Source organism: Indicator indicator, chromosome 1 (assembly GCF_027791375.1).
Source record: "Indicator indicator isolate 239-I01 chromosome 1, UM_Iind_1.1, whole genome shotgun sequence".
Classification (NCBI taxonomy): domain Eukaryota; kingdom Metazoa; phylum Chordata; class Aves; order Piciformes; family Indicatoridae; genus Indicator; species Indicator indicator.
In genome coordinates, this window is record NC_072010.1 from 92,397,441 (window position 1) to 92,469,170 (window position 71,730).

Below are 71,730 nucleotides of genomic sequence, written 5' to 3' on the forward strand. Positions count from 1 at the left end.
CTTCATCTGCAAGTTTTTGTAAGGAATTTTTAGGAGACAGTGAATTGATGATGAGGAAAGAGTTTGGTTGGTTGACTGGTTTTGAGATCAGCACTCAAAAAACCTTTGACTTTAAAAATTTGACTTTTTAAATCTCTTCTGGGGTACCAGGTTGTATTTAAAATTGATCTTTATGTTAATGCTATACTGTGCTTAAATGCTGCATAAGAGTTAATCAATTTGTATAAATAAAGGCTTCTAGCCAGCTTCTACATTGACATTGATTTATGGTATCAGTATGTTGCTGACAGATTCAGTCAAAAGCAAGATTTATCTTTAAGTGACTGAAAGACTTTAAAAATGCCATCAGAATGAAATTGATTTTCAGAGACAATGTCCTGTGACAATAGTCAGATTGGATCTGACTTACAGATTCAAAAATACTGTATGGCAAACTCAGGATGGGATATCCCTTATTGCTAACTCTTTTACTTGTAATACAAAGCTCTATAATATAAACTGTCCTTTGTGTGAGTGTCACAGCTAATTCAGTTTGACCACTGTGAAGTCCGCTTGGCCCTAAGAGAAAAAAAGAAGTTTGTGCAGGGAATCACCTTAAAATAAAGGAACAAAAGAGAAAAACTCTTACCCTGTTAAGCTCCAAAAATCCACAGCCTAGCTGCTTTGCAGTTGTAGTGGCTGTAATCCTTAAGAGGAACATACCTCCTTGGTTGCAGGAGAGGGTAGGGGTTAAAAATAAGTAAAGCTTCATTGGGTAGCTACTTAGGCCACTATGGTGCATGATCACAGATTTTGGAGTAGCCTTAGCTGATGGAAGTGAGTCATCAGCTGCTTGGACACATGTAGAGCCTGGTGATTTCAGGGGAACATCTTAGTATGGGGAGTATAGAGAAGTTCTTTAATAGTGTTTGTCAAAAAAATGTTACAGATTTTATGACAGCTATGAAGAAAATAGGATAACCATCCTGAACTGAGAGCGATACCTTCTGCTGTCACTCTTCTCTTTGTTTGACGCTTGAATGCTGGGAAGGTATGTACATACTATGTGAAACATCTAATGGAAGCCAAAATTGAGATTGGCAGAGTTTTACTATTTATGATATTAGTTCACAGAATAAAAAATGCCTAGCAATGACAACCAGAACTGAAGTTACGAGATTTTTTTTCCTCAGCTGATGAATCCTTGTGCTTAAGAAATGGTTATTCCTAAACCTGCCTAGAAGTCTCATATCAGAAAAAGACTATTCAGAGTTTTATTTGAAGTTAACTGGAAGTATAACTGCACAAATATTTCAAAAGCACCTATACTTCATGCTTATCTTGAACCTTTCATACATGAAAATCCTAGTGCATTACGAGCAGAGGGGGGTTTTGTTATTGCCTACAGGTGTAGCGGAGGGAAAAATGCAAAGAACCACCCTGCAAAATGACAGTAAACCTTTATCTTGTGGAGCTGCTTCCCTTTTTCTCTCCCCTGGCTGCTTCAGAAGAGTCACTGTTGTTAGTTGTCTACTGGGGTTTGATTTTTGGCTATGCCTGTGGCAGGGGGCATGATACAAGGAATTCCTTGCATGGTACAATCTGATATGTGATCCCATGTATGTCATAGAAGCATGTAATTGTCTTGATCATTTGATGTTAAGGTGAAGAAAAACTAAGTGAAAATACAGTATTTCTGTACTGGTGTTCATCAGAAAGCATAGAGTAGTCCAAAAGGGAGTAGTCTAAAAGTCATGATAAGTTACTGAAAAGATACTTCATGGAATAATTATTTTAAACACATAACGTCTTCATGCTATTAAGTCGTGATTTTTCTTTGTTTATCATCCTGTATTATTCATGGGTTTTTAAGGCCTGAATGTGAGATACTTTAAATGAAGCATCAGTACTTTGGAAGCACTTATTTGCTTGTCTAAGATCAAGGCTGAAGTAGTTTGTGATATAGGACCTGGAAGAACTGACGGTTTTAATGCTGCAGACTAAGTAAGGAAAAGCCTATCTGTTCTCCCTGTGAATCTGGGAGTTTTGCTGGAACATAGGCTGCTCTGCACTAACAAGCTGTCCTCATGGTGTCTCTGCCCAGTGATGTCTGAGGAGTAGAAGCAGGCAGGGTGGCTTATAGTGTGATCAATGACATCAGCCATGGCCATAAGACTCCTCTCTTGGGCTGACTTAGGGCCTTTCTTGCTGTAGCCTTTTTTCTGTTTCTCCTATGCTACAAGTCTCAGCTAATCGTGAAGCTGGGTACTGGAACTGAGCTTCAAGACAACTTTCTTACTCCAGCTTTGTTAACTGTGACTGAGTAGAAAGGAAATTTGCTGTACATAACGGCAGCAGTTTCTTGTGTACTTTTTAAAAGTTTTCCATCGTTGTGTTATGAAATAGAAGCACCATTTCTTAATTCTTCTGTGGTATTGGCCATGAATATCTTCAGGGAGCAGTAGAGGGCTTAGGAAAGAGAAATGGAAAATACCCTGTTCTTTTAGCTGTAAGATGAATGAAAACTTCTGCAGTCAGAAGACTTACTAAGAGTCCATCTGCTTTTTTTTCATTGCAGTATACATGAAGCTTGAGATCTGAACCTGCTATGACTGACCCGGACGTCCTCACTGAGGTCCCAGCAGCTCTTAAACGCCTTGCTAAATATGTGGTGCGTGGCTTTTATGGCATTGAACATGCTTTGGCTCTGGACATTCTCATCAGGAACCCCTGTGTGAAGGAAGAAGACATGTTAGAGCTCCTTAAGTTTGATCGGAAGCAGTTGCGGGCTGTCCTCAACACCCTTAAGGGAGACAAGTTCATCAAATGCAGGATGAGGGTGGAGACGGCTCCCGATGGCAAAACCACCCGACATAACTACTACTTCATCAACTACCGCCTTCTGGTCAATGTGGTGAAGTACAAGCTGGACCACATGAGGAGGAGAATCGAGACAGATGAAAGGGACTCCACCAATCGCGCCTCATTTAAATGCCCCATTTGCTTCAGCACATTCACAGACTTGGAGGCCAACCAGCTGTTTGACCCCAGGACAGGTAAGAGTACAGGTTAACAGAATGCTCCTGCTCTGTCCTTCGTCATGTCAGTGCTGGACTTAAAGGAAACAGAATTTTAGGCTGATTGGTTTGAATGTGGCCAGAGTTAGGGTGACACTTTCTTTCTGCATGTAGTAAATATTTGAGTAAAAAAGGACTGTAAATCGTTGCTGTCACCTGAACAGTTGTTTTTTTAGCTGCTCCACTGGTAGTTCCTTGCTTTTTTTTTTTGCTTTTTTTTTTTTTTTTTTTTTGTATTGGGTGCAATAGTTCTGTACAGACAAATAGTAATGTTGGTAAAACACTTGTACAAATGCTTGAGTGACAAGCAGTAGAGAAATTGAAGTCTTATCACAACGAAATTCAAGGGTGAATAAGGTAGTCTGTTCTTGTTGGAAGCTGGTAGCTTTGCAGTATGACCTGATCTTGCTTTTGAATTGTATGACTTACTGGTAGGTTGCAGAGAGGAGATATAGATATAGATATATATATAGGCAGGTAGCAGGTGTGTGTGTGTGTATACATATATGTGTGTATATATATATATATGTAAATACATATGTAGTTGACTTTGTTATGCAAAAAAATCGTAATTTAGAGATGGTCATGCAAGGAGTGAGCTGTTACTGTTTAATTTTCTTCTAGCCAGTTCATTATGTGGCACACCCTACCTTCCCCAGTGTAAAGTAGTTCTCGGGAAATTAACAAAAATTAATTACAGATTTTCTGTGGTTGGGAGTAAACAAGATTCTTTTTCAAGTGTGTGTCTCAGTCTCAATAGAGGTGTGTCTCTCTCATGCATATGAAATAAGAATCTTTTCTGGGTGTCATTGTCTACAGGGGCAGTCCAAATACTTTGTCTTCTGTGCTTCTGGCCCAGGGAAGAAAAGGAAGAACATCTGCACCTGATCCTGATTTGCTAATCTAACCTAGGATTATTTCGGGGGGAAGGCAGGTAGCAAGGGTTGGGTGCTAGGCTTCCATCTTCTGAATTTCTTTACTTTTCATTTTTCCCTTTGAATTGTTTGTCCTGATCTTGATTTTTCTAGAGAAATGATAGAATGCACTAGGCTGGAAGGGACCTCTAGAGGTCATCTAGCCCAACCCCTTGAGTAAACAGGGACATCCCCAACTAGTTCAGGTTGCTCAGGGCTTCATCAAGCCTGTCCTTGAATGTCTCTAAGAATGGGGCCTCAACCACCTCCCTGGGCAACCTGTTCCAGTGTCCTACCACCCTCATAGTAAAGAACCTTTTCCTAATGTCCAATCTAAATCTACCCTGCTCTAGCTTAATGACATTGCCCCTTGTCCTAGTGCTACAAGCCCTTGTAAACAATACCTCCCCAGCTTTCCTGTAGGCCCTCTTCAGGTACTGGAAGGCTAGCATAAGGTCTCCTTTGTAGCAGCAGAGATCTCCCCTGAGCAAAAGTCAAATGCTCTTAGGAACATTGGAGTGTGGTGCTTTGTGTTCAGTATCTTGACTCTTTTAATCTAGGATTACATCAATGTCTGATCTGCTTTGGAGAAGGGGGGGAAAAAAAAGGACCAAGAAAATGTTGAGGCAATTATTTTCCCTCTTTGCTGCCTCCAAAGATGAAGAACAGTGCAACTCCTTTTACTTGAACAACCATGTGTCCCGACCCAACCCTGGGCAGTGGGAGGTCATGTTAAGATTCAAAAAATGTTCCTTGGAGTAAATTAAGGTGAACTGACACCATAAGGCTGATGAGTTAGGTTTATTAGAGCAAATGAAAACTCTCAGTCACTTGCACCTTAAGGATGCTTGGTTGGACTGGAGCAGAGGGAAAATGGGAAGAAAAGGGAGAGTCAAAAAGAGACCACCACCCTTGGTTCCCACAAGGTGTCACAGACATGGTCCAAGCTTGTTCTTGGTGGTGGGTGTGCATTCCAGCAGGCTCTTAGATGGTAGATGCAACACATGGACGCTGGAATTTGCTGTCTTTTTGTACCCTTTTGTCAGGGGCTGAGCACTGTCTCTCCAAAATCACAGAGCGGTGTGCCTGCTGCCATTGGCCTCTCCGTGGCGTTGTTGCAGTGGTTTTAAACAGGGAATTCCTGCTTATCTCTTTTAATTGTTAATCCAGCTGCCAAGCTGGCAGCTCCCCTCCAGAGCTATTAAGGCCATCACCCTGTCTATTCAAGACCAGATGTGTCACACCTTGTTTAAGACAATAGAGTCATTAAGGGCTATCAGGCCTGCCCTGCCACATGTATAGTTTTGAGACAATAGAGGACTGGGCTATCACACCAAGAAAATGACATTTAGATCTAGAGAAGCAGAATCCACTAAGTCATATGACAATCGTTGCTATAATTGAGCACAGCTCTTCTTGTTCCTTCATGGAGAACCAAAACTAGCGATGCCAGCATGGATTTTCTGTGCTCACCACTGAGTACAGAAGCTGCACGTGCTTCCTACAGCAATGATTGTCTACAGTTGTGGGTGTTGGGCTGAAGGGGAATAGTGGTTTTGCAGTTTGCTTCAGTCAAGAGAGAGCAGAGAATTTACACTGAGAACATAATTGAGAATGTGAGACACTCGTCCTTAGGGGACCTGTAACAGTCGCAGGTCAATCCTCTCAGCCTGTGTGGGCAGTGTGTTCCAAGACCAAGGAACTGGCTGTCGAGGAGATGCAGAAGACAATGCTGAGATTCTGCTTTTACATCAAGGCCTGTGCTCCAGGAACTGATGAGGTCAACCAAGGGTTCCTCTGCATTATAGGCACTGGCTGCCTTGGCAATGCAAAATCATTCACTGGCACATGGAGTGTTTTGCAGTTTTGCTGATGGAAGGAAAGGTTGAGTGCTGTATTTCCTACAATTCTCAGCAGTTGTTTTTTGTCAGTATAAATGCAAAACCCGAAATGGCCAGTTTAGCCTCGCTTGCTTTCAATAAGATCATACCTGTCTAAGATTTTATACATATTCTGTTTCTCCTTTTTAAACTCTTAAGTCAGTAATAGCTTTGTCTGGATAGTGCCTGATCATGCTGATGCTGTTGCTTCTCAAGAGCTTTTACATGAAACACCAGTTTGGATGGGATTCTCCAGTTACTGTTTAAAAAGGGCTCACACTGTCTGCAAACCTTGAGATAGCTGCTTGTTTCCATTACAGGTAAATAAGTGGACAATTTTGTTCGGTACTTTATATTGCTTTATATTGCAGTGGTTGTGTTGTCAGCAGATCTTTCCTGCTCCTTTGAAATTTGGTGGTATTAAAAAAGAACAATTTTGGGTCTCTCACAGAGGAAGCTCATGAGGTCAAGGCATGTACAGGAAGAAAGCTTGTTAGACAGTGAATACCCATCCTTTTCCAAGCATGTCTTTAGCCCTTTTCAGCACTATACATAAACCTCTCCTGCTCAGTGGAAATCATAGCAGTACAACCACTTAAGGGTAGCTGATAGCCACATGAATTTCAGTCATGCTTTACTTGTGCTGCTTCAGGACTGCAGCTGTGTTGGTAACATATTCTGAACTGAAAGACCTGTAGGGCCAAAATTTGTTAGTACATGGATCAGGCAGAGCATGGAAGACATTCTCTGAATCTGTTGTTAAAAGACATCCTGTTTCACTGTCTGCTTCTTGTCCTTGTCACTCAGAGCTGGGAATGGTTTGGCTGTTTATTTCTGCTTTGCTTTCTTCTTGCATAGTTAAAATTCCAGTGCTTCAGAAAGGAGTTTGTGTGCTGGAGTGGCCAAGAAGGCCAGCAGCATCTTGGTCTGTATCACAAATAGTGTGACCAGCAGGACCACACAGGTGATGGTGTCCCTGTACTTGGGCACACTATGGTTTCAATTTTGGGGCCTTCACTACAAGCAAGAGATTGAAGTCATGGAGTGGCTCCAGAGAAGGGCAGTGAAGATGGTAAAGTGTATGGAGAAGAGGTCTAGTGAAGGGAGCTGGGGTTGTTTAGTCTGGAGAAAAGGAGGCTGAGGGGAAGCCTTCTTGCTCTGTAACTCCTTGAGAGGAGGTTGGAGTGAGGTGGGTATTGGCCTACTCTCCCTAGTAAGAAGTGATAGGATGAGAGGAAATGGACTCAGGTTTAGGTTGGGCATTAAAAGAAAGGGTTCTCAGACCCTGGAATAGGTTCCTCAGGGAGGTGGTTGAATCCCCATCCTGGAGGTGTTTCAAAGATACAGAGATGTGGTGCTGAGAAACATGGTTTAGCCAGAGCTGGTAGAGTTAGTGTGGTAGTTTAGGGTTATGCCTTTAAAGTTTTTCACAGATCTTGAGCAGAGAGTAGTAGAAATATAAATCACTATTGGATGTAAAAAGGAAAATAATGATTATTCTAAACAATTCAATTGGAGGAATATCTCCTATAAGATTTGGTTCCCAAAACAATCTTTAGTTCTGTTCTTTTCTTCTCTTCTTGCTTCTTCGCTGGGAAGATTCTAACAGGCATTGCTGACCTTGACTTGCATTTGTTTTGTCTGGTATTAACATTCTCTGCTTTTCTCTCTTCCCCTCTTTGTACAGGGTGGGTGGAGGCAGGGAGGCAGCTTTCCCTGGTCTTTTGGCCAGGGGGTCCTTGTGCTATTTTATTAATTATAAATAACTGTAAATATTGTAAATACTTTATATTTGTACATATTCATTGCATTCCATTGTAGATTGTAGTTTTGCTTGTAAATAGAGCTCCATTTGCTTCCAAATTGAGCTAGTCTGATAAAGTTAATGTTGGGGGGGAATTTTCAAGCCACCACAGTTAGATAAGGGTTGGACTTGATGATCATGAAGTTCATTTCCAACCCAAACAATTGGATTCTCTAAGTGCAAACTGAGCAATTGTTGCTCAGTAGCGTTACAAGAGAAGTTACTGCTTTTGCCTGTCCTTATCAGTGATGGTAAGAAGATTCCCAAAATATCTCTGTGCCTGTAGCTATGCTCTCAAAAATTTGTCAATTAAGAGTGCTTTGAAAAGTCTATGCATAATTTGAATCTGTAGTGCTCTATGGTTTTGTTTTGTTTACTATGTCTATGTCCTTGTCTTCAGCACACGTCTGTTTCTTACAGGTTACTGGCTGTCAAATGGAGGCTTTTTCAGCTCTGTGCTTTCCTCCATTTGTGAATTATTTTGAGAGATTATTGTTTCATCAGAAGAAGTAATTATTGATGGTTTTGGAAGGTGGAAATGTTTTAGCGGAGAGAAAATAACTGATAGTAAAAAGGATCTGTTTTCAGGGTACATAGGTACACAGTTCTTGGTGGCCGTTCATATATTTTAAACAATGTAGCAAGTTGCCACTAAGGTAATTTTAAATGTAGATTTAATATGATATAAATGTTGCCTTGAGAGTGTGATCTCTGCTGGTAAAAGCAGCATACAATGTTTTCATTCCTTTTTCTGCCGTTTGAATCCCAGAAAGGCTCCATAACCTTACTATGATGTCAAAGGTTGAACACAAATTGTCTGTTACTTGTAGAAAGTTCAAGGATGGGAATAGTGCAATGTTAAAGAAACCGTCAGATGATAAAAGCCAGGTTTTAAATGCAAACACTAAATAACACTGCTGAATTCTGTCTGTTCCCAGACCTGGGCTGACGGTAGACACTGACATAAGGGACACTGGGTTTTCAAGTGTTTCACCTAGAGGTAAGATGTAGCTTCATTAGGCTCTTACACAGACCTGTGGAAAGAATTTTTGTGCTTTTAAATGTAGAAAATACATAAACTTGTTTCTGTGGGCCAAATCTTACATTTGCAAAGCAGTCTAAACAACTGCATACCATCTTGTGGACTGGATTTTTTTAAATTTTAAATTAGTTTCTGGAGAATTAAATATGTGGAAGTCTGTTCTGTGGAGTGTGAGGGGAGGGAGAGGAAAAGCTGCGTTGTCTCACCCAGTAGAGGGAGCTGTCTTCTTTGTACAGATGGGTTTGAGTTGATTCATTAATTGAATGTCACAAAACTGGAAATTACGTTCGTGGATATGTGTTCCACGGTGTTGATTAATTGGTTCTGTTTGTGGACTGTCTCTCAGATGTATCTCATGATTTTTAATTGCATTTGTAAATCTAGTGTAGTGTTGGGTTCAACTGTCAAATTCAAGGTCAGTTTGAAAGAAAGTGTGTGACTAGAAACTGCAAAAGGGGGAGGGTGTGGTTGAAGTTGAAGGACTGACAGAAATGAGATCCCACAGTGCATCATATTATTCAGCTCTGGATTTCCTTAGACACTCTAAATTCCAAACTGTATCCAGGATATTCACCAGTGTTGTAGGTGATTTTAATGTTAGAAAGAAAATGAAGTAGTTTTTCCTCTGTCCTTTTTTACCTTTGAAATGTAATTTTTGTGCAGTCTTGTATTTCTTTTCTGTTACTGTGAAGAAAAATCTTGCTGTTAACAGTAAATAGTAATTACAGTTGGTCTGTCTTAGATACATCAGTACATTAAGTGTCCTCACTGTAACATTCACTTAGATAAGACATGAATAATAGTGGAAAGAAAAGGATGGAAGATAAATGAGTAATGTGAATCAGGAAGATGATGCTGTTGGGATGTTCTTAATTGCAGTTGTAATCACTGGAGTCTTTTGTTGTTATTGGAAATCATAGCAGCTAATTACTTGTCTACTCTTTGCCCTCCCACAGTTTATTCTTAGTTTGGTAAATATTTTGGATAGCACTCTCCTACTGTTCCTGAAGATGCATGGTAGTAGCAACAAACTGTCTGAATCCCTTTCATATTCTGTGTGCTGATAGGAAATTTAATTTGGGAAGGGCAAATTGAAGCTGGTGAAACATCAGTTTTATAGAAGGGAAGACAACTTGAATTTCATTTTAATCCCACTTGTTTTACTACCAGTATTTCACATGGCATTTGAGTACTTCATAACAGAATTGCACATAACATGTTCAGAGGTTGATTTTCTGTACCTGTCATAAGGCACCTTATATCACATTCAAGCTGCCTGTATGCAATTGAGCGTTTGTATGGTTTGGGTCCTGTTACTGAGATTAGAAATTTGACTAGTCTTTGATTTTTTTTTTTTTTTTGCTTCGTTCTTATGTGTTGACTTCTAGAGCTGCTGCCTTTTATTCTGAGTGCTCAGCTTCTCAATTCATCCCCAGTGAGCTATTCAGAACACATTTGTCTTCTATTCTTGTTCTGAATTTCCACTTCCTCAGGCAAGTTCTACACTAGCTTCGAATCTTCCTCATTTGATTCAAATTACTTTTGAGCCTGTCCTATCTATTTGGTTAATTTTTTTTTCCCTGTGTTTTCCCTTTTCCCTGTGTTTTTGCCTTCCCTGTTCTCGTGGAGCTCTTGTGTCCATTTCTGGAGTATCTCTTTTTGTATTCTGTCCCTTTGAGTTGTTAGAAAAAAATAAATCACTTGGTGCTATTTATTCTCTGTATTTACACTATGTAGTTAATACTATCTTATCTTTATGTTGTCAATTCTTGTCTTCAGGTTCAATGATTTTCAGAACAGACATCTCTGGTAGCTCAGTCTACCATAGTGCATGTGCAATATGATGTTGCTACTACAACAATTTACAGCTTTTTACCATCTAAAATCAGGTCTTAGAAAGTCTTTGTAAATTGACATGTCAGAAATTTCCCTTGACAAAGAACTCAGAACAGTTCCATACTGAACAACTTCAGGTTCTGCGAAGATTTTATTTTTAATTTTTGTTAGCTTTCCAAGTGTATGTAAATACATTAGTATGATTTTTTTTTTTCTTGACTTCATAGGCGCATTTTGTTTGTCTGTGCTGCCACTGAGAGCTTTTGGCAAACACCAACAGAAGGAAACTGCCCGTGCTCTGCTTAGTTTTTCTGTTTCTATTCAAATCTCTGGCAAAAGCTCCAAGAGTATTCCTGTCAGCTTTACTCTGTTTCAGCTTGATAAGGCCTGGAGCCCCATGAAGGGAAAACTGAGAAAAACAGATCAGAATTAATGCAGGTTTTTCTAAAAGTAGGAATACTCTTTCAAATGACTGAAGAGGGATGTGTATGTTACCTCTGTAACTTGAACTCCCTCCCTGCGTGTTGAAAATCCTGTCTGAAAGATAACCACGAATCTCTCAGCTTGGTGGAGAAAAAGGTAAAGGTAGAGGTAGAGCCTGTGCAGATTGTAAGTCACTGGAGTAACTCAGAAAAGCTGTTTTCTGTAGAGTGCTGGCTTCCCTGTGTTCCACATCAACCACAGGCTGGTCTGCTGTCTCTTAGATTTAAAAAAACAAACCAACCAACCAAAACCAACAACATATCTGATAAATGCAGATCCTGACTTACAATTTTTTTGTCTGCAAAGGACATTTTATTATTAGAGGTGCAGGAAGTAATTGCCCTTCAAGTAAAGGTTATCGCGTCAACTTTTCTCTGGGCTTTGCAAATTGAAATAGATAAGAGCAAGAAGATCTCTGTTAAATCTGTGAATACTGCTAAGCCATATGTAGTGATGAACGCTGGACTGCAGCACTCCTGTCTTTTACTCTAGTGACTTGCTGTTCTTTTGAAACTGCATCCTAGGTATTAGCATCTGCAAAATGTGTAATTCTTCTAGGCATGGGTATCTGTAAGTCGATTCAGGAGCTCAAGGTCTGTTACCTGTGTTGCAGTCTCTGCTGTTGGATGCAATTTGAGGTTATAATCATAGAATCCTAGAATCAGTCAGGGTTGGAAGGGACCACAAGGATCATCTAGTTCCAACTCCCCTGATATGGGCAGGGACACCTCACACTACATCAGGCTGGCCAGAGCCTTATCCAGCCTGGCCTTAAACACCTCCAGGGATGGGGCCCCAACCACCTCCCTGGGCAACCCATTCCAGGCTCTCACCACTCTCATGGTGAAGAACTTCTTCTTCACATCCAGCCTGAATCTACCCAACTCCAGCTTTATTCCATTCCCCCATGTCCTATCACTACCTGATAGCCTAAAAAGTCTCTCCCCAGCTTTCTTGTAGGTCCCCTTCAGATACTGAAAAGCCACAACAAGGTCACCTCAGAGCCTTCTTTTCTCCAGACTGAACAGCCCCAACTCTCTCAGTCTGTCCTCTTAGGAGAGGTGCTCCAGCCCTCTGATCATTCTGGTGGCCCTCCTCTGGACACGTTCCAGCATGTCCATATCCCTCTTGTATTAGGGGCTCCAGAACTGGACACAGTATTCCAGGTGGGTTCTCACCAGCAGAGTAGAGGGGGAGAATCACCTCCCTTGACCTGCTGGCCACACTTCTCTTGATGCAGCCCAGGATCTGGTTGGCTTTCTGTGCTGCAAGTGCACATTGACCTTTTCCAGGTCACTTGTGACCATTTCACCTGTTTCCTTTCTGAAGGGGCCCACACCTTCCCTAGTCTTCTTTTTACCATTAATATACCTGTAGAAATTCTTAGTGTTCCCTTTAACCTCCCTGGCTAGATTCAATTCAAACTGTGCTTTGGCTTTCCTAACCAGGTCTCTTGCTGCTCAGGCAGCTTCCTTACATACCCCCCATTCCAGCTGTCCTTTCCTCCACTCCTTGTACAGCTTCCTTTTAAGTGACAGTGTGTCCAGCAGCTCCTTGCTCATCCAGGCAGGCCTCCTAGCATTCTTCACTGCTTTTCTCTTTGTTGGTATACATTGCTCCTGGACACAGAGGAGGTGATCCTTGAATACTGACCAGCTGTCCTGGGCCCCTCTTCCCTCTAGGGCTTTGTCCCACAACACTTTGGCCAGCAGATCCGTGAAGCGATCAAAGTCTGCATGTCTAAAGTCCAGGGTCATAAGCTTAGAATATGTCCTCCTGGTTGCCCTGAGGATCTTAAATTCAACTGCTTCATGGTCACTGCAGCCAAGGCTGTCTCTGAGCCTCAGATTGGTTACCAGCCCTTCCCTGTTGGTGAGAACAAGGTCCAGCATAGCACCTTTTCTTGTTGGTTCCTCTACCCTTTGGAGGAGGAAGTTGTCATCTATGCAATATGATGTATTGGCTCATTTGGTATTTTGTCATAGTCTTCTCGGTGGAAGCTTAAAGTAAAAAAAAAAAAATTGTTCATTAACTCCTAATGAGTTATTTCATATTATTGTATCCTTTGGATATTCCCTCTGTCCAGTTGTGTCTTTCTCTGCTTATTGTCTGGCTTAATTTATCCACCTTAGGACAGAAGGAAGAACTCGTCAGCTCAGAGCTGCTGAGGTTTTGCATATGAGCTGGAGCAGAAACAGCTCTTACTGAGAAGAGGAAAGGATTCTTTTCTGATTTTGTATTGAATTGCATATTAAATCATCTGGTGTTTCTGGACAATCAGTAATTTGATGTGTGTCTCATTCAGTCCATTTTTTGAATGCCTAATTTAGCTGTTCAAGATAAATGTCTTCTGGATGCTCAAAAATTCTGTTACCTTTTCTTTCATTGTGCTAAAAATGGTCTGCACACTGAGATGAATGGGCAGCTCAGTGTTCCTCTAGATAATATCAAGTGGTTCTGAAGGTGGTGCTTTTTTTTGTGTGTGTTTTCTCCTTTCCTAAGACAGTAAATGTTAAATTGCTCCTCTAGTGGCAAACGCAGGTCATCAGGAAGGGGAAACTGCAGCATGAAATGTATATTAATGTTGTTGTGAAATGAAGAAGAAAATTCAGTTGATATCTTTTGAATTTGCTGGAGTTTGCTACCTGAAAACTATGCCTAAGGAATAAATACATAGAGGCAGTTCTGCATACATACATTGCAGGCTGTGATCAGGTTGCTATTTCACAACCGTGTTACAGCACTGCTCTGCCCTTAGAGCACCTTGCATGCCTCATTCTCCACTGATAACCTGCTGTGACCTCCTGGCAGTTTGAGCTTGTATCCTGTATAGTACTTTAGAGAAATGTATTTTAAACTGCTGACTGTGCCACTGTATTGTCTTTGGCTGGCTGTACTTGTTCCTTGGCCTGAAAAACTAGTGTCTGTTTTTCAAATTAAGATGAGAGTCATAGAGCATGGTGCATTTTCACCCAAAAATGGGTGTCAGGGTAGAAATTGGAGGCCCAAATGTGTCTATCTCATAGTGAAATAAGCCTTTCAGTGCACACTACTGGCCAGGCATGGTGCCGATGCATTGCCAGTGTTGCCTGATGGCATAGTAATGCTGTAATTAAGTTGGACAAAAGTAGTAAGTCATGATGAAGTAATAATTAAATATAATAGGCATATGTATGAATCCTTCATGAGTCTAAGTAAGTATTGTGAGGTCAGTGGTAACAGGGACATTGCCATGAAATGCTTCGTGAGAGAAATTCAATCATAGAATTGTTATTGTTTTGCTTGGAAAAGACTTTGAAGCTCGTGGAGGTCAACTGATATCTAACTCTGCCAGGTCTGGTGCCATGTCCTGTAGCACGACATCACTGCATCTTTTAAACACCTTCCTCAGTTTTACTTCAACTGTTTGCAAATTCTAGAGAGTGAAGTGGAAAGGCAAAGCATATGTGGTCATCTGGTATTTCTCTGAGAGGAAGTATTTTATTTAAGAGTTTGGTTTGGGTTTTTTTTCCCCGTTTTCTGCATGTGTACCTCTCAGATGTACCACTGTTGTGCCTGTCTTTCTGCTGTGAGGAGGCACACAGCAGAAACTTCTTGTCTGTCTGAAGGAGACTTTTAGGAGCCTTGACCAAAAAGTGATTTAAAACAAGTAAATGTGGAAGTCCTTAAAATATTATTAAGCTGTATGCAAAGTTTAAAATACAAATGAAAGGTGCCCAGAATGGTTTGCAAAAGCCAGCTCCATGGTTAGAGGAGTTCTGTCATATTGGTGGGAGTGTATGGAACATGTTTATAGTCTATTTTTGAGGATGAAAAGTAGCTCCTCTACAGGCAGAAGCAGAAATTGTAAGAAGTTGCAAGGAAAGATGCTATACTGTACCTTGCAAAGTAAAGTGCTCAAAGTGCAGCTGCTTCTTGTCGAAGGAAGGAGCCTTCCTAGGTGGGCCCAATTTTCAGTATGCTTAGGGAAGCAGCTGTCTGTTCTTTGGTCTTTTTTTCACTGCCTGAATGAAAAACAGTTGTGGCAGACAAGAGAAGTCTCTTACTCTTACTCTGGGAGGACATGAAAGGCAGGCTTTCCCTTGCCAGTCTGCTAAAGTGCTTCTCCGTTGGTGTGAGCTGGTTATTTGGGGGGTGGGAATAGATATTTTTGGTTTGGGATTTTTTTTTTTTGGTGGGTTCATTTAGGGGGTTTTGTTTGGGTTTGTTTTGTTTGGTGGTTTGTTTTTCTTTTGGGAAGGGGTGGCAGCAGTATGTGTGTGGGGTGTTTGGTTGGTTGGTTTGGTTTTGCTTTTTGTGGAGGGGGGTTATTGGTGGGTTTTTTTGTTGTTTGGTAGTTGGGGTTTGTTTTTTTGTTGTTGGGGGGGGGTTGGTATTTTTTTAGGTTTTAACATTTTAAAGACATGAGTATATTGTCATCTGTTGAAAAGAAGGTCAAATTTGGTCCATGTCGCCACTTAATCCTCTGCTGGAGTGGTACATTTGAACCCTGATCTGTGAGTTTGGACAAACATCCTTTTGATATCCTATCTGTTACATTGTCTGAAAGATTAACAGCTTCCCCTGTGGCGCCATTCAAGCTGTTCTTTCTGTTACCATATCAGTTGAGACTGGTTTCATAGCTTACCAAGAAATGTCAGTTGTATGAAGGGTTTCTATAGCAAGCTGATCAATTGTGCTGCGGAGGCTCCGATGAGGGCAATTTCTGCTAGCCAGTTTTCACAGTAGCTGAGGATTGTGAGAACAAAGTTGCCTGTAGGAGCATGCCAAGTGAAACTGCAGCAGGTGCCCTGATGGAAATGCTCGATAGCTGGCAGTAATACCAGTTCTCATATATGCCCAATACAGACTTTTTGTAGTTACCATCCACACATGCCCTGCCAGCAAACAAAATCTGCTTTCTTTCATATAAAAGAGTAAAAACTGCTTGTGTGACCACCAGATACTGTCTGGTTCTTAAATGTGGTGGATGGATTTGAGGTTACCAGCAGCAGTGTCAAATTCAAAGCAATACAGCAGTTCATTTTAATAGAAAGCTGCAGGTTCTTTGTATCTTGTGTGATGTTTTGGTGTGAGGCATTCAACAGCTGGTTTTCCAAAAGAGAGTCTGTGGGCATGTCAGTGTTGTTGTAGATAAGGGTGATGGGAATCCGGATGGACAACAGTCTGACCATGAACCAACAATGTGCCCTCACATCCAAGGCGGCCAGTGGCACCCTGGCATGCATTAACAAGATCATGGCCAGCAGCAGAGAGAGGTTCGGCTGTGCCTCTAATCTACCCTGGTGAGGCCTCATCTGGAATACTGCGTCCAGTTATGGGCTCCACAGTTCAAAAAGAACAAGGAACTACTGGAAAGAGGCCAGTGGAGAGCCACTAAGATGATGAGGAGACTGGAGCATCTGCATTATGAGGAAACACTGAGAGACCTGGGGCTATTTAGCCTGGAGAAGAGGAGACTCAGGGGAGATCTCATTAATGCTTATCAATATCTAAAGGGTGAGTGTCTGGAGGATGGAGCTGGACTCTTCTTGTTGGTGTCCAGGGAGAAGACAAGGGGCAAGGGATACAAACTGACACACAGGAGGTTCCACTTAAACAAAAGGAAAACATTCTTCACTTTGCAGGTGGCAGATCACTGGAACAGGCTGCCCAGAGAGGTTGTGGAGTATCCTTCTCTGGAGGCATTCCAAACCTGCCTAGACATGTTCCTGTGTGATTTACTCCGGCTGCTGTTTAGTTCAGACTGGATGATCTTCAGAGATCCCTTCCAAACACTTCCCTGGGGAACCTATTCCAGAGTTTGAGAACCTTTGAGTGAAAAATTGTCTTCTGATATCCAACCTAAACCTTCCTTGGTGCAACTTGATGCCATTTCCTCGTGGTACTAGGGAGAAGAGACCAACAACCACCTGGCTTCAACCTTCTTTCAGTGGGCTGTATAAACAGCAATAAAGTCCCCTCATCCTTCTTTTCTCCAGACTAAACAACCCCAGTTCCCTCACCTGCTCCTCACGAGACTTCTTCTCCAGACCAGCTTTGTTCACCAGCTTTGTTGCCCTTCTCTGGACCCACTCCAACACCTTAATATCTTTCTTGTAATGAGGACCCGAAAACTGAACCCAGTACTCAAGTTGTGGGCTCAGGAGTGCTGAGTATTTAGCATTTTGCATTACAAAATAAAGTAAAAAATAACAAGGTTTGTATTGTTAAAGATGCTATCTGCATTGTTACCAGCTATGAAGAGTAAAATTTCTTTGAATTAGCTGAATGCTTAATATTGGAGTCTGTAATTTCTTACTAATCAATCATTTTCAAATAGTGTAAAATTCTCTATTTCTGTTCCGAACAAACAAAAAAAGGGCAAAAACCCAAAAGCAACCCAACCCCCAAACCTTATCAGTGCCACTTCCTTCAGTTTAGAGTTGCTCGTAAATATGTATTTTTCACTGTATTTTTTCAGTCTTGCTTCAACCATGCTAGTGATTCAGTATAGCCCTCACCACTGACTTCAGAGAGTATTTTGCAGAATATAAGATTTTTATCTGGAGAACTTCGTGCTATTGCACAAAACTTATCTTTGACGTATAGAAATTATTTTTTTTCTCTGCATCTTCCCCCCACAACTGTGGACTGAAATTGAAGTAAAAGAACAAAACTTTGCTGTGAGTCTTCATGTTGATGCTTTGCTCCCTGGGGAGGTTAATATTTCTTTTTCTCTCCTATGTTAGATTATTGGTCTGTGTGCTTCTTACTCATTCTAATTGTACTGCTTTTTAAATAAAATGTTGTTCCCCTGCCTACATTCTCCAAAAAAAGTGCAGAGGAAGATTTTTTCTGTTAATAGCACGAAAAGAAGCATTTGGACTGAATGTTTATTCTGTTAAGGTCTCAACAGGTAACAGAAATAGCTGATAGTTGAAGAAAAAAATTCTGTTGAGCAATATTGGCTATGTGGATAAGAGAATTAATGATTTTGCTGCTGGAGTAGCAAGGGGGTTTGCCATCTAGAGGTAACAAGCTTTTTTGGTTGAAAAATGTGAGATTTGGGGAGGAAGGCAAACGAATATGGAGACATTAGGGAATTGCAAATGCAAAGACAATACTCATTTTAGAAGGTAAGTAGCAGTCCAGTGTTCACTGTTCCACCTAACTTGCTCTTCGGGGAGAGGCAACAATAGCAAGAGGCATGAAACCGACTTGGTGTAGATTTGCATTTCAAAAGGCTTTTAATTCCCTCCACCAGGGATAGCCAGGAAAGGCATTTCGTCAGCGCACAGCATCCTGTCTTCGATGATTAAAGGAAATCTGGGTGCAGGAAGGAAATAGGCAGCTGCTTTGGCAGAACAGGGAGAAAGCTCAGTAGTACAGAATCGCTCTGATAATGCCAATGCCGGCCTAAAATTGCATTGTGGAAGAATATTTCCTCTTTTTAGTCAAATGTTTATTTCTCCTGAGTTGTTTAATAATTTTATTCTTATGCTCCTGCTTGTTCCTGGGGACTTAACTGTGGCTATTACAAGTTCTTCGGTTGTGCTCACAGGTGGAGCTTAAGGCAGGATGTATTTTCTGGATTACCTTTGCTGGTGGTATGAAACAGTATGATCCAGCTTACTGTGTTCAGGCTGAGGAAAAGGGTTAAATGACTTCTTCTGAAAACAGTCTTACTGATAAGTAGATAAATGTATTTAGCAGTACAAAAACTAATGTTTCTGATTATGGGAGTACTTGAATGCTGTAGTATTAAGTTGCAAAGAGAAGATTAGCGACTTTGGAAAGTAATTCACTGGAGTTGAGAGAAGAGAGACCTGCTTTTTAATTTCCATAATAATTGCACTGGGCTTGTGAAACTGATTAGAAGGGGGCTAGGGGGTTTGCTTGCCTACCCTCAAACCTGAAAAGAAGCAGATGTAGGATCTTGCAGTAAATGGAGGACAAGCATGTAACTTGACCATAAAAGACAAAGGATTAGGTGATTTGTGGTGTTTACTCAAGCCGAAATGGAGAGATGGCTGTGGTGGTTCTCTCTGTTTTGTGAACAAGATCAAAGGAATATATGATTATTGGTGGGAACAGACCACATCAGTTGTAAACATAGACAAACAAAACCTCTTGGTTTTTCCATGTAAGTCAGTTGCAGTCATAATTAAATTGGCTGATTTGCAGGTGTGTATAAAAAAATATTGATGTAAAATCTTAAAAATGTCAGAGAAGCTTATGAAGGCAGATGAAATAATTCTCACCTGCTGTATATGGTGTTATATCAGCTAAAACTTCAGGCTGGTTGTGTGCTTGACTTGATTCTTTCCGGGATTTAAAAGTATTTAATTCAAGGACATCTCTTTGAGTGCTCAACATACAGTCAAGCTGCATACTGTCACCTAAATATTTTTGTGTGAACACTGTGTGTCCAAACTGGAACATTTTGCTGAGGAATGAGTTCTTCAGTCCTGGCCATAGTCGTTCTTCTCAGCCCCCCAGGGTCTTGCCACTGGTAAATGCTTTGGTGTTTCATCTTAATTTTCCTGGAGCTAGAAAAAGTTAATGACCCACAAAAGCAGTAACTTGTGAAGCAGATAGAACTTGCTGCTTTCAAGCAATGAAGGCTGCTATGCTTCTCAGAAGTTTAATATTTGCTTCCAGAACATAATCCTAATCATCGTCTGAAGCTTGTAATATGCTTTCAGGAATGTGAGTGTTAAGGATTTGCCACCTTGTGTGTTATCAGGACTGCAGTGATTACAGTCTAATGCAAGGACAAACCATTTCAGTTGTGGAAATGGAGAGCATATGGCTAAGCCTGAGTTCTGACCCATGTCTGTTTCACCATGCAACTTTTGGATCTTCCTAAATGTTTCTTGGGTGACTTATTTAGATACCAGATCAGAAACTTGTGGGTTGACATACTAGCGTGAGGTCCAGAGATCCTTGTTCTACCATGTACTTGTATGGTTTTATGACTTAATACTTAACATCTCCATGTTGCAGATGGAAAACCTCAAACACCTTTTTTTTATGCCTACTTGATTTGTCTGGTTAGACTGGCAGCTTTAGAAAGAACATTTTTCTTGCCAAGTATTTTTTTGTAGGTCTCCAATTCTGTGCAGCTCTGAGCCTCAATATCCCATGTGAGCTGGACTTATGCCTTAGAAATAATAATGAGTCTCTGCTAGTCTTCAGTATTGTTCCAAAATTTCATCTTTATAGTTTATATTTAACTGGAAGACAAAAATATAAACAAGTAAACACAAATTTTTGAGGTTCTTCTGTCTTTCTTCTCTTGGATTTAAAGAGACTTTATCATCTTTGGCAAAAATTAATCTTTTATACCTTGCTTCTCCCTCTTCAGAATACAGGTGATGATTTATATCACAAAGTCAAGTTCATTGGTGCACTTCACACCTGGGAAGGAAAGCAGTAAAAGCTTGGGGTATTTTAACCTTTTTTTATTTTAATTGTAGCTTATTAGTACACTTAAATCTGGTAGAACAAAAACTTAAATCTGTGCACAATACGTTTCTAACAGCAAGATGGCAATTTACCTTGGAGCTGGGCCAGGTCTGCTTGTCTGATAGAAGCATGAGTGCATGCTTAAGGAAAGGGAAAGCAGAAGCAAGTAAACAGCATGGCAGGCCTTCTATTTGGAACTCCCTGTGAGAGCTGAGATATTTGCAATTAATGTCTGTATGTTTATTTATAATCAGGTTTGAAACAAGCATTAAGACCCCTGTAAGGGTATGAGTACTGAGAGGCAGGAAATCGGTTTTGGAAATCTGTGTCTGCAAATTCATATATGTAGGGTTTGTTTTTTATTTTTCTTCTCAGATCCCTGCCTGTATCAGAATTGATGTGACAAAAATTTTCAAATATGTATTTGCTGATCTTTTGGGGGGCGTTGGATGTTGGTTTTGTTTGGTTTTTTTTTTTAAGGCTATATAAGAAGATCAGGTTTGTGATCACCTGAAGAACCTGAAAGTATTCAAGTCCATGGGAATCACCAGGATACACCCACAGATACTGAGAGAACTGGCAGATGAGGTTGCTAAACCCCTCTCTGTTATATTTCTGAAGTCCTGGCAGTCTGGGGAAGTCCCCACTGACTGGAAAAGGGGAACCATTACTCCTCTTTTCAAAAAGGGTAAGAAGGAAGAACCAGGGAACTACAGGCCAGTCAGTCTCACCTCTGTGCCTGGTAAGATCATGGAGCAGATCCTCCTGGAGGCACTGCTGAGACAGAAGAATAGTGAAGAGGTGATTTGGTACAGTCAGCATGGGTTTACCAAGGGCAAATCCTGCCTGACAAATCTGGTGGCCTTCTATGACAAGGTCACAACATTAATAGATGAGGGGAGAGCAACTGATGTCATTTACCTGGACCTGAGCAAAGCCTTTGACACTCTCCCACACCACATCTTGGTCCCCAAACTGGTGACACATGGGTTTGATGGGTGGACCACGAGATGGATAAAGAACTGGCTTGATGCCTGCACCCAAAGAGTGGCCATCAATGGCTCCATGTCCCAGTGGAGGCCAGTGACAAGCAGAGTTCCTCAGGGATCAGTGCTGGGACCAGTCTTGTTCAACATCTTTGTCAGTGACATGGACAGTGGCATTGAGTGCACCCTCAGCAAGTTTGCTGATGACACCAAGCTGTGTGGTGCAGCAGACACGCTGGAGGGAAGGGATGGCATCCAGAGGGACCTTGACAGGCTGGAGAGGTGGGCACAAGCCAACCTCATGAGGTTCAACAAGACCAAGTGCAGGGTCCTGCATCTGGGTCGAGGCAATCCCAAGCACAAATGCAGGCTGGGCAGTGACTGGCTGGAGAGCAGCCCTGAGGAGAGGGACTTGGGGGTGCTGGTGGATGAGAAGCTCAACATGAGCTGTCAATGTGCACTTGCAGCCCAGAAAGCCAACCAGATCCTGGGCTGCATCAAGAGAAGTGTGGCCAGCAGGTCGAGGGAGGTGATTCTCCCCCTCTACTCAGCTCTGGTGAGACCCCACCTGGAGTACTGTGTCCAGTTCTGGAGCCCCTATTACAAGAGGGATATGGACGTGCTGGAAGGTGTCCAGAGAAGGGCAACCAGGATGATCAGAGGGCTGGAGCACCTCTCCTATGAGGACAGACTGAGAGAGTTGGGGCTGTTCAGTCTGCAGAAGAGAAGGCTCTGAGGTGACCTTATTGTGGCTTTTCAGTATCTGAAGGGGGCCTACAAGAAAGCTGGGGAGGGACTTTTTAGGCTATCAGGTAGTGACAGGACATGGGGGAATGGAATAAAGGTGGAAGTGGGGAGATTCAGGCTGGATATGCGGAAGAAGTTCTTCACCATGAGAGTGGTGAGAGCCTGGAATGGGTTGTCCAGGGAGGTGGTTGAGGCCCCATCCCTGGAGGTGTTTAAGGCCAGGCTGGATGAGGCTCTGGCCAGCCTGATCTAGTGTGAGGTGTCCCTGCCCATGGCAGGGGGGTTGGAACTAGATGATCCTTGTGGTCCCTTCCAACCCTGACTGATTCTAGCATTCTATAAAGTTACTTTCTTTAATGCAATGGCAGTGTTTACTTATAGGTATGCTCCACAGTTTCTCAGTGTCAAAACATTGATTTCTGATCTTGTGATGACCATTCAAGAAGTGTTGTCAGCTGTGATGCAAAATCTTTTTATGTATTTTGTGATATATATTTTCAAGTTATAGCAGTTAAATCGTGGAACTGGTATCTTACTCAGAAGTTAGCTTGCTCAAGAGTATCCCTAGTGGTATATTCTCAAGCATAGGCACTCACTTTAACCTTGTCTGCATAGGTCTTTGTAAGTGCTCCAGTACTGCAGTGTCTTAACAGTGGTGTAACATTTTCATAGCTATTCCTCCAATCCAAAGGTGCCTTTATAAGGCTCACAGCAGTTTTCTGTAGGCAGTATAGAAAGTAAATTGATGGGATGGATGAATAATAAATCAAGTGTAATGCTTTGGACTTTAGTAAATAAAATCTTGTAGACTGCTGTCAATTTTAAGACACCTTTGTATTCCTGTTGTGTTTTTTATCAAAGATTTGCTCCTTTTTCTAATTTTGTCTTGTTAGTGCATTGTATATGCATATGCAGTTCTACAATCAAAGTTCTTAGTAGAAAGTACGAAACAGAAATGAACTGGGACAGATCCTTGAAACACCTTCTGAGGCCGACGGTGAACCCTGATTTTTTTTCCCAAACGTGCTACACAATCACTTTCTGATTAATTTGTAAGAACTATGTTTCTTTATTTTGCTGATGAGCATACATAACAGATGAACATCAAAACTGTTCACTTTTTTCCTTTTATAACTCATGTTCCTGCTCAGTTCCCTCCATATAAGTAAATTTTTTTCTGTGCTTTGCCCTCCACCAACATCCAGTTTTTCCTGGGTGTTATTGTCGTGGCTTGAGCCCACCCAACTGGCAACAAAGCAACTGTGCAGCCAGTCTTTCACTTCTAACCACATACAGTGGGATGGGAAGGAAAAAATATAACAGAAGAGCCCAGACAGAAGATGAGGGCACAGTCATGGTCACAGGCAAAAGACAGACTCCACTTGAGGGAAACAAAACCAATTTAATTCAAATAAAACCACCTCCATTTTACCAATTGGACAAGAATGGGATAGTGATCAATACCACAGCATCTTAAATACACCTTCCCCCCACCTCTCCTTTCTTCCCTGGCTCAGCTCTGCTCCCAGTTCTCTACCTTCTCCCCACCCAGTGGTGTGGGGTGGGACATACAGACACACATACACACACACACACACACACATGGAATAGGGATTGCAGTCAGTCCCAGTCTGTTCCATGTTGTTTCTGCTGTTCCTTCTTCCTTGGGGGAGAAACTCAGTAACACAGCATCCCTTCCATGGCAGACTGTGCTCTACAGCCTTCTCCAGCTACTGTGAGTGCCTTCCACTGGCTACAGTCCTCCTAGTGACAGACTGCTCCAGCATGAACTTCCTTCAGTCATGGCATTCTTCTGGATCGGTTCCTGCCTGGAGTCTTCCACAGACTATAGATGTGATTTTTACCACCACTGATCTCTAAAGACTCAGACTCCTCTCTCACCACATGCCTCATGGGAATGGCTGCTCTACTGTGCCTCCCTCTCTCCTTTCTACCCGACCTAGAAAGAGCTTTCCCAGAAGGTTTTTCCCCTCTTAAATGTAACAGAGGTGCTGCTTGGTTTGGCCTTGGCCACTGATGGAGCTTCTTGAAGCTTCTTACAGGAGTCATGCCAGTAGCCCTCTCCTCTGCTACCAAACCCGGGCCAGGCATGAACCCAACACATGTACAAAGTAATCCCTAACAAAGTGAGTCATGAGTCTCAGCCCTCCTCTACCTTTTGCTAAAGCCTGAATGCAAGTTGCAGGGCTCACTGCTGTCATTGTTGGTTTTCTCTGTATTGGCTCAAGGTAAATGCTGTTCCTCACCAGGTTGGAAGAGTAGAAAATATCCTTGGGAATAGGAAGGAGGAGGAAAGAACATCTGCAGCAGTCTCCACAGTGGGATGCATGAAAAAAACAATCTCTTGGGGTGTATGGGTAAAATATTAATGGTACAAAAGTTTAAGGAACTTGTAAACCAGTTTTTTCATCTTTATCTCTTCCTATTTCTATTTTTCTGTGTTTTATAATGTACATAAAATATTAGTGCAGTAGTACAAGTATGTAATTTGTAAGTAAATATCCTTTTATTGAGGGTCTGTGCTCACAGTTTTTTACTGATGGGGTATGCAGTCCTAGAAGTTTGGAGACCAATGATCTGGAGCTTACAATTCCTCCATACTCTTCCAAAGGGAAGTTTCTAGCCCTTTGCCCAGTGTCCAAAACTTTGTCTTGGATTTATTTTTACTGTACTTTTTCAAACTCCCCCCTACCCCCCCCAACTCCAGAGCATTATATTTTTGTTATTTAAGGGTTAAATCGAGCTGGATTTGTTTATAAATTTAAAAGGCAGTGCTTCTTAGAAGACTCACGTGGATTTTAATGAGTACCTTGATCTCTTGCTGACTGTTTGTCAAAAATGGGAACGTTTCTTCTTGCTTCCACTGAGTTTTCTTCTTCTCTGGCTTGCCTTGACCCTGAAGTAAGTACTGAACACGTTTCTGTGAAAGGGAGAGATTTCTCTTGTATCTGTGGGCTGTATTGCTGTGGTTTTGTGAATCTCTTTGGATGTGCATCAGGCAGACAATGAAAAGATGAAATGGGGATGTCTGCAACTGGCAGCTAGCTGAAAGGTAGTCCTTGGAGCACAGAGAAGAGGATGACGCTAACTTTGTAGTGCTGTTCTTTATAGAATCATAGAATTGTTTCAGTTGGAAAAGATCTAAGAGCACCAAGTCTAACAGTCAACCTAACACCACTCTGCCCCCTACGCAATGCCCTGAAGTGCCTTGTCTACACATTTTTTGAACACTTCCAGGGTGTTCAATATCTTTATCAATGACCTGGATGAGGGGGTTGAGAGTACCCTCAGCAAGTTTGCTGATGATACAAAAATGGGGGGTGGGGGGGATTAGCTGACACCCCATCAGGCTGTGCAGCCATCCAGCATGACCTGGACAGGCTGGAGAGCTGGGTGCAGGCAGACCACATGAAGTTTAATAAGGAGAGGTGCCTGACGACTGGAAGAAAGCAAATGTCACTCCAGTCTTCAAAAAAGGCAAAAAGGAGGACCCAGGCAACTACAGACCAGGCAGCCTCACCTCCATCCCTGGAAAGATGATGGAGCAGCTCATCCTGGAGGTCATCTCTAACCACATGGAAGACAAGAAGGTTATCAGGAGTAGCCAACATGGATTTACCATGGGGAGACCCTGTCTGACTAATCTGATAGCCTTCTATGAAGTTATGACCAAGTGGGTAGGTGAAGGAAGAGAAGTGGATGTCATATATCTTGACTTCAGTAAGGCTTTTGATAGTCTCCCATGATATCCTCATGGGATATGAGGAGATGTGGCATAGATGACTGGTCAGTGAGGTGGATTGCAAACTGGCTCCACAACAGAGTTCAGAGGCATCATCAATGGCACATAGTCAGCTTGGAGGCCTGTGGCCAGTGGTGTTCCCCAGGGATCAGTACTGGGTCCAGTTTTCTTCAGTACCTTTATCAACAACCTGAATGAGGGGATTGTGAGTACCCTCAGCAAGTTCACTGATGATACAAAACTGGGGGGAGTGGCTGACACCCCATCAGGCTGTGCAGCCATCCAACGAGAGCTGGGTGCAGGCAAACCTCATGAAGTTTAATGAGGACAAGTGCAGGGTCCTATGTCTGGGGAGAAATAACAGCAGGCACCAGTACAGGTTAAGGGCTGCCCTGCTGGAAAGCAGCTCCATGGAGAAAGACCTTGGAGTGCTGGTGGACAGCAAGTTCTCCATGGAATAACAATGTGCCCATGTGGCCAAGAGAGCCAATGGTATCCTGGGATGCATCAAGAAAGGTGTGTCCAGCAGGTCTAGGGAAGTTCTTCTATCTCTCTACTCTGCCCTGGTGAGGCCACACCTCGAATACTGCATCCAGTTTTGGGCTCCCCAGTTCAAGAAAGACAGAGAACTGCTGGAGAGAATCCAATGGAGAGCCATGAGCATGATTAGGGGACTTGAGCATCTCCTCTATGAAGAGAGACTGAGAGACCTGGGGCTGTTGAGTCTTGAGAAGACTGAGAGGGGATGTGATCAATGTGTACAACTATCTGAGGGGTGGGTGTCAAGTGGAGGGGGCCAGGCTCTTTTTGGTGGTTCACAGTGATAAAACAAGGAACAATGGGTTCAGACTTGAACATAGAAGATTTCTCCTCGACATGAGGAGAAAATTCTTTGCAGTGAGGACTGGAAGAGGCTGCCTAGGGGGGTTGTGGAGTCTCCTTCTCTGGAGACTTTCCAGACCCGCCTGGATGCATTCCTGTGCAGACTACCCTAAGTGATCCTGCTCTGGCTGGGGGGTTGGACCCGATGATCTCTTGAAGTCCCTTCCAACCAACTCCTGATATACTGTGATGAGCCACCAGTGTGCACTTGCAGCCCAGAAAGGCAGTCACATCCTGGGCTGTGTCAAGAGAAGTGTGGCCAGCAGGTCGAGGGAGGTGATTCTCCCCCTCTACTCCGCTCTAGTGAGACCCCACCTGGAGCACTGCATCCAGGTCTGGAGCCCCTGTTACAGGAAAGATATGGACATGCTGGATGTGGCTGTGAGCAACCTGATCTAGGGTGAGGTGTCCCTGCCCATGGCAGGGGAGTTGAACTAGATGATCCTCGAGGTCCTTTCCAACCATAACAGATCTGTGATTCTATGATTCTATAAACATAAATTGTATATAATGCGTTCCTAAGTGGGAATAAGTTAGTGACAAACCTGGGAAAACACTCTGAGTTCAGATTTCCAAACTCCTATCCTCAGAGAAAACCTGAAAGCCTGGGATGTTATCTTCTTTCTCAAGTCACAGTTTGCAACAAAATAAAATGGGGCGCAGGAAACTGCAGCCAACTCTTCTACTCTTTTGGAAGGAAACCAAAGCTATCTTCAGCACTGGTTTTGTTTAAAAATGTATTTGCAGGACCTCAGAAAATGTTTCAATAAGGCAACTCAATAAATGGAGGAGAGGGACAGAGAGTTTCTTCCCAAGGATGGGCATTGATAGTAGACAAGCCATTCGTCTTTCCTGACTTTTTAAGTGTTTACAAACCAGACATGGACCCCAAAGGCAGAAATGGTCTCTGAAAGTGGTTCTTTCTCTCTGCTGCCAATGAATGGATCCTTGTAGGTTAATAGCCTTTATGTTCATGTCTGATTTTAAGTGTCTTAAGCCCAGTGGAAACAGCCCTCTCTAGCTGTCATGTGCACCATAGGAATCCCAGTTTCATTCTGTGACTGTAGAAGACTTACTATACTTAAAACTATAATCCAGGAGAGACATTGAACAGTCCTACAAAATGAATAGCGTTTGGAATCCATTAAGAAATCTATTCATTAAAAACCCCTACTTATTTATAAACCTGAGCTCTGTTACTTGACCTTAAAATAGTTTTTATACTAGTCATTATTATTCTACTGTTCTATATTTTGATTTGTTAAAACCACCTATATCAAACTGAGATCACAAACGACTGAGATTCTGGACAGTGTTTTAAGTGCAAAGGTAGCTTTTGCACTTTTTCTGTGGTTTTGTTTGTTTGTTTGTTTGTTTTGGGTTTTTTGTTCCTTATCTGCAAATTTTTGTCTTCACCTTTGAAACGGCTTAAAAGTGCAAAGGATCAAGAACATTACTGGTCTGTTTTTTGTAGCCATGATCCCTTAAATGAATTCAAGCAGGATTAAGCATTCTTTCATCCCACTTTCAAATCAGCAAGTTCACTCAATCCAGTCTCCCAAAGGGTCAATGTTGTACCTCAGAGCATACCTGTAAGTGAGTGTGCTAGGAGCAATTGAAAAGAAGGTGAGGATCAAGAAATCCTCCAAGGAATCAACCTGCAATTTTATGCTCTTCTTTCAGCCTGCATATATTGGGGACTGGGAAAATAGGACAAGAGCATCATGAGATGTTCAGTGCTGAGTCAGACGTGAAATATTGTGTTAAAGTAAAAAACACTGCTGTGGCTTTCACTTACACAGGTTAGCAGATGGTCTGTGTCAGTCGTATGTGTAAGGAACTGATATATGTGTTTGCTATGATCTCAGTAAGCAAGGCACTCAGACTCCATGAAGTATCGATCAAAATATGACTTACTGAAACTAAAATGAAGGAAAGGGAGAATGTATAATTTTACATCCCTTCCAATGCTGGGAATTCTATCTTGTGGATGGGATGTTTCTATTCCATCTCTGGACACAGCTCCAGCTGGGTCAATGGCATGATGTGGAGAACCCCATCCGTGGGGAGGTCTGCTGGCATGATGGTCTTAGTGTTCTTGCAGGAGTTTCTTAGAAGAAAACATTATTAATAATTGCTGCTGTTGAGTAAAAGAAAGTTTACATGAGAGACCGTTACTTCACTTTAAGGTGGTGGTATCATTCCCAGAGTCCTGTCAGAGAGACAGGTAACTTACTGGAGAGAGTTCAGTGGAGGGCCACAAAAATGATTAGGGAATTGGAGCATATCTCTTACATGGAGAAGCTGAGAGACCTGGGGTTGTTTAGCCTGGAGAAGACTGAGAGGGGGTCTTACCAATGCTTATCCATATCTAAGAGGTGGAGGTCAAGGGCGATGAGACCAGACTCTTTTCGATGGTGCCCAGTGATAGGACCAGGGGCAGTAGGTACAAATTAGAACACAGGAGGTTTCAGTTGAACTTAAAGAGAAACTTACTTTATTTTAAGGGTGCCAGAGCACTGAACCAGACTGCTCAGAAAGGTTGTGGAGTCTTTTTCTCTGGAGCATGTCAAAACCCGCCTGAATGTGTTCCTGTGCAGCCTGTTCTAGGTGAACCTGCTCTAGCAGATGGGTTGGACTAGATGATCTTCAGAGGTCCCTTCCAACCCCTGTTACGCTATGATTCTACCCTCTGGTATGATTAACTGATCAAGTTTATCCTGTGGCCAGGGTATAGGTGCAGTGCAGGCCTGAAAGCCAAGTGCTATGTGCATCATAGCACAAACTGCAAGTATTCAGGCTAACTGTTCTGTGGATCATTGTTTGTAGTAGCCACCTGGTTAGGTTCACTATAGTATGCAACCATCCTTTCTTAACACTAGACTTGGCAGAGCTAGGTCATGGTTGGAAGTGATAACCTTAAAGGTCTTTTCCAACAGAAACTACTCTATCAGCAGCAAGGGAAAGGTGTATTTTGCAGTTCTCAAATACCTGGTGTGTTTGCAAAAGGGCAGTTGACCTGATCACTTGCTGTGAGTCCAGTATCTTCTAAAAGGGACAGATTTTCCACCATTGTATGCACAGTATTGCATTGAGTTTGCATATTGAGCCAATTCTTTCTGGACATTTTTCATACTGCTGATGGGTTTGTTTCAGTAAGGAGTACAGGGCTCTTGAGTTTGCATGCAGTTTGGTACCCTTCAATTACAGTGACTGGCTTACTAGGTTTCAGCATAAGCATAGTAGGAAAAAATAAAATAAATTTTTAAAAAATCACATCTGCAATCTGTTGATGAAAACATAGAGAACAAAGGCTAGAACAAAAGATAAAGCATTTGTTTGTGAACCAGAAAGATGCTGCACAATCAGGTTTTCAAGGAAAGCAGTTGTTAGTAATCTTATTTATTAAACAGCCCTCAGCTGTGGGAGGGAAATTCTGCTTGAATTTTTTCTTTCTGGGTTGTCAATTTTATGTTTGTTTGTGGCTTCAAAAATGTTATGTTTGTTTCTGCTTTGAAAGTAGGTAGGAATGTGGGGAATGAGTACACAATAAAAGAGATCTTGTTTTCAGAATATGCTGAAGGCTATTTACAGATACAGCACAGGGCTAGAAGAGATAGCCCATCACCCTGTTCTGAAAGAGGATAAATTTAACCTCCATGCCTAGCATATTCCAAACTTCTTATCCTCTGCTTTTCTTAATACCCTAACTTAAAGTTCTTTTACCCCAAGTTAAAACTGTGAGTAATCTTTTGTGTATATGTGTGAAATTGAAGAACAGTTTGTCACCGTTTTCATTACTGTAACATACTAAATATCAAAAATTTTCTGTTCCCTACCACCACCACCTGAAAACTAAACAAGTCTGTCTTTCCAATTTTTCCCTCATGGAACATGTGTTAAGATGTATCATTTTGTTCCTTTGGACTCGTTACAGTTGGTCCCCATCTTCAAGTATGGGATGCGAAACTGTACCTGCTTTATCAGCAGAGATATACATAGGACGGAATAAAGCAGGATAACATACTGTTGTCTCATGCTTTGCACAGTATAGTTATTAAGATACATAGTGTGGCAGTTTAGGCTGGGTGCCCCCTGCCACTGCCGCATGAGATACACCTCTGATGTCCTGGGTGCCCACCCACAGGGGTGGACACAGGAAACGACGTATTTCTACCCATAAATCCTGCACCCTATAAGGCCATCTGCAGAGTCATTCTCTTCCTCTTTCTTCCTTCTCTGCTCCCATGGGAGATGTCCTCTCTTATCGGGTAATGCCGGGGGAGTATCCTCAAGGCCTCTTAGGCCTGTCTAGGCCTAATGCCAGGAGGAGAATGGAGGGGGGGGCAGTCTCAGACCTGGCCAGCCTGAGACTTGCCTAGCAGCGGGAGGGGGAAGAAAGAGCCCTGGGGGGTTTGGGTTTACCCTCAGGTGGGAAGAAGGGAAGGATTGGGAAGCTTTGGGAATTCTGTGAGGGGTTCTGTACGCTTTGGGATACTCTTTGTCACTATGCTTTGTAGCTTGTAGTTCTCTGTAGCTTCACCAATTGCTTTTCCATTTAAACTTTCCATCACTCTCCAATCCGTTTGTGTGAGTCTCATTCTTTTGTCCCTTTCGGGGCAAGAGACGATCTGTCTGGCCCCAAACCAGCACACATAGCAGATCTTTTTTTAAACTCTTTTGCAGCACAACACTGTTAGTTCCTGATTTTGTCCTCTGTTATAAATGTGAGGGGTTTGTGGTGTGCTGCTGAAACAATTACCCCTTCTGGCCATACCACCATCCCCCCCCCCCTTATTTTTTTCTTTTAAAAAACTCAAGTGCAATCTTTTCTACCAGTCTCTATTGAATTATGTGATACTTATTCCAAGCATTTCTCAATTTAGAATTGCAGTCCAGTCTCCCAAAGCATTTGTAACCCCCCTCTGCCCTCTGAAGTAGATTCACAGTATTTAGTTATCTGCCAGTCACTAGGAAATACTAACTGCCATCAGGGCCTCACTTCAAAGAGCTATCGCAGGTGGTACCAAATTATTGCTGCCTACTCACCAAGATTATTTTTTTAGCTATGTGCCTTCCCTGTCGATAATTTGCCTTTCTTCCTGGCTTACTTATGAGGATGTTCTTCAGGACAGTCCAGCATCACACTGCTTCGCATCTAGTAGCACAAGAGATCACCAAGAAGACAAAGCCAGGATGTTCACAGTGGTGCCTGCTAGGAAGATAAGGGTTGCTGAGTATAAATCAGAAGAGGCTGCAATCTGAGGATGGCCAGGAAAGTGCACCAGGTTGCCCAGAGAGGATGTACAGTCTCCACCCTTGGAAGGTTTCAAGACATGGTTAGATAAAGCCATGAACAGTCAAGTCTGATTTCTCTGGTTTAAGCAGGAGGCTGGACTGGAGACTTGCTAAGGTGCTTCAGTGTTTCTACTCTTTCTCAAATCTCTTAAAGCTTCTTTTTGCCCTTGAGTTTGTCCTTCTGAGAGTTTGACAGTTCTTATTCATATCTCAGGGTTTGCTTTCAGCAGTTCCCCTTCGTCAGATCTTGCTGACAGTGTATCAAAGATGTATAGTTCATTTCATCAGCTATACAAAGCTTTAAGCTCTAAGTCTGTATTACAGCGTGACATCAGTTTCCAAATATGTACTGTCCACCTGCAGCAGCTTGCTGGTGCCAGCAGCATGTCTCAAGAGTGGCACAGCCATAGTGGGATTGTAATTGTCACCTCTTGGACTGTACTACTGTACCTGAAAGTGAGGGTGAAGGCAGTGAGCAGGGCCATGCAGTTACAAAATGAACTTGCCTCACTGCCTTAAGACTTTATCAAGGCTGTGCTCACATCCTTCCCAGGACAACTCCCAGCTAGCATCCCATGCTGATGTAACATCTTGGTGCTCCTCTTCAAAGGAAGTTAATTAATCAAGCCCACACGGCACAGTGAGTGTCATAGGCTGAGACTAACCGGCACAACAGTACAGCTCGCTTGGGGCAGTGTTTGTCTATGAATGTTGTATAATTTTGACTTTCAGAGGTGAAATGAACTGGGTTTTTTGGTGAGGTGGGTGTTGATCTCTTTTTCCCAAGGAACAAGTGATAGGATGAGAGAAAGTGGCCTCAAGTTGCACCAAGGGTGGTTTACAATGGACATTAGAAGAAACTTACTCACTGGAGAGGTTCTCAAATACAGGAATAGGCTCCCCAGGGAAGTGGTTGAATCCCCATCCGTGGTGGTGTTTAAAAGACACAGATACTCAGTGCTGAGGGAGATGGTTTAGCACCAGCCTTGGTAGAGTTAGGTACTGTTGGACTCAATGATCATAAAGGTCTTTTCCAACCAAAGCAGTTCTTTGATTTTATATTGAAATTTTTTATGGGTCTTGGTCAATGCAGGGATGCATATTGTTATCAGTAAATGGTTAATACACATCTCTTCTCCCTACTTCACCTACCATTTTGGACCATTTAACATTATTAAATTTGCCTGAAGAACTTAAACACCAGTGGGCACACCCTATCATCTGCTGCAGAACAGGCAGTTGCCTGCCTCTATGTTGAAGAATTAATTTTTCTTTCCTCTGATCCTGCGTTTATCCATCTGTTTCCTATCCATTGTGATGCTTGGGGCGAATGACTGGCCATTCCCCCTTCACCCGCTGCCACCACCTCACAGCACAGCACTTCCAGGAGGAAGAGTGCCATTCCTGCCACACTCACTGTACTAGAGGGAGCGATGACTGGTTAAAAATAAATTTGGGAGCAGATGGCAAGGCAGATTATTGTTCATCCTAGAGCGATGATGATGATGTGCCAGCTAACTGCTGGTTGTCTATCAGAATTAATCAGGAGCTGTTGTGGCACATGATCAGTGAAGCCACTGCTCTCTCTGGGAAAATCGAAGGGAGAGTAGAGAAGCAGCTCTGTAAAATGAGTTATCAGAGAAGCACTTGGTTTTGAAGATATGAGAAGTTTCTGATGGAGAAAAGGCTGTATATATTAAAGAACGGAATATTTTTTAGAGTTTGGGTTTGGGATTTTTTTTTACGTACTTGCACTCTATATATCTGCAGGTAAGCCCAGCACCTAAAAAGCAACTGGGAACACTTGGTCACTTCATTCTTGCTTTTGTCTAAGTGAAATTGTAGGTCATCAGAAGTAAAAACATTTAAGAGGTTTACAGGACCTTTACAAGCATTGTCTATATGGACAGTATGAAACATTATCCATGGATGTGCCTGGCTTGGATTTGTGGTCTGTCTCAGAAGAAAGGACTTGACACCTGCTATGCTTAAAACACTTCAGAAACCTTAGTTCTCTATATGCTCATAAAACAGACTAGGCAAAAGCTGCCTCAACCCATTGAGCTCAAAGGCAGTACAGCTCCAGAGTTTTGATGCTTTAGCAATTTAAATGGTACTTTACCCATGTTACCTTTGTCTTGGTTTATTTTTTTCTTTTCCTGTTTGACAGGTTAATGAAATGGTGTAAGAATTAGCAGTTTTGTTTTCTTTGATCAAATGAAGAAATAAAATAGGGAGTACATTCTTGGTTGTTGTTTTGTAATGGAAATCAACAGTGAATTTCCATCACTTAGTCCACTTAGATAACCTGTTTTTAGCGTAGTAACACTTACTAAACTAAATATCTTGGTTTGTGTCACCAGGCTATCTGTCAGGGCATCTCCTTTCAGTGTACATGCAGTCTGATGTCCAGAGATATACTTCACTGGGGTGTAGTTTATGGAAAACATACAGGTGTGTTTCAGAAGATATTCCAGGTGGTACATTAAATACTTCTTATCTCAGATTGTTAGTCTGTACAGTCTGTCTTAAACAGCACATTCTCCACAAACATACATTGTAAAACACAGAAGGTGGAATAGAATTTGCCATTTCTTCACATTTTTAAACCACTTTTCTTTTATACTTTCTTTTCAAATGGCAGTACTGTTTTAGGTTGTTAAAGAGGTGTTTCCTATGGAAAATAATCTGAGGGCTCGGTCTGTGTGTAACAATGAGTTGGAAGATAAGGCAAGGCTGAATCAAGCTGCTTCAGCTCTTTCTTTTTGTGTGATCTAATTTGAGATGTAAGCGGTAAGAAGAAATTAACTTAAAGGAGAAATAAGATAGAATGACATAAAGAGAGGTGGTCCCTCTGGACTCTCAAAATTTGCAGATGTCAAGGAAGCTTTTTATTGCTTTGTCTGGCATTACTGTAAGCTTCATCAATATCTCTCTTTAACAGTTCCATGAGTAAAATGACAAATCACTAGAGGGCTATCTTTAGGTCAGAAACACTGCTAAAATACTCTCAATGCTAACAAGTCCTTTTTTCTTCCTGGTGTGGCAGATTATGAGAATGGAAATAAATTACTTTGCTGGCTTATTTCTTCTAATGAATAGGTCAGGCTGAACTGAAAAACTAGTCTTGCTGGCTTTGCTTCTGATCGTTCTCCTGCATGCCACTGCAGAAAGGTCAGACTTAGTATTCTGCTCCTAAAATGGCCTGTCTTACTTTTTTTTTTTAACTAAATGAAATAATTATAGGAGCCAGTTTATTTCATCATCCTTGCCCTTCCCAGCTGCTTTTGGCATGCAAGTTTTTGGAGTGAGACAGTGATTTAAAGATAGTCATGTGTGCATGCAATAGCTTACTCTCCAATCTTTTTGAAGGGGCTGGGTGCTGTTAAGATGGGGTTATGGACAAACCTTGCAGTGCGGAGGTGCCCGCCTCCATCCATGAACATTACTCAGTTTCACCATGAAACCTGTGATGAGAGACTGCAGTACAGAAGGCAAAAATTGCCCTTAACTGTAGAAGATATTTTTCCTCCAAAAAGAGCAGTAACTGAAAACAGCACCTCTTTTCAAGCAGGTAGTAAAGGTGAGTGCTGGGAATTTGGTCTTTGAAGGGGTTTTAGCAGAAATCTCAGTTTCTGACATGTGCCTGTGGCACTAAGACCATCTAGCTAAGCCATGCTGTTGTTTTAGTCCCTCTCACCTCCACAGGCCCTTGTGGTTCCCATTGCATGAGTCAAAAGAAAAGGGAAACTAAGGGAAGGTAAAAAATAAATCTCCTCCATTGCTTCTTTCTCTGAGGCAGTGTGGGACAGGGCTACCCAGACCTCAGTCCAAGCTTTACAAGAGAGCCTGCTCAGTATTATGGGCCAGAATTTGAGCAACCTCAGCAATTTCTCCTGCACATTTTTCCTGGTGCCCTGTTATTCCCACCCCCTAATTTCATTTTCCAACATTTTTATAGGCCTAATGTGCACTAGCTTCCCTTTTTGTTCCATGTTAACTCCTGGCATCTGTGCAATTCTGCCACTTAGAAACTGCCAACTTTTTCCTCTCCACAGCAATTCTGGCACCTTCCCACAGTTTGGAGCTCAGCTCAGTCCCAGGAAGCCTCTTTCCATTTGCTCTCTCTTTTCTACTTAATGAGAAAATAGGGTCCTTCCTGCCAGCCACAGTCTCAGGCTACAAAGCAGGGCCCAAGCTTTCAGTGCTGCTCCCATCACTCCAATGGCTCCATATGGACAAAGAGGGAAGATGAGAGGTCAGGTACTGTATTCACAGTCTTTGGAAGAAGCTTTGCCATCACACACTTTTTTCACTTCTCTTCACTACCTTCTGCCAGCTATGGCCACAGTGTGGAGAACCAGGTTATATACAGAGGGTCCTACAGGTGGGATCTGGCTTCACTGTAATCCTTTTCCAGCCTTGAGAGCTGGCCCTTCCTGCAGCATTACTTGGACTGTTTTGGGATGTCTTATTTGGCATGTTCAGTTTTCCCAAAGAAGGAGGGAAAGAGATTTCCTTTGAGAGTAAAGAAGAACTTACGCAAAAAGGAGTTGTAAGAATGGGTAACATTGAGAAGAGATCAGGGGATGCCATGACTATCCAGAAGAATATCTAAAGGTACAAAAAATAATACATAGATATTTCAGTGAGGCTTCATGTGCTAAAATGTGAGAAATATGACAATAAATCAATAGATTTATAAAAATACTCTGTAAGGCAGCAATTAAAGGTGGGACTTCACAGCAGAGGGTCCATACACAGGTCTCAGAAGGGGACCTGTTACCTTTTGTATAGGTGAGAATACAAGTTAATTGAGTAGAAAATGCTAGTTTGCATTGCCCTTCAGCAAAAAGTCAGCTGGAGGCCAGTACCCATTCTTAGCACACACTGTTGCATATTTTTCCAGTGCTGGGGCACCTTTCAAAAACTGCAGACTAAAAGCATGATCTCTTACACCAGTAAATAGCTGGCAAGTGTTGCCCATGACCTGTTCCACAGGAAGGAGGTTAACATGACATCTGTTTAGATAATAGCTGTTCTGATAATCTTTGTTCCAGCATCTGAAAAAGCTGCATGGTTCATTTTGAAAAGCATCAACATCTCTTGGTAAACAAAAAGGGAAAAGTAGACTGAAGAGCAGCTTATATTCGTGGTGTTGGCCCATCATGTGATGCAGTTGAAAATCAGGCTGGAAACAACACTCTGGTTTGGAGCTTTCTGCCTCTGTCTTGCTTCCTCTTTCTATCCTATTTCTTGCTGCTGCTCTCCCAAGGCTCTCCACTGCTGGAAGCACTGGTATGGAATGCATGCTTCTGACACTGGCCCCATTACCCTTTCAAATACTGCCTTGGGACGATGGTTTAAGGATTTTGATCTTACTCTTTGTTCTTAAATAGATTTCTTGTGTGTACATGAGCAGATGAAATGCAAAGTCTCAGCATACACAACACGTTCCCTTGGGTACCCTTCTTTTTAGCTGGAGTTTATTATCTTAAGGAGAAAATGACATTTTAAAATTGTTTTATTAATCTGTATTGTTCTCTGGTAGCTCTGGCAGTCGTGGTAGTTTTGTGGAGGAAGCTCATGCAGTAGGGATTTTTTCTTGCTGCACATGAACTCTGAAGAGAATTTGAAAGTAAAGGATTTCAATCGTTGGTGTTTCTGAGCCACCATCTATTGAACTTAAAGGCCTCTTTGACTTCAAGTAGTGTAGTAGGTGTGCTAGAGTTGTAAATCACTCTCTTCGTAGAATCTATTGTATGTTACTAAAGGGCTTTGGTATTGACAGTGAATATCGAAGGATAGATCTCTTCCAGAAAATTGGAAGTTCTGGTGTGGTTTAACAAATGGATTTCAGGCATGGGAATTATTTAATATTTGTCATTGCCTGAAACAGGGGGGTCTGGAATAAGCCTCTGAAACTTTCCTTTCCCCTGTACCTAAAGGTTTGAGAGTTTCCGGGAAGAAAATGCTGTCCTTATGTATTCAAAGGTGTTGCCAAGGGTGTCTTATCTCAGCAGTTTTTACTTTTCTTGTCAGGGTTCATTTTGTGCCGAGAGGGTTCAGAACAAGTGCTGGACACTATTCTTGGCCATCTGTAATAACATTCCAGCACCACCGTTTTTCCACATTATGCCTAGGATAATGTAACTGCATAACTGAGTGAAATCTGCTCTGCAGATTAACAGAGAGACCTTCTGTTTCCAGGACTGCCAGTCCCTCAATTTTTATACATTTACACACTGCTCTCAGGGAGAATAAATAATACATGAACATATGCACTGGCTAAGTGACATTTCCTTCTGATTATAGTGAGGCACTGGTTAATGGCAATTATAAAATAGATTTTTTTTTATCTTTTGCTAATCCTATTGCGTGTTTAAGAGTATTTTGTTGTTGTTGCTATAAGTTGCCATCTTTTTCTTTTTTCATTTTTTCTTTTTCTTTTTTTTTAATAAATTGTTTTGATAATTTTTCATCTGTTGGTAAGTTGGTAAGTTTGAACTGTCCTGAAGGCATTTCTGTCAGAATTACTTCATCCAAATCAGAAATAGTGCCACTGCAAAAGTGCCCTTAAACGCTATATCTGCCACATCTATATTACAATAATAGAAGCTTTGAAAAGAAACTGATGGACATTAATCCCAAACGAAATGTTTGCTCTCTGTTCAATACCTGGTGGACAATTCAATACTCTGAATCTATATTAGAAAAGGAAAATGTTTAAGAACCATTATTAAGGCACAAAATCGGGTACTCAAAAGCCAGAGCTATATCTTGGTGTGCATATATTACGAAATGGTGTTGAGTTGTATGATCAAATACTGGGTTTTGTACTTAGAGAATTTATAAAAGAAACCTTTTCTGAAGGGTGATTTGAAGGATAGAAGTATATAAACCTGCTATTCAGATCTGTTACACGAGCCAAGCAGCTGAATTCTGTGCAGACCTCAACCTTACAGTCCCCTTTAGTCAGTGCAAACAAGCTGTTTGCAGGTTAATGATCTTGCTTGTTCTCTAATTTGCAGAAACCTGTCTTAAAACCTCATGGTGTGATAGTGAAAAGTATCAGTCTCTTAAAGCTGTTGATTCAGTAGAATTTATGCTAGAATACATACAGACCTGGGAGAAACTGGATCTAATGCTGGGAGACAGATTTAATGCTGCTGGGCATCAAGCTCACCATGAGCCAGGAATGTGCCCTCATGGCCAAGAAGGCCAACAGTATTCTGGGCTGCATTAAGTGTGTGGCCAGCAGGTCTAGGGAGGTTCTCCTCCACCTCTATTCTGCCCTGCTGAGGCTGGACCTGGGGTAATGTGTCCAATTCTGGGCTCCCCAGCTCAAGAAGTACAGGAAAGTACTGGAGAGAGTACATCGGAGGGCCACAAAGATGAGGGGACTGGAGCATCTCTCTTAGCAGGAGAGGCTGAAAGACCTAGGGCTCTTTTAGTCTGGAAAAGAGAAGTCTGAGAGGGGATCTTATCAATGCTTATCAATATCTAAAGGGTGGAGGTCAAGAGGATGGGGCTGTGCTCTTTTCAGTGCTGCCCAGAGATAGGTCAAGAGGCAGCAGATACAAACTAGAACACAAAAGGTTTCACTTGAACTTAAGGAAAAAATTCTTTCCTGTGAGGCTGCTGGAGCACTGGACCAGGCTGCCCAGAGAGGTGGTGGAGTCTCCTTCTCGGAGACTTTGAAAAGCTGCCTGGACATGTTCCCATACAACCTGCTTTAGAAGTCAGGTTGGACTAGATGATCTCTGGAGGTCCCTTCCAAACCCTACCATTCTGTGATTCTATGATTCATACAAAAATAAAAGGAAATAAGTTTTTTTCCCCTTCATTTTGGGGTCTTGATCCCATTTGTAAACAGTAGATAACACAACTTTCTTACGAATTCAGATGCTGCCGAAAAGTTCATCAAGAGATTAAAACCTCTCTTTAGATAACAATCTTAGTTACATTTGTTCCTAGCTCTGTTTTGAGCTGAACTGCTGTGCTTGACATTTTATAAGCGGGCACTGCACATGCTTCCTCACTCATCTGAGGCAAAATTGTGATAGAGAAGATGTTATAGCAAATTTCAGTTCAGGATCTGATAACAGGCTACGTCAGGCAACCTTTAGTATTGGCTGTTGCTATCCTTCCTGCCTATAATTCTAATTGTATTTAGCTGGTAGTACCTCTTCAGGAAAGGAAGCGAGGAATAGAGGAGATGCTGTACTTTGTTAGCTTGTCATGGAGAGAGCTGTCGGTTCTGGGAGCAGGATGCTGTATTTAGCAGCTCACATCTGCTCAGGCTTCATCTGGTGAGTGTCATGACTTGGTTGCAGTGCTGTTCTGGGGGGTGCTGGGTACTCAGCTTCAAACTACAGCCACTGCACTGACCATCTCCTCTGGGCAGCATCATCCTGTGTTCTTTTCAGTTTGCTTCTTTCAGACATCAGTGACATGTTCTGGATTTGCGCTTATCACAGTCTCTGCCCATCGTCACGTTTCTCACTTGCAACGTGTTCTCTATAGTCAGAAATTTAAAAACAAGATCTTTCAGAGTGTTGGGGTGCAGTCAATACATTTGGGGTTTCAGGAGCAAAGCTGTATGTTTTACTCTAGAAGGGGGGTTAGCAAGTCTTCCCAAAATGCCGACACATGGTCCAGTGTTTGTCCTTATATCATAAGAAGCTCTGACAACAGCATCTGCTGTGGACTATCCTAAACAGGACTAGTATAAAACCGTGCACTTTCTGTGTATGCTTTCAAGATAGAGTACTGCAGTCAGGCCTGGGCTGCCGAGCGTCCTTAAGTGCTTGAGATCCAGTGGACCATAAAACCTGTCTCAGAAGGATGAGATGTGGCGTTATGTTTTATGTAACGCACTGTGCTCTGTAATTGGCTCTTTTAATGTGTGTGTAGAAACACTGAAGTCCTTGCAAGCGAGAATGGTATTGCCGTGGCGTTCTAGAGACAGGTTTTATTGGTGGGTTTCTCTATTTTTTGCCTGAAACAGCTGGGGTTTTGGAAGTCAAATGTGAATACAAATGTTCTTGGGACTATAGAACTCCAATACGAGGAGAAAAGAGCAGTGGGGTCAGGGAAAACTATCTGATAAAACAGATGGCAGTTTTGCTGGGGCAGGAGTGTGTCTCCCGCTCAGACACACTGAGAGACTTTCTTATTGAGATGCTGAGGACAGTTTAATGAGGCCTGAGAATCCCTTTAGTGACTCCCATGTAACTCTGGGAGTCACTAAAGATCAACTGCTTCTACAATCTAATCTGCTTTATCACTAATGCACTTAATCAGTTGTTTTAACAATTACTTTTGTTACTAGCGCCATCCATTAAGGTCACTAAAACTGCCTTTGCTTCCATTTAACCCCTCAGGTCGCTACTTCTAGCAAGTGAGTATCACAGAATTACAGCATGGTAGAGGTTAGAGGGGACCATTGAAGACCACCTAGTCCAACCCACCTGCTAGAGTAGGATCACCTAGAGTAAATCACTCAGAAATATGTCCAGGCTGGTTTGGAATGCTTCCATGGACAGAAACTCCACAACTCCTCTGGACAGCTCATTCCAGTGCTCTGCCTCCCTCAAAGGGAAGAATTTTTTCTTTCTGTTTATGTGGAACCTCTTGTATCCATTGTCCCTCGTCCTGTCCATGTACCAACACTGGCTCCATTGTCTTGACACTCAGCCTTTAGATATTGAAAGGAATTAAGTAAATCCCCTTCAGTCTCCTCCAGGCTAAACAGCTCCAGGTCTCTAAGCCTTTCCTTTTAAAGTAGATACTCCAATCCCTGCATCATCTTAGTGGATCCCCACTAGACTCTCTCCAGTAGTTCCTTGTCCTTCTTGAACTGGGGAGTCCTTACATTCTAATGTGGAGTATGTTATAGTAACTAACGATCCAGGTCTATTGTAGCCATTCAGCCTACTATTTATGTCTTTAATGATTCAGGAGAGAAATGCTGTAGGTGCTGTTGTAAACAGTCCTCTAAATCTTGAAAAATCAATGAGAAATGAAAGAGAGTTAATTATAATTTATACTGACAGCAATGCCTTTTACTCGGGTTGCTAAGTATTTCCATTGCATGAGCTTGGATCATTTGTGGAGGGCGGGCGTAGGAGTTGCTCTAATTGTCCATTCAGAACTTTGTCAAATACTTTATGCTGAGTTTTTCCCATTCTGTGCATTGGACTAAGTTTAAATTGCTTAAGAAAATTTAATTGAAAACCAGTTTGGCGTTATTGAAGAATGGGCTGATAAGAAAATGAAAGAGAAGAGTGGAGAAATGTGTATTCCTTTGCCTGTCTTATATTATTCTGAATGACAGGTTGTGCTGTGAAAAGGTCTTCCAGCTATCTGGCTTGACACAGGATATTAATCTGATGACCAGGGCTCAAATTAAGAAGCACAATTAGCTGATCAAAGAGCATGGGGCAGGGAGGCTTGGGAGTAGGAAAAGGCTGCATCTGGGAAAAAAATTGCCCAGGAAAAGAAGGGTGGGCAGAGAAGTCTGAGAAGTGAGAGGAATCCAGGATGAGAAAGCAGGACAAGATACACCAAGACTTGCTAGCAAGGGAGAATAGGGCCCTCCAAGTAGGGAGCAGATAGGAGGAGCTGGGTAGGAAATCTTAGGCTTGGAGCTAGCAGGTAGGATAGCAGGTTTACAAAGCACATCTCTTTGTAGAAGATAGAGCAGAATGCTAGGTGTTTCCTTCTCATTCTCCCTTTGTTGCCAGGAAGCAAGCTGACAAGACATTCTGCTTCCCATGCAGCACTAGCAGGTTATCCTTTTCATTGAGTCAGATGGTAGAGGCTTGTGCAGAACTGAGGGCTTCAGGTCTGCAGATTAACCATGTGGCTGTCAGCACAACTTGTCCAGTTTCCTGTTAGTAGGCACCTAGGAAATGGAGAATTTATAAGTCTCTCGAATTAAGCACTTTTGGCTAGGAAGTGCTGAAATCGAAGCTGCTTATGCATCCTGTAACTTTTTCTCTGCAACATAATTTTTGATTTTCCCAACAAAAATGTGCTTTGTTCAGTGAGAGAGAGGAGCTGGACACATATAATGCACTTTTTGTCTGGCTTGCTGCAGAAGAAGGAAAAACATGCAAGGGTAGTACTGAGGGAAATACTTGAAGCACATGGCTGTAATAGTCACAGGAACATGATCTGATCCTCCAGGCCAGCTGAGTTTGTCTGTTGTATTGGACTAGTAATTTTGAGTTAAACTTCTCCAAGGCACTTATTAGCTGTTGTACCTAACTTAAGATGCTTGATTCTAGAATGTGGAAGAAGGTTGGTAAAAATACTACATACTCTTTTGTGAAGCAGAAGTTTCAGAAAAGCATTTCTTAGGCATCTCAAATCAAGTGCTGCTCAAATCAGCAGATACTTCTCAAATTGTGCCATCTGTGCCTGATCTCACTCTCCATGTAATGGTAATAATGCTACTTCTGAAAGGAGGTGGTGGGAGAATTTGAAAATAAATTAGCTTAATGTTTGGTGACGCAGTCAAGAATAAAGAATTGGATTAGGACAAAGGCTGGAGGAATAAAAATGAGCTGAAAGATTATAGTGTGTCATGCACCTGGCATCTAATGCAAATGTCTCCTATAAAGATGGAGTTCATCAGCTGGAAACTGTTCAAAGGAGGAAGAAAGATCTGGGAACGTTGCTAGACCTTGTGATAATTGAGGCAGCACTTTCATGATCTGTTACATTCTCATCTTAAAAGATCTCAGTGGCTATCGGAGAAGCACTAATGCCATTGGGGTTTTGGGAGAACTGGACACTTGTATGTACTTCCAGCTTTACAGCAGAAGGATGAGAGCAAGCTGGAGAAAGTGGCCAGCACAAGGCTGATAGCATGGTTGGAGGAACGGGTGAACAGTTTTAAAAGGCAAAGGAAAATGTGTGGCTTATTGAGCCTTGCAAAAGGAGGAGTGGTGAGTGTGACAGCAGTTTCACAGAATCAATGAGGTTGGAAAAGACCTCAAGGATCATCAAAGTCCAACCTGTCACCCAAGACCTCATGACCCCTAAACCGTGTCACCAAGTGCCACGTCCAATCCCCTCTTGAACACCTCCAGGGATGGTGACTCCACCACCTCCCTGGGCAGCACATTCCAATGTCTAACAACTCTCTCCTCGAAGAACTTTCTCCTCACCTCCAGCCTAAACTTCCCCTGGCACAACTTGAGACTGTGTCCTCTTGTTCTGGTGCTGGTTGCCTGGGAGAAGAGACCAAACCCCTCCTGGCTACAACCTCCCTTCAGGTAGTTGTAGACAGCAATGAGGTCTCCCCTGAGCCTCCTCTTCTCCAGGCTAAACAATCCCAGCTCCCTCAGCCTCTCCTCGTAGGGTTTGTGTTCGAGGCCTCTCCCCAGCCTCACTGCCCTTCTCTGGACACGTTCAAGTATCTCAATGTCCTTCTTAAATTGAGGAGCCCAGAACTGGACACAGTACTCGAGGTGTGGCCTAACCAGTGCTGAGTACAGGGGCACAATGACTTCCCTGTTCCTGCTGGCCACACTATTCTTGATGCAGGCCAGGATGCCATTGGCCTTCTTGGCCACCTGGGCACACTGCTGGCTCATGTTCAGCTGGCTGTCCATCAGTACCCCCAGGTCCCTTTCTGCCTGGCTGCTCTCCAGCCACTCTGATCCCAGCCTGTAGCTCTGCAGGGGGTTGTTGAGACCAAAGTGCAGCACCCAGCACTTGGACTTGTTAAATGCCATCCTGTTGGACTCTGCCCATCTGTCCAGCCTGTCAAGGTCCCTCTGCAGAGCCCTTGTACTCTCTAACTGATCAACACCTGCTCCCAACTTGGTTTCTAAATATATCTGAATGATTAGAGGGCCTCAGGTTGTGCCAAGGGCAGTTCAGGTTAGGTATCAGGAAAAATTTCTTCACAGAAAGGGTTCCCAGGCATTGGAACAGGCTGCACAGGGAGGTGGTGGATTCACCACCATGGAGCTATTTAAAAGATGTGTGGATGTGATGCTTAGGGGCATGGCTTAGTGGTAGTAGCTGAGCAGTAGTGGTAGGATTGTGAGCTCTAGGCAAGCAGTTGGATTTGATGATCTCAGAGGTCTCTTCCAACCTCGACAGTTCTTTGATTCTGTGCTTCTATGATTAACAGCAAGATGGAAGCTAGCCGAGCTGAGGTACAGTTTTTGGCACAGCACTAAGTTTGAAATGGATAGAAATAAGTTTAGTTTGAAAATTAGTTTGCAGGTATCATAGTAGTGATTCTGGGACGTTATCCAAAGGGCAGAGTGGAAGGAAGACACCTTGTTGAGATGGAGATAAGGCTTGAAGACTTTGAGAAAGGTGTGAGCAGGACCTGGGCTCAGTATCAGTAGGCTGTAACCAGTTAAATGTGTTAATTACAGCAGATGAAGTGTGCACGCTTGGACATTGTGCATGTAAGGCATGGGTGGGTGGTTGACCTTTTCCTTCTCTCAAGTGAAATCAAGTCATTAGGAATTATCTCTAGATATTCTAGCCCTGTACTTCAGAGCTTGAGCTGCTTTAAACTTAGTATGCCTTGGGGAGCCAGATTGCCAGCATACCTGCCCCAGAGAGTCTGAGAGCAAATGAGGAGATCTTTCTGGTTTTTAACGTGCAGCCAAAGCAGTCTGTGAAGTGCCTCAGCATGTGTGGAGAGGATGTATGCCTTCTCCATTAGCATTTCCAAGGTGCAGGAAAGCCTCATGCCTGTTTGCTGCAGGCTATCTGCTTGTTCTGGTTTATGCAGCCTATTTGAATGGAACACTATGAGTTGTGTAAGGGCTGAAGGCAGAAATACATCGCTGGAGGGGGAGCATTGCTGTTTTAGCCTTTGCGTGGCCTCCACTTCATGTTTGTCACATGCAATTCATATCTGTAAGGAACATGTGTCACTGCTGATGTGATGTGCCATGTCATGAAAGCTCTGGTGACATTCTGTGACCTCTTAAAGTCTAACGAAAATGCTTTGCAACATGTAAATGCCATCTGCTGTGGCAAAGCAACTTCCCAGTTCTCTAATCACATATGCCTCTTGTGAAGTGCTGCATCACCTCAAAAAAATTAGCATATTAATGGAGGAAGCTTGTCATTTCACTCATTCCCAGATTCTTTACATAATTCAACTATTAACTTTTCTCTCTTTTTTTTTTCTTTTTTTTTTTATTATTAAGAACCCTGAGGGGTAGAAGATGCAGCAAATCCATGATAGCTTTAGGAGTTCCATTTCATTACAGCTGTATTTACTTTCTGATTTTTTGGTGCTCTGAATTGGAACCATTCTCCCTATGATCTTAATCTTTTGCAAATACTTTTGGGATTTAGAAATGGAAGCGTGAAAAGTTTGAGCTGTCTCAGGAAGATGCAGCAAGACTTGGAAGGGGGCAGGGAGTGTAAAAAGAGGGGAGTTTTTCCACATTAACCTGTGTTTGTTCACTTAGTCCATTATGGGAACTAGGATGTGCTAATTATTTTAAATTGATTCAACTTGTTTGCCAATGTGTCACACTGATAGCCTCAGATGTGGGATAAGGAGACCAAACTTTGGCTTCAATTTTTGCCAGACTGACAGTTTATATAATGCATGGGTTTTGAATCAGTAGGGGCAGATTTTACAGCCTGAAAAAATAAACAATGTTTCATGCTTGGATCGGGGAGAAGAGCACTTTATCCACTTATCCTTCACTTTGCATACTGCTGTTGTTGGGTGCTCTAGATTTCACATACAGATAAGACAAACTTTCTTAAAGAGATGGTTTATTGCAGGAAATGTGTGCATGTTACAGGCCACATATAAAATACACTCTTATGAATAATGATCAGCAAAAGCTACTTCGGGTGGTGTTGTGGTAGAAAACTGCTTCTCTACAGACTGTGGTGAGAGGCAACAGATCTATCTCCTGTCATAAATACTGCTTTTGTGCGTTTTCCAAGAAGCACGGAAGCGTTGTCTAGCCCTCACAGCCATCACTGAAGAAGCTAGGTCTGTTTTTATCACTGTATTACAGGCAGAGAAGGAGGTATGCTGAAAAATGAGGTGACAAGACTAACAAATCTGTGTAAGCAGCAAAACAAGATACCAGAAGCCCTAGCTTGCCAGCCTGTCTCATTATATCATGCCCTTGTGCCCTGGGCAATCCCCATTCTTTTGACTGACAGCGCTGGTTGTATAGCAGGCCTCACTACTGATTTGAATACTGATTTCATAGAATGGTCTGGGTTGGAAGGGACCTCCAGAGGTCATCTTGTGCAACCCCTCTGCAGCAGGCAAGGGGCATCCTCAACTAGATCAGGCTGCCCAGAGCCCTGTCGAGCCCCACTTTGAATATCTCCAGGGATGGGGCCCCAACCAGACAAGTCTTACCTAGACCTAGTCATTTCCCTGATAAGAGCTATCCTTAGGCTCCCTATTAGTAAAAAAATCTTTTCCTTTCTTCACTGGGCTGTTGAGAGTTAATGCTAGATGTGTATTGGTGTCACAGAACAGATAAATAAAGAAAATCACCCAGGGACAAGGAAACTTGAGAAGCCTGTGAGCATTGCTCTGGATGTCAGTGTTCTGAGGAGACAGGGGTATGTTCTCAGTCCAGCACTTACAAGCCTAAGTCATTACACTGTGCTGCTCGCCTCGCTGTGGACCATATGGTAAGGTCCTACTGTGCATGTACTGCCCCAAGGGTCTTGCTCGCAGATGGAGTGATGAAACTGAAAAGCCTGCTGTGCAGGAGTTCAGTAGTTTTTTTGTAGCTGCACCGCTATGCAGCCGTTTCAGTTGCCTGTATTTTTGACCTATTTTTATAGATCCTGATGAGGTCTGTGTAACGAGTTCATTCTCAATTGCCATTCATACGTTTCTTACATTGTCATTCTTAATTTCAGGAAGTTAATGTGGGGGTTAGGTGGGATAAGTTTTTTCATTTGATGTTTTCATTTGCATGTTTTGGCCCTGAAACAGAAGGAGAAACTATCTTTTCTGCATCAGTTGCAGAGTGAAAATGGTTATACCAGCAGTTACTGCAGAATGGTTGGTGCAGTGTAAAACGACACTGTGCTTCACCATGGAATTAGCCTGTTCATGTGACCTGTGAGATAATAGTGCAAGCACCTGAAACAAACTATATCCAAACTCCTAAGAGTACATTGTTTAGCTTTTTATCACAGACCAGTGGTAGCTGACATTTAAAATGTGCAGCAAGAAAGAGGGAGTGAGATTAGGAGATGTCTCAGTAGAGGTACTGCAGCCCATCTGGGCTTTTCAGAGTGAGAAACTGTACCCAACTGGGTATCACTGCATGGCATCAAAGTGTTTGCTTTGTTGTCTGCTTAAATAATAACCAGGTACACCATGTGTGGGAAGGGATCGTCAGGGGGTGAAAAGCTATTTGGTGTCGAGTTAAGAAAACAATAAAGCACAGCTGTTTGAGAGGCTGCATGAAAAGCTGAGCCTGTTGCTTTCCTTCCACTGCTTAATAACTTTTCTCGTTTTAGGAACCTTCCGTTGTACTTTCTGTGAGACTGAAGTGGAAGAAGATGAGTCGGCGATGCCCAAAAAGGATGCAAGGACACTCGTGGCAAGATTTAACGAGCAGATTGAGCCCATCTATGCTCTGCTTCGTGAGACAGAAGATGTTAACTTAGCCTATGAAATCCTCGAGCCAGAACCTACAGAGATTCCTGCCCTAAAGCAGAGGTGGGAACACACCTGGTCTCTCACTGTGCTCCTTCCTTGTAGTGCATTCATCTGCTCTGTGAGGCTTTCCCAGACCCTAGAATCATTTCGGTTGGAAAAGACCTTTAAGTCCAACTACTCCCTAGCCATACCAAGTCTGGTGCTAAACCATGTCCCTCAGCACCACATCTCTGTGTCTTTTCAGCAGCTCCAGGGATGGGAATTTAACCACTTTCCTGGGGAGCCTGTTCCAGTGTTTGAGAACCCTTTCAGTGAAGAAGTTTCTTTTAATGTTCAATCTAAACCTGCTCTGGTGCTACTTGAGGTCATTTCCTTTGTCATATCATTAGTTCCTAGGCAGAAGAGACCCACCTCACTACAATCCTCATGCAGCCTGTGGCTCCATTGAGGACATACTTGTTCAGCACCAGCTATGCAGGCAACTGACAGATTACCCAAGGAATGAGTGACTTATAAGGAGACAAAGGACCATGACCATTTTTTACTAAAAAAGGCAGATGAATGTTCTTTTGGTCAGCCTCCTGCATGTAGTTTTCTGTGGGGTGAGGTACTCAAATTACCTGCTGCATGCTGTGCTGTAGCTGGTATGTATACCAAGCCCTTGCCTCAGTATTTAAGAAACACAAACTGCAGCTGTTTGGCAAAGCTCTCAAGGTGCCATCTACACATTTTTTTTCTCTTTCAAACCCTCATCTTTCATCTATTCCTTTTGCTTCTATGCAGCTTTTGAAACTAAGCTATCTGCATTCTACACTTTGCATTCTAGTTCAGAGACATTAATTGTAATAAGGGTATTTTTTTCTTCTGCTTTTCTCATACTTGTTACACACCTCTTCTTTTTGGGATGAGACCATATTATAGTCAAAAACTCTTTAAAATGTTCTTACCCATGGGAAATGACACTGTCAGAACATTCCTAGCTGTACAAAAACAGATGATGTTTAAATAATGCAGAAAGATGTGGGGAGCTGTCAGCTTTGTCAGCTGTGGTGAAATGTGATGCACTTCTCTATGTTTTAAAAAAATTAATTAAACACACTGGGGGAAAGAAAAAGCACTATGAGGGGAAGCATTCCCACAGTGCCTTGGTGTGCTTGGCTTTAGTTAATGGGAGAGCAAGCAGGATACAGTATCTTCTTTTCTCTCAGACTAACCTTGACAGAGAATGTTCCTCATGTATTCATTCTACACACTTTCTATTTAACATAATAAAATATTCTTTGTCTATTCATAGTCATTTTTCTAGCCAAGAAGGTAGCTAATTTTCATCATCATTCTGATAGAAAAACAGAAGCAATATAGAGAGGGGAAGAGATTTTCCCAAGGTCACTCAACATGTCTTTGGTGATATGGGGAGTCTTTGAAGCCGTATGGCTAAGCTGAATCACTAGCCTTTGCTTTAAAAACCCTTTTCTGTAGTTTGAGTAGTAGAACTGGGATAACCTCACAAAAAGAGAATCATTTCCCCTTCTGTGCACAGGAAATTATCACAGCAGAAGCCTGGTGCAGTCCCATGATTAAATAGCAGCACCCACTTACTTGACTCTTAAATACTTTAAAAACATTGTAAATGATTAATTACTTTGTGCGAGGAATGACGAAATAAATCGGTGCTTACTTCAACGCAACTTGCTTCAGCACATACAATGATTTAATTATTTATTAACTCTTATTAATTCAAAGCAGCTAATTGCATGAAAGCACTGCTGTGAGATATTTTTTCTTTTAAAGTGCCAAACCCTGGGTTATTTGTTCCATCCATTTTGTCTGAAATCATTGACAAAAATGACATTTCGGGATTCTGAAACAAATAGAAAAGGTCACACAGTGCCTGCATCATCTCTTTGCACTGATGCAGGCAATTTCATATGTTTCCAGGAGGGTTACAGCTCTAAGCAACCACACTGATATTGCATAATTGTCATTCACTTGCTGTGGCAAACTGGGCAGATCTTCATTTACATCTTTCTAGGAGGCCATTAATTTTCTTAATCTTGGCAAAGCATGAATTAGCCCCACAGGTTTCAAAATAAATCTGCTTTACCTAAGCTATTCTCTGTGGTTTTCTAAACCAGGTAGATTTTAATATCCTCTCCCATTTTCTTATGTCAAAATTGCTTGATTTTGTATAACAAAAATCTTCACAGAATTATTTTCTGTGGTCATGTTGTCAAGCACCATGGGTTGTCTGTTCTAAAGCTGAAGCTCTTAAGAGCAGCTAAGTGAGAAAGTGCTTTATTTCAAACACAGCACAAAAAGAGTTATCCCCATTATGCAAGACCTTTTCTTAATGGTCTGGGCAGGATTGAAATTAAAATTTCAAGTCATTTCCACGTTGCACAGTGTGGTTTCTGTGGGCCATACCTCAGCTATGTCAGGGATTATTTATGTTACCTTTAAAGGCTAACCACTCATTAAGGGATTTCTATCAGGAAAAAACGACCAGTGGGTAACAGAGCAAATGTAGCCACATCTAGACAACTGAGCTGCTACAGATCCTGGCTGCAAGATGGCTATGCGAAGTCTAGACCTAGGTGGAGAAAAAGCAGATCTTGGATCTAGGAGAGAGAGATTATGAGTGTGCTAACTTCATCTGCTCTGTGCTGCCTGTAAGGCAGCTTGCACATTTGGCTTTTTGCTGATGCCTGAGACATGGTGTTTAATTCTGTACTTTGGAACAGTGTTGCCAAACAGTAAGATCACAGAATGGTAGGGGTTGAAAGGGACCTCCAGAGGTCATCTAGTACAACCCCCCCCCCCCACTAAAGCATCTTCGCCTAGATCAGGTCGCACAGGAACATGTCCAGGTGGGTTTTGAAAGTCTCCAGAGAAGGAGACTCCACAAGCTCTCTGGGCAGCCTGGTCCCATGCTCTGTCATCCTCAAAGGAAAGCAGTTTCTCCTTAAGTTGATGCGAAACCTCCTGTGTTCTAGTTTGTACCTGTTGCCCCCTGTCCTATCCCTGGGCACCACTGAAAAGAGCCCAGGCTCATCCTCTTGACCTCCACCTTTTAAATATTGATAAGATCCCCTTTCAGTCTTCTCTTTTCCAGGCTAAAGAGTCCCAGATTTTCTCAGCCTTTCTCCTCATGAGAGAGATGCTCCTGTCCCCTCATCATCTTAGTGGCCCTCCATTGTACTTTTCTCCAGTAGTTCCCTGTCCCTCTTGGGCTGGGGAGCCCAGAACTGGACACAATACTCCAGCCTCACCAGGGATGAGTAAAGAGAGAGAAGATGTATTCTTGTACTAAGGAGTATTCCCCTTGGTCTTATAATCTTGAGGGGCTGCTGACTCCTACCAAAACTGTCACGGAAGATGTAGTTCCACAAACAAGGAAGAAAATTGAGTCACGTTTGCAAAGCTCAGTGGGGTCCAAAAGTAGTCAGAAATTGTCTATATGTCTTCAAGTAATTAGTACTGTAGGTGTCTCCTTGAGTTGTTACTTTCATTTCTGAAACGTTCCTGACGTCATGGAGTAAGTGTTTTGCTGCTAAATGATACTGCGTAGGAAAAAAGTAAAATTTCAGGCACACTTATGGGGAGCTCTGTGCAAAAGTGTTATTAGGCAGTTCCTGGCACTAGTGAGTGTTTAGCTGTCACAATGCAGTCGAGGGGAGGGAGAGCTGCATTGTGTCTCTTGTGAGGAAAGTGGATTACATAAAATCGTCAGGGAAACGCTAGTTAGAGATTTCTATTGTGTGGGAAGCAGAGTGGTGCTTTTCACAGAACGCACGCCTGTCTTGGAGAGCTGAAGGGTACCAGCACTTGAAATAACGTACTGGGAAGAAGGTCTCTCTGTGGTTTTTTGGGTTATATAAGCAATACATGTGCATGAGTCTTCTGCCCCAAAATTCAAGGCTGCTGTGGAGCTTTCCTACGCAGGCTGGCTGCACTATAGAACTGGGCAGCATCCATGCTAAAATGTGTTTTCTTAAAAGACCCCAGCAAGCTCACTGTTGGGAGGCTGTGAGTAGCCCTCAATCCAAACTGGAACTGAACACACTAATATGTTTTATCTGGAGAAGAGAGATGGTCACCTATGCACATTATTTTCCTCTCACTGTTTACCCCTGAAAATCCATCAGGATTAGCTCATCAGCAGTGGTTAAGTCCCTGCTGAATTACAAAAGATGACACATTACGCAGGCCTTCTCCAACTGCAACCTTATGTTAAGTTTCACAGCTGGAGGAAAGGTTGTTGGGTAGATAGCAGTGACTGAACTGTGCTCACTGACAGCTTCTGTCAGCTCAGCTGGCAGCAGAACAGAGACACTGTGAGTATCCTGTGGGTGGATTTGCTCCGGACAAGGGGAAAAGTCCAGGCGGGGCTGTTAGCTGTGATGACTGAAATTATATGGCTGAGGATGGGTGCAGTCTGCAGCAGATCTGTTTCTCTGAGAAGATTAAATACGAAGCAGAGAAACGCTCATGTCTGGCTTTTGTCACCCAGAGAGCAGTGAGCTTCCATTCAGCTGCTTTCCCTCATCAGTGCATGTGTAGCAGCACAGACCAGAGAGTATTTTAGGCTCATTGCCATCACTGTGCAGAAAATACTCCACCTGATGTCCTCTTTCCATCAGATCCAAGCAGGAATGTTTCTTTTCTCCATCAGTCTCCTGAGCTTGAAAGGAGCCTGGAGGAAAATGTGCTGGCTGCAACTCAGAAAAAGGAGGGCTTTGACTACCATACCCTTCACATAAGTCACAGAGTGGTAGGGATTGGAAGGGACTTCTGAAGGCCATCTAGTCCAACTTCCCTGCTAGAGCAGGATCACCTCAAGTAAATCACACATCTTTAGAGACAGAGGCTCCACAACCTCTCTGGACAGTCTCTGCCACCCTCAAAGTGAAAAAACCTTTTCTTCTGTATACATGGAACCTCCTGTGTTCCAGTTTGCATCCATTGCCCCTCGTCGTGTTTCTGGACACCACTGGGAAGAGTCTGGCTTCATCCTCCTGACACTGACCCTTTAGATATTGATAAGAATTAATGAGATCCCCCCTCAGTCTCCTCTCCTCCAGGCTAAACAGCCCCAGCTCTCCCTCATAAGAGAGGTGCTGTAGTCACCTCCTATCTTAGTGGCTCTCCTCTGGGTTCTCTCCAGTAGTTCTTTGTTATTCCTGAACTGAGAAGCCCACAACTGGACACAGTATTCCAGACAAGGTCTTACCAGGGCAAAGAAGGGGAGTGATTTTTCTTCCTCCAGCTTTTCCACAATGAAGATAGTTCTGCCTTGCTTCCTCCCACAAACCATCATCACAAAAAGCCCTTTGGCCAGCCTTAGCCCTCTGGTTTGAAGATGCTCTCTCATCTTTTATTCTCTTCTGCCTGGACTACCTACTTCTTCCAAGGCTGGGTCTGTGGATAGTACAGATCTGTGTAACACAGGAGATGTGCCTTACCACTGACGTTGTCACTCACAGTTCAAGCAAGGGTTTGAACTGTGTTTTACATGGTGAGTTAACTCCTCCACAAGTGCTGGGTTTAGCAGGAATGTGTCTCTGGGCCTATCATTTGACTTGTTTAAACCTCAGTGCTTTTTTTTTTTTAATACAGTGTAAAATTGCTGTGAAAAAATGAAAAGGAGACTTTTCCAAATACCAGATTACTCTTCAGCTATGTGTTGCTGCTGTGACCCTTATTTCAGGATATTCTGGGAATTCCTGTACGTTGTCTCGTGTGAGAGCATCAGCAGCTTTAGTGCTACCAGTTCTTTTTCAGTGTCTGTTGTGGAAGTTGTCATGGCCACATGTAGGGTTTCCCACTGGAGATCCCCAAGTTCCCCAAACAAGCAAATTCCTGGCACCATGTGTTAGAAATGAGAATGCAAGTTCTCAGTGGAGATCACGGGAGAGAACTAATCATAGTTTGAGTGTTGCAACACCATCCAGGGAAGGGCTTGCTCTGAGCGCGCTCTGCTTTTCTCTCCTTCATTTTTATGTAGCAAGGAGCGTGCAGCTGGTACTGGTTCAGGAACTGCAGCTGGCCTTGCAGGTGGACACCATCGAGAAGCATGGACTACAAAAGGACCCTCATATGAGGACTTGTATACCCAGAATGTTGTCATCAGCATGGAGGACCAGGAGGATCTTAACCGGCCTACAAGTGAAGGAAAGCCGGCCAGAGAAAGACCGATTTGGCTACGGGAAAGCACAGTGCAGGGGGCTTATGACCCTGATGAGATCAAAGATGGTAAGAACATTCACAGAGCAGAAATTCTGCTCTGCTTATGTGAGGCTCTTAGACTGCTGTCAAAAATATGTTCCCTCATGTGTGTACAGCTGCTGCTCCCTACACTCCAGATTTTGTCTGCTCCCCTCTGCTGCGCAAAGCACCTGTCTGTGGGTAAACGTAAAGAAATCCTGATGTCTTTGATCCAGGATTGAAACCTAGGTTAGTAAAGCTGGATTACCCACAAATGTGTTTATGCTTCACAAATGTTAGTTGTCTTCCACCTTGAAAGTTTATTGCTTTTGGATAAAGGCCTTTCAGTCTCATCTAAAAAGCTGCCTTCCTAGTAAGTCACCTCTGACAAATAACATGAACATTTGGTCACTGTGAAGCCTACCAAATCTACCAGCAGCATTTTTGTGCTCCCAGCTGCCTTCTTGCCAAGTGTTTTCCCAAAAGTGTTTTATACGGAGAGTATGGCACAAATAAAGCTACTGGGGATGCAGTAGGAAGGCCTGTCACCATGGCAGGTGAGTTGTTACTACTTTCTCTTCGTTTCTCATCATCTTTGCTATTACTTCCCTTCATGTTGGGATCAGATTGTCCATAGAAAATAGTCAAGCTCCTGTGACCACTAGTAGCAACTCTCTGCTTTGGTAAGTGTGCTATTTAAGCTTATCTACTAAAAATAGGAAGTGGAGACCTTTTATTATTTTTACAACAGTGAATCAATAATGCAATTGATTCACTGATTCCAAGTCACTTGAGGATTATCAAGTGAAACCGTTCATGTCCTAGGAAGAGAAGATGGCATGTGTGAGCATGAGACCCTGGAACCAGTGCAGGAAAGGAGTATTTAGGTGTAGTGAGAGTGAAGAAAATGGATGTGAAGCAATAGTCAAAAGAGAAAGTCTTCTTTGCAGGAAACACCTTTCAAGCATACGGATCCCAAAACATTTTCCAAATTAAATAAAGTGAGGCAACTGAAACAACCTCCTCCTCCAGTCTGTAGCAGATGTTGTTGTTATTCACTAGCTACAGTGAGTTCTCACCCTGTTTTTCTGCTAGACACTCAGTTCACCTGTAGTTTTAAATTGTCTCCTTGAGATGACTTTTGGTGTACAGAGCATAAATGTTTCTCAGATGCCACTGAGGAGCATGGCGGAGGGAATATGTCTCCTTGCAGCATGATGGCATCACTGCTTAACCTCCACCACTAGTGGAGATCAAAGAGGGGACTTGTGGAAACAGCCTGAAATTGCTGCTACAAACCATTTCTCTAGTTCTTGGATGACATTAACAGGGAAGACAAAAACTTGGGACCATGGACAGAAAAGATTCACTGTTTGGATCTGGCAGGAACAGTTCATGCAAGAAGGAGACAGCCCTGCACCTCAGCCACAAAGTCAGACTTTGTGGAGCTATCCCAGGCTGTTGTTGCTTCACAGTTCTCAATGTGATGAGCTACAATATTACTGCATAGAGATGCTCTCCAGTAACCTCTTATGCTCCACAGTTGCACGCAGCAAGCTGAACACAAGGCTGCCAACACAACACCTTCATTCTTCCTTTCTTTAAGAATTTTGCCAGTGCATTACTAATAGTAGTTGCAGCCATCACCCATTACTACAGCTGTATTTACAATGAACACACAAGTCCAGTCAAGTTAGAAGTGAGTCTTTTGGCCTTCATTTTACCGGAGGAAAGGAGCTGACTACAAATTCCCCTGGATTTTAGTCTGAATACTGAATTTACTTCCTTAGTTCACCTGTTTCTCAGCATGGTTTTCACATCTCAAGTTGAAAAAGTAACCAGTGCATTTTTGACCCTGGGGGAAGTGGTTGGGTACCAGCTGCCTGGATGTGGTACTGAAACCATGAGGATCCAGATCTCGGGGAAGCAGACAAGTGGCATTAATGTATGAAGGCAAAATACCATCACCACAGCTTCAGCAACTTGATAGGCATCATCTTTACGTGCAAGAAAGTTTTCCCTACTGTCTAGGTTTACTGCTGCTGGGTAGGCTCATATTCCTCTCATCAAATTAGGAGGAGGGTTAGGAGAAGTTTACTGCAGAATGACACTTTCTGAACAGGATTTTACCTTTTGAATCTGTGAACTACAGAGACTCTGCCTACCCAACTCATGTCAAAACCTCCTAGCTATTGCACAGCCAAGCATACTGAAAGAGGAGTACAGGCCATGTGTCTGTGAGATGGGAAGCTGCAGTCATCTTCAAATAAGAGGTTCAGGTAGGGAGCCAGAGAGACTGGCTGGGCTGCATTTCAGCTTGGAGAGCAGGAGCTCTTTTAATGGAGCCTTCCATGCTATGCTGCACAGCTTGGCTGCAGGCGGTAAACTGCTTCATGAGATTCTGTTCGGTACCAACACCATGTTCCTGTAATGAGCTGTTTCCCTTCCTGCTTGATAGGTAGCACCTTTGAGCTTACCAAACACAGCTACTTTAAATCATAGAATGGATTGGATTGGAATAGACCTTAGAGATCATCTAGTTCCAATGCCACTGCCACAAGCAGGGACACCTCAACTAGGCCAGGTTGCTCAAAGCTCTAAGCTGGCCTTGAACACTTCCAAGGATGGGATAACTACAGCCTCTTTGGCAACCTGTTCCAGTGCCTCACCACCCACACTTCTTCCTGGCATCTAATCCAAATCTGCTCTCTTTCAGTTTAAAGCCATTACCCCTTGTCCTATCACTACATGCCTTGCAAAAAAATGTTTCCACATGATTTCCACAGTCTACCTGGATTCCCCTGTTTGCCTGGATTCATCTGATTATTTGTCTTAATCCTTACAGATGGGGAGTTCAGCAGGGCAGGACCTGGTTCAGGGTTTGTATTTATGGTCTGTGCTGAGAACATCCCGTGGGCTTGGTCATCGCCTCAGGTCCTCCAGGCTGTGGTCATACAGTCTGGAAACAAAAGGAAACAGCCTATGCTCGTTGACCTGTGAAACAATACTGAGGTACTTGGCTATATCTCTGAGAAGTGTCATCATTAGGTGCATAGTCTGGGTATCTGGAAGGCCAGATTTAGGACCCAAGGACCGCTTTCTGCTCCACAGTATGGAAAGTGAATCATCCCAGCTGTGAGGTGCCTGAGTTGGATACCTCCTTGGGGTGGTGTTTTCCAAGTGCCTGCCCATCATGAGTTTGTTGTCTTCTCTTGTGATGTGCTCTTGGTCACAAATGAACTCCAGGCCTCAGCTTCTAGAAAATGCCAATGCTTGCTCTGCTATTATGAAATAAAGCATATCTGTCTCTTGCCTTTTAAGGGAGAGGAGGAGCTGACGTGGAGAAAGGGTATGACTCAGCCCAATGTGCTCACTGACCATAATTAATATGGGTCCAGAAAGCCGTCAGGGCCATCACCCAGGTCTCTGAGAAAATGATCATTCTTCTCTGTCTCTTTGCAGGAGGCCGGGATCTGGATGCTTTCCAGGAGCGTGAGGAGGGCCGGGCAGCTCTGGATGACAATGAGGAGGTGATGCGTGCCCTGCTTATCCACGAGAAGAAGACACCTTCTGCTTCAACGGTTACGGTCGGAGGTGCTGCTCCTCTCTCCAGTGTCAATGCCAGTGACTCTGAGAGCGAGACCAGTGAGTCAGAGGAGGAATCTCCTCCCCGCCCTCCTGCTGTGGCCACCACAACATACGGGCTGGAGGATGAAGAGGAGGATGAAGAGTTTGAGGTGGTAGCAGAAGACCCCACGGTCACAGTGGCTGGGCGTCCACACACGTACAGCCAAGTGAGCCAACGCCCTGAGCTGGTGGCCCAGATGACGCCAGAGGAAAAAGAGGTTTACATAGCCATGGGGCAGCGCATGTTTGAGGACATGTTTGATTAACTGCTTCCGGCCATGGCATTTGTAAAAAGTGACTTTTTAAGCCAGAGTCTCCCTAATAAAAGAGCAGACAAAGCACATCTTTCCTCCCCTGTGGGCAGGGACACTGGGCCTCGGGACTGCCAACCTCAGGCATCTTGCTCACCCCAGGTGGGGAGCTCGAAGGCTGCAGGTGCCAAACAGGTAGAGGAGGACAAGTCTCAGAAGTGAGCACGCTCGCAAGGTAAAAATTGGCTTCAGGGTGCCCTTCATGGGCACTGCTTTAACCTTCTCCAAGGGCCCAGCAGCTGCCTCCCCACGATTTTTTGAGTTGATTCTGTTTTTGGTAGATCCTAGTGAAGTCCACATCCCTGCCCTCAGAGGACGCAAGGGCTCTGTAGCCTGATGAGAGTGCTCTGCAGTCACATTACAGCTGCCTGTGTTCAGTGAGGGGAGAGGAAAAGGAAGCAGTTGTCTGCCACCAGCCACTGGCCACTGGAGTGGCTATTTCTAAGGAGGGCTGTAGACAACAATCTTTATGTTTTTTGCTCCCGTTTAGTCCTTACTGGGTCTCAGAACCTCAAGGTCAGATGTAACTCAAAACACGCAGAGTGACAGCCTGGGCAGGCACACACACAGTCACTCTTTGTCAGCAGAACGAAAGCCCTCTATGGATCCAAGCTGCTGGAATGCTCTGACTGATCAGGAGATATCTTCAGTGTCGCTGCCTGTTGCTTCTGCCCAGCCCTGTGTCAGCTCCGGTGTTGCAGACAGCTCATCCTGAGCAGGACTGCAGCCAGGCAGTGCCAGGGAAAGGGCCCAGGTAGTTTTGTTTTGCAGTCACAGCAGAGCTGTATCATTTTAAAAGGAATTGTGCCATTCTGAATTCTGCTTTGGCGCACTGATTGCCATAGAAAAACACTGATCAGTGCCTACAGAGCAATTCCAGATTTTTAAATTATTTTTTTTCTGTCTCAATTAAAAATGTTAGGGTTTTTTTAAAATTATGTTTTCCTATCCAGTCCTACAATATATGTTTTATACAAAGCAATAGAAGAATTTTGTGTTCCAGAGGACAGGGGCAATATTAAGGCGCTGTTCCATTTACATGGGCAGCATGAACTTGCTGTTCACTGAGACTGTAAATCTGTTTTGTACTGACTCTGCTTTCTATGTCCTGCTAACCTTGTAATGCCTCCTTTGTGGTTTTACTTTCAGCTTCTTGATATTTTGAAACCCCTCTTTTTCTTTTTTTTTTTTTTACGTGTTTTAAATCTGCTTTTAAGTCATTTTAAAGAGGAATAAATAAAGAGAAACTTCTGCCCTTTGTCATCTTCCAATTTGTCACATGCCTAGTGGAGAATGTTGTTTGCTTTATCATTTTGATTTACTCGATTCACAAAAAATAACACAATATGAGGCTTTACTTTGAGGGAAGGACTATTTGAAATGCCTCTGTACATTGTTTCTCCCCACCAGAGCTTCCTTCAATGTCTCCTGGAATCTCCTGCACTTCCAGGAAGCATGTTTCATTAGATGGACAGGAGGATAGTGGGAGATCCATCTGGAACCGATTGGGCCACAGTCAGCTCTACATTAAACCTTACAAACACCTAATTCAGGTGTGTAGAGCCAGCTGGGAGCCAGCCCCACCATGCAAATATATGTTCTAATTTTGAAAAGCTGTGGATATCATCTGGACTTCTGTAAGGCCTTTGACACAGCCCCTCTCTAAATTGGAAAGAGATGGATTTAATAGGTGGACTGTTCAGTGGATGAGGAATGGTTTGATGATTGCACCCAGAGGGTAGCAGTCAACGGCTTAATGTCCAGATAGAAATCAGTGACAAGTGGTGCCCCTCAGAGGTCCATACTGAGACCAGTTTTGTTTAATATCTTCATTAGTGACATATTAGGATTGAGTGCATCCTCAGCAACTTTGCAGATGACACCAAGCTGAGTGGTGTGGCTGACATTCCTGTGGAACAGGATGCCATCCAGAAAGGGACCTGGACAAGCTGGAGCAGTGGGCTTGTGTGAATCTTAGGAGGTTCAACAAAGCCAAATGCAAGGTCCTGCACCTGGGTCAGGGTAATTCCCAGTATCAATACAGGCTGGCAGACAAAGGGATTAAGAGTAGTCCTACCATGAAGGACTTGGGGTGGATGAAGAGTTGGACATGATCTGACAGTGTGCCCTTGCAACCCAGAGGGCCACCATATCCTGGGATGCATGAAAAGGAGCATGGCCAATGGGTCAAGGAAAAGTGATCCTGCCCCTGTACTCTGCTCTGGTGAAACCCCACCTGGAGTACTGCAACCCAGCTCTGGGGTCTTAGCACAGGAAAAACCTGGACCTATTGGAGGGAGTCTAGAGGAGGGCCACAAAAGTGATCAGAGGTCTGGAGCATCTCTCCTGTGAAAACAGTCTGAGAGAGTTGGAGTTATTCAGCCTGGAGAAGACAAGGTTTGTGGGAGACCTTATTGTGACCTTCCAATACTTAAAGGGGCCTGTAAGAAAGATGAGGACAAACTTTTCAGCAGGGCCTGTTGCAACAGGACAAGGGGTGATGGTTTTAGAGTTTTAGTCTGGATAGAAGGAAGACATTTTTTACAGTGATGGTGGTGAAACACTGGGAGCGTGTCACTCAGGGAGTTGGTAGAAGCCCCATCCCTGGAAACATTCAAAGTCAGGTTGTTGGGATTGTGAGCAACTTGATGTAGTTAAAGATGGCCCTGCTCACTGCAGGAGGGCTTAGATGAGGATGACCTTTAAAGGTCCCTTCCAACCCAAAGCACTTTATGATTCTATGATTGCACAGGTGCTGTGGGAGACCTCTTTTGACCAGCGCTTACATTCCTTTCCTTCTTCCTCGAGGGAAGCGTGGGCTGATGGTGGAGGTCGCACAGACATCATATTGGTAGGCATCACTTCATGTAGAGTGATTTCCAAGATCTGCTTATCAAGCTCCTAGACTTCAAGTTACAGAGCTTCTAAGTCAGTGATCAGCTAACAGAAAATAAAAAAGTGTTGTACCAATTTCATCTAGATTTAATCGAGTTCAAGACATCAGCTCTGTGGAAGGCTCCAACCATTTCCTCTGGCTGCTGCACCGCATGTGCTGCATTAAAACTAACACCATAACATTGTGAGCATAGTTGAGTGCTGAAGCCCTCCTTGGTGTATGTTCTGTCTAACACCATCCAGACCAGTTTCTGTGTCTGCTTTCGGCCTAAAGGGAGTTTTATCTGATGAGTGCACTTGAGGCTAGAGCACTGCAGCTCAGGCCAAAGCACTGCAGCTCAGGCTGGAAGGAAAACCAGATTTCTCAAGCTGCTCATACTCCTCTTCCCAAAGGTCAGAGGCAGTTGAATGCATCATCTCCCAGCTAAGCAAGAGCTGCCTTTGTCCCTGCTCCCATTATGGTTGTACATGGGGAGGTTTAGGTTGGCAAAGAGTGGAACATGCTCCCCAGGGAGGTGGTTGAATCCCCATCTGTAGAGGTGCTTAAAACTCAGAGAGATGTGCTGAGGGATATGGTTTCGCACCAGCATTGGCAGAATGAGGTAGTGGTTGGACTTGATGATCTTAAAGGTGTTTTCCAACTGAAATGATTCTATGATTCATTGTGGGCCAGGGAAACTGCAGTAGAGTGATGTTCTCCCTGGCCCAGCATTGAAGCTTCTGATGGAAGGGAAGATCACCATCGATGCTGGAAAACAGGAATGTTAATCTTTCATACTAAGCTCTCCTAAACTGGCTTCCTCCATCCAGCTCTTCTTTGTGTTTTCCTGATGCCTTCAAACAGACTCGGATTAAACAGACTGTTGCTCTGTAATAGATGAGGAATTTGAAGATCTCCTGGAGGAAGGGCAGGAAAACAGCATCACATCCTCCCTGAGACATCGCTGCCTCAGGGATGCCTGCAGTGTCAAGGCATGCTGCAGGGAAGCTTAACAGGGCCTGGCAGGGGAAGCAGCCGGCTGTGCTTGGGTCTCTGTCTCCTGCTGTGCCCCCATGGGATGAGAGAGAGAAGGTTGTCTCAGGAATCAAATAGAAGACAAAGTCTTCACGGAAATGGAAAGTTTATGAGGAGGTGAAAGGATGCATCAGCAGCAGGGCATGTCAGTGGGATGTCCAGTATGCTGTCCTGGGTGAGTTGAGGTAGAGAAGCAGCAGCAGCAGTCGTGTTCCTCTGCTCTGGGTATAGAATCATAAAATCCTAGAATAGTTTGAGTTGGAAAAGACCTTTAAGATCATCAAGTCCAACCACTATCTAACTACCAAGTCTGGTGCTAAACTGTGTCCCTCAGCACTACATCTCTGCAGCTTTGAAGTATCTCCAGGGATGGGGATCAACCACCTTCCTGGAGAGCTTGTTCCAGGATTTGAGAGCCCTTTCCATGAAGAAGTTTCTTTTAATATCCAACCTAGACCTCCCTTGGTGCAACTGGTGCACTTGTTACTAGGGAGAAGAGACCAATACCCACCTTGCTCCAACCTCCTTTTAGAGAGTTGTAGAGCAAGAAGGTCTCCTTTCAGCCTCATTTTCTCCAGATTAAACATCCCCAGTTCCTTCATCTGCTCCTCACAAGAACTGTTCTCCAGACCCTTCACCAGTAGCAGTGCAAACTAGTGAGGCTGTGGGTTCCAACCCTTCAAGGAAGGAGGTGTCATGTGGTGGTGCAAAAACATTGCTCTTCTAGGACTGCTGGAAGCCCTGGGCAAGGTCATCATGTCCCTGGCTTGTTCACAGGAGGATTTAGAGTATTGATCTAAGCATGGCCAGCCAAGGATCCCAAAGCATCAGGATACACTCCATTTTAAACTGCATTGAATGTGAGTCAACAGAGCCTCTTCTCCATGAGCACAGGAGCTGGTACTGAAGAGCAGCTTCTGTCTGCTGAGTTGCTTCCAGACTAATGATCAATATTTATGAAGTCCAAGGAGATCATCACTCATACAGCTTTGATAGGAGGTGTAGCCAGATGCGTGAAGCTGTTTAAGTTGTGATTGCATCAAGAGACATGGAGAGGCCACTGCCTAAACAGAATGGAAGCTCAAAGCACGGGGGGCAAGGTCTGACTGCTGCTGCTCCTGGAAAGCTGCCCACCTGCCTGCCTGCTCCCTCCCAGCAGAGAGATATTTTCTCTCTCTTTCAATTTTATCCACAGAAATCTGGGATTTTTCCTGTTTAGGATACATAACGGAGCTGCCAGAAGGTAGTATCTTATTTACCAGCATTAATTACTTTGGGAGAGAGAACGAACCTAATTCACGTTTAAACAAAAATCAGATTTTGGAAGTGCCTGCTTAAAGTGCCTGTTAAACAACATATTAAGGACGCTGAGTGTTTGTGCAACCAGTCTGAAAGCAGCAGACAGAGAGGGCTCTGAACAGGATCTTTAAACCTAATAGGTATTTCTGCTTAAAATACATTTCTGACCTAAATATAATTGAATTTCCATCCCTTTGAACAGTCTGATGCTAATGAAGCAGCCAGGAATGGCAGAGAGGAGGCTGAGCCAGCCGCATCGGAAGCGACTCAGTTCCACTGCAGTGCGTTAGAGACCCTGCATGAGCTTCACCCCGGCTGCACACAGCCAAGAATGCGCAAATCCCACTGAGAGCTGGCCACAGCAGCAGGAGGAAACCTTGGGCTGCTCAGCTGGAGAAACAGGCAGGGATCCAGACTTGAAAAGTGAGGGCTCATCAAATATTGTAGCAGGAGTATTAATGTCTGTGCACAAAAACAAGCTGCATCTGGTGAGGAGGAAAAAATCACATCTCATCCAGAAGTGATTAAAGCCCTGACGTGCTGCTTCCACTTTTTCTTTCACCTGGAATCTATTGCCAGCCTCTGCCATCCTGTTATTTGATGGAAGGAGGGTGAGCAGTGACAATTTTGCAGGGAGCTACAATTGTGCATAGAGCTGAAAAGCTTGGCTCAGTTCCACCTGGTAAAGGGATCCTCCTAGTCTTTTTTTATAAATGCTTCTGACAATGCAAATCTGCCTGATCCAAGCCAAATTGGCCAGGCATTGTTAGCAGAGTCCATGTTTTTCCTATTACGGGGCCCAGATACCCATTTGGCCATGCCAAACACCATATCATAGAATCATAGAGTGGTAGGGGTTGGAAGGGACCTCTGGAGAATATCGAGTGCAACCCCCCTCCAAAGCAGAGTCACCTAGGGTAGGTTCATGTAGGAATGCATCCAGATGGGTTTTTAAACTCTGTAGAGAAGACAACTCCACAACCTCTCTGGGTAGCCAGTTCCAGTGCTCTGTCACCCTGACAGTAACGAAGCTTTTCCTCATGTTGAGGTGAACCATTTAGTGGTTGCTACCAGCTCACCTGGATATGCTTAGGTTACAGAGTCTGAGCCAATCCTATCTATATAGGAGAAAAACAGTTTGGGTCATTTTGGTCAGGTTATCCATAACTGCTATTTGCAAAGGTGCTGGTTAGTCTTCCTCTAGTCAGTACTGATAGGCTGTATAAACTCATTCCCTCTGCCATCACACATAGGTGTCAAGTTAAAATGAAGTTTCAGCTCCCCCTCCACCACCACCACCCCTGGGTTGCACTGCATCTGCTCTTGGGGAATGCAGTACTGTCACACTGAGCTCCACAACCATGACTGTCTTGGGCTGTACCACATCCTAGAAGAGAGGTTTACTGAATGGTAATGCCTTCTCCAGAAATGAGTCCTTGGCTGGGATCAGGGGCAGTGCCTGCTAGGCTCCACATTTTGCTACAGTGGAGAAGGAACTGGCATCAGCCCCAGGCAGCTCCACTCCCTGATACACAGTCTTTGCTGTTTGAACTAGATGTGGTGATCTGGTAGGAGCAGATTTGATGGTGGGGTTTTTTTACCCTTGTTCTTACTGTCCCTTGGTAATATTTTGAGTTTCCCAGGATTCCTTGCTGCTTCTAACAAAAACAAAAACAACTCCCCCCCAAAAAAACCAACCAACCAAACAAAAAACCCCCACCAAACCCAAAACAAAACCAAAAACAAATAAAACAAACCAACCTCTAATTGGGTTTTGGGGTTCGGGGTTTTTTTGTTGTGGTTGGTTGGTTGGTTGGTTGGTTGGTTTTTAATGCAAACAAGGCTGTAAAATCTTTGTAGGGAGACCTATCTGCTCCCCCTGCGCTGTCACCACAATTATCCTTCCTTTGCCATGCAATGCTTTCTTCCAAGAATAAGTGCTTTCAACATCTCTTGGCCCTTCTGGTGATGTCAGGAGATGAAAACTATGCCTGTTACAATAGGAAAGAGTGGAAGGAAATGGGGTTAGAGGGAAACATGGCCTTTAGAAAATTACACATCTTGAGAGAAATTTCACTTTCACGTACTCTCCAGGCCACATGGGTACCATATCCAAGCAAAGAAAAATGCAATGTGCTGAGGAGGGACTTGGCTCATGGTGCATTTGTCCTGGCCTATTCCCTTGTCTCCGAGCCTATTAGGAAGAGTAATATTGTTGGGGTGTGCCAACCTCTTGGAATTTATACAAAGGCATCAGGAAGGTCTCAAGTTAGCAATCAACTTCAGCAGCAGAGCCTGCAGGTCTGTTTGAATGATCCAGCTCCTACTTTCACCACACTGGGATGTTTGGTGCAAGAATACCTTGCAGCAATGAGTGCCAAAAGTTAGTTGGTGGGACATTAGAAAGTATCTTGTTCTTTCTGTTATGTCTATGGATGAGAAACAAGTGTGGAAAGGCATGTCAGGGGCTTCACATCCCCCCTGAGACAAAAGCTGCCTTTGGGAATGTTAAATTAGGTGTTTTGTATGGTTTAGGTAGGAGCTACTACCAAGAGCAGCAAGTAACAGCTGAAGTCTTTAGAAAGTGACATCACTGCACCCATCTGAAGACTAGAATAAAAGAGCTTTATCTCCACAGATGTGGCTCCTTCCAGTTGCACAGGTGTTAAAACGTCACATTTTCAGCCCTTTCAATGTCAGGGTGTTGGTTTTCTTTTTAACTCTGTGCTTTTTTTGCTCCTCATGCAGCAGACACCAGCACCTTTGATGCACCAATGGGCCAGGTGCTACCATGAACTAAAGACTCTGGCTTGGCACTATACTAATGAGCTCCTTGTAGAATGGCTAATCCACATGCTAATGGGAGTCTGCCCCAGGAAAGGTATGACTCATGCCGTTAGAAATGTCATAAACCAAGCCATGAAAGCTGCATTGCTGGAGGTGGAGGGGTCTCTTCTCTAACACATCCTGAGGGGACAGGGCAGGAGGATCCCATGTACATTTACAGGGCACTGCACAACTGCAGGGTGAAAACTGTCCATAGAAGTGGAGAGGAAAGTGGAGAAATATCAGGAGAGTAATAAACAGGGCACTTATCTCCTCCTTAATCACAGCCCAGCCTTCAGGAGGTCTGCAGGGAGAGCTAATGGATTAAATACAGGTAGTAAATGAAATCTTGGAAACGTTTCCCTCACCTGGCAGGATCAAGAAGCTGATGATATGAGGGAGTCTTCCCAGTGCATCTGGGCCATAAGAGGTGGCCAAAGGAGTGATGGCTGTGGTTACTCATAGCCAAGCATGACATTTAATGACGTGGATTTGCCCTCTTGGTGCCAAGGTCAATTCTGAAACGTCCTGAATATGTCCTTCAGCAATTCCAGACAGAAGGTGCTCCTTCTCAAGATGCTTTCAGCTTGAATAGGAGGTCAGTCTGTGGTTTATTTCACCATGGGTACTTGCTGCAATGCTTGGCCATCTCCAGGGCTGGGCCCCATGCAAAAGGCAGATGAGTAGAGAGCCAGAGCTCTCTTGCAGCCAAAGACTACAGCAGCATCCTACGAGCTGCCTCAACCAGTTATTGATATGATCCACACAAAATCTTTCAAGGGTGTCCTTAAAATGCTTTTTTGGGTCTCTAAGTGCCATTTATTACAAGAAAGACTCTAAAATGTGTGGCTGAAGATGAAAGGCGATCTCTGCCCTGGTGCTATGAGTGGCTGAGCACAGGTGGGAGCTCATCAGGAAGGTTTCAGTGAGTAAAAGCACTGCTCACACCTGGTAAGTGGAGGTGGAGCAACATATTGTTGTGTACCTTAGTGCAATGGGTTTTATTGTTGGCTACATTCCTGAGCCACAGGGTCTAATCTTTGGTGGTGCTTTCAGGAAGGCTCTTTAGCCTGGAAAAGAGAAGACTGAGAGGGGATCTTACCAGTGCTGGCCAGTATCTAAAGGGTGGAGTTCAAAAGGACGGGGCTAGGCTCTTTTCAGAGGTGCCCAGGGATAAGACAAGGGCCAAGGGGCCATGGGGTACAAAGTAGAACACAGGAGGTTTCACTTAAACATAAGGGAAAACTTTCTTTAAAGGGTGCTGGAGCTCTGGACCAGTCTACCCAGAGAGGCTGTGGAGCCTCCTTCCCTAGAGACTTTCAAAATCCACCTGGGTATGTTCCTATGCAGCCTGCTCTAGATGAACCTGCATTAGCAGGGTCGTTGGACTAGATGACCTTCAGAGGTCCCTTCCAACCCTTAACAGTCTCTGATTCCATGATTCTGTGGTACAGAAGCTTTCCTCCTCCTTCCCTGCTGGGGAACTTCTTAAAAACACCAGGAAAAGCAATGCTTTCCATCCTGTCAGGAGTTTATCCAGAATGTTTGAACTAGCTCTTCCCCTCAGAGGACTGCAGTACAGCTGGGTACAAGGGGTTATCTGCTTTCTCTTTACCAAGTGGCTGGGATGGTTGGAGTCCCTTCATGACAAGGTGGCTTGCAAGTGTTCATGGAGCGGGCAGCTCTGCCCACGGCTGAAACTAACCCTGTGAACTTAACTCCAAATCCTCAGCTTCAAGTGCTGTTGGGCAAAGTTTACACATCTGTTGGGAGAAAGCAAATCACATTAATAAATAGTATCATAGTTCAAAATATTTTCTCAGTATAAGGCTAAATTAATGTAATGCACTTCTCAGGGACCAATCAGCAGCAACCAGACTCATCAAACTGATGTTTACAATAACCTGACACAAGTAGAAAATCCTGTTTAGCTAAGGAACGACACCAGGCATTTTATTCAGTTGCTTTCAGAGTACAAAGTGACTCCTTTATCTTTGAAGTCAGTGACATGATTTACTAGAGCTCCTTTTCCCTTTCCTAATGCACTTCCCCTTGCTTTCAGAGGGTCACTGGCTAGGACATCTACCTCCCACAATCATCATGCCATCGCCACCTCAGCAGAAGACATGCTTCATCAGTACCCACCATTAACATCTTCTGTTTGCGTTATACAAGCATTTGGTGGCAAATAGTCATTAGAGATTGCTTGAGCATTACCTTTACATTGTAGGCAAAACCACCCTGTCCTTACTGCTGCTGCTGCTGCTGTATGGGCATTTGGGAAAGGCCAGGACAATGACCCATAGCCAAGAGCAAGAGCAAGAACAGATCTGCAAGGAGCCACACCGGGTAGCTGTTGTGGGGTTGAGCGAGACAGCAGAAGCATAGCAAAGGTGAAGCCACCAGTGGGACCTGGGTCACAATTCAAGCAGCAGTAATTAAAGCAGCAGGGCGTTATTTGGATTAAAAAACCTGCCCTAAAAGAGTGTCAGTTCTCAGATCCTGGTCTTTCTCAGCACACTGGTTCCACTGACAAGGCTGTATCAGTACCAACAGGGCCAACAGCATCCTGGCCTGTAACAGGAACAGTGTGACCAGCATGACCAGGGAAGTCACTATCCCTCTGTACTCAGCACTGACAAGGCCACACCTTGAGTCTTGAGTTCAGTTTTGGGGCACACACTACAAGAAAGACATTGAGGTCCTGGAGCAGGTTCAGAGAAAGGCAACAAAACTGGTGAAGGGAGAACAGGTCTTGTGAGGAGCAGCTGAGGGAACTGGTGTTATTCAGTTTGGAGAAAAGGAGGCTGAGGGGAGACCTTCTTGGTCTCTACAACTACCTGAAAGGAGGTTGTAGTGAGGTAGGTGTTCCTAGTACCAAGTAATAGGATGAGAGGAAATGGCCTCAAGTTGTACCAGTGGAGGTTTAGTTTTGATATTAGAAGAAACTTATTGACTGAAAGGTTTCTCAAAGACAGGAACAGTCTCCCCAGGGAGGTAGTGGAATCCCCATCCTTGGAGGTGCTTAAAACTCACAGAGATGTGGTGCTGAGCTGTTGAAGCCACTGTTCAGGTGTCAGCAGCTGGATGCATGCAGAGTGCATGATTCCTTAGCTCACAAATTGCATGCTGCATAGAGCAAAACAATAACATTCCTTGTGAGCCAAGAACATCATCCTCACGTTGGCACCCTTTGATTGGAATGTGCTGCAGAAGCCACCTCCTTGACATGCTGGCACCTCTTACTGGGAAAAGATTTTGGCTTATATACGCGGTTGGATTTTACTGGTTAAGGGATTGATGGCAAGGAGTATAAAACACAGCCACTCCGAGCTATAAGGTAGACTGGGGGGATTAGGGCTGCTAGGGACTTCTGCTTCTGTTAGTTAGCTGCTTCTTCTGGATAGGGCTTCGGTGTAGGGATGTTATGAGGGATATGCTTGGGACTTCTGTTAGCTGCTTTGTCTTTTAAGGGATCCTGGACGGCTTCTGCAAGTGTGACTCCCCTGAGCCAGCTTCCCTCTGGTGAGAGGCAGGCATGGCGTGGGCGCAGTCTCTGCTGCAGGGTTGGCGTTTTCACCAGAGGGAGGTGCTGAGCCATGTGGGTTTGTTGTCGAAATCTTCTCCAGTTAGGTCACGCAGGCACGACCATAGATGGTTGGAACTCGTGGTAAAACTGTTTCCAAAAGATCTGTGTCAACTCAGACAGAGGTCCCACGTAAACATGCAGGTATCCAGACTCCTGGATGTAAGGAGTGTCTCACTTCCCGTGGCAGACTGCAGGGGCTACACCTGTATTCACTGTGAGCAAGTGGGTGACCTTCTCTGTCTAGTGGCTGAGCTAAAGGAGGAAGTTGAAAGACTGTGCACTATTAAGGAGCACGACAGGAAGCTGGACTGGCAGAATCAGACTCTGTCGTCCCTCAAACATGTAGTCCATCAGCCATGTAGTATCAGGACACCAAATGCTCCCTACTCTCTTGCCAGCTTCCCAAACATAATGACTCAGAAGCTGGAGAGCAATGGAGACAAATTCCTCCCAAGTGCACCAGGTGTGGCACCCCACAAGCCACTGAACCCCCTCAGGTGCCCCTGTAGAAGAGACATGCTGTTCTTAGTGAAGGGACAAACAAACATGGATGATATGGTTGTGGGGGTTTACTACAGACCACCCAACCAGGAAGAAGCTACTGGTGAGGCCTTCTACAGGCAGCTGGAAGTAGCCTCAAGATGAAGTGCCCTGGTGCTTGTGGGTGACTTCAACCACTCAGATATTAGTTGTAAAGATCACACAGCCAAGCACAAACAGTCCAAAAGGTTCCTGCAGTGCATTGATGACAACTTTCTCCTGCAAGTAGTTGAAGAACCAACAAGGAGAAGTGCAGTGCTGGACCTGATACTAATAAACAGAAAAGGACTAGTTGTAGATGTCAAGGTTGGGGGTAATCTTGGTTGCAGTGACCATGAGATGTTAGAGTTTAATATCAACAGATAAGGAAGCAGGGTGATAAGTAAAATTTCAGCCCTGGATTTTAAGAGGGCCAACATTCTCCTCTTCAAGACTCCACTTAGAAATATCCAGTGGACTAGGGCTCTGGAAGGAAGGGGGGCCCAAGAGAGCTGGTTGATGTTCAAACATTATCTCCTCCAAGCTCAAGAGAAATCTATTCCCTTGAAAAAAAAAAACCAAGGCAAGCAGAAGACTTGCATGGATAAGCAAGAGATTCTTAATAAAACTCAGAAATAAAAAGAAGGTTTACA

At 43.5% G+C, this 71,730-nt stretch overlaps 1 protein-coding gene across 1 annotated transcript; it reads left to right on the forward strand.

The window, feature by feature from the left end:
• The first annotated feature begins 2,587 nt into the window (after positions 1–2,587).
• GTF2E1 (general transcription factor IIE subunit 1) lies at positions 2,588–58,889 on the forward strand. The gene is made up of 4 exons (XM_054386569.1): positions 2,588–3,035; positions 48,651–48,852; positions 54,797–55,044; positions 58,459–58,889. Exons 1-4 carry the CDS (start codon positions 2,588–2,590, stop codon positions 58,887–58,889), a joined length of 1,329 nt encoding a protein of 442 aa, XP_054242544.1.
• Positions 58,890–71,730: the final 12,841 nt, after the last annotated feature.

Bases quoted from the DNA above. Each gene is read 5' to 3' on its own strand.
- GTF2E1 (XM_054386569.1), top strand. From the start codon at position 2,588: ATGACTGACCCGGACGTCCTCACTGAGGTCCCAGCAGCTCTTAAACGC. The intron at 48,853-54,796 runs GTGGGAACACAC...ATTTTTATGTAG, and splicing joins ATTCCTGCCCTAAAGCAGAG to CAAGGAGCGTGCAGCTGGTA. The intron at 55,045-58,458 runs GTAAGAACATTC...GTCTCTTTGCAG, and splicing joins CCCTGATGAGATCAAAGATG to GAGGCCGGGATCTGGATGCT.